The sequence below is a fragment of the Protomyctophum bolini genome, assembly GCF_963924005.1.
Source record: "Protomyctophum bolini genome assembly, chromosome: 1".
NCBI classification, from domain to species: domain Eukaryota; kingdom Metazoa; phylum Chordata; class Actinopteri; order Myctophiformes; family Myctophidae; genus Protomyctophum; species Protomyctophum bolini.
In genome coordinates this window covers 20,471,500-20,540,246 of record NC_137862.1, presented here as the reverse complement: position 1 = coordinate 20,540,246, position 68,747 = coordinate 20,471,500, and the positions used below count along the sequence as shown (strand labels likewise).

At 41.8% G+C, this 68,747-nt stretch overlaps 4 protein-coding genes across 6 annotated transcripts in view; 2 read left to right on the top strand and 2 right to left on the bottom strand.

The window, feature by feature from the left end:
- Positions 1 to 13,073: 13,073 nt before the first annotated feature.
- Positions 13,074 to 26,281, bottom strand: LOC308319663 (B-cell receptor CD22-like; the record flags this gene model as incomplete). Its single annotated transcript, XM_080769782.1, has 9 exons — positions 26,240 to 26,281; positions 25,572 to 25,687; positions 21,222 to 21,587; positions 20,783 to 21,091; positions 19,159 to 19,425; positions 18,573 to 18,884; positions 18,283 to 18,367; positions 18,079 to 18,184; positions 13,074 to 13,172 (listed from the first exon to the last, which is right to left on the bottom strand). Exons 2-9 carry the CDS (start codon positions 25,615 to 25,617, stop codon positions 13,074 to 13,076), a joined length of 1,590 nt encoding a protein of 529 aa, XP_080625908.1. The 5' UTR covers positions 25,618 to 25,687; positions 26,240 to 26,281.
- Positions 26,282 to 29,770: 3,489 nt separating this feature from the next.
- LOC308315476 (synaptotagmin-5) lies at positions 29,771 to 50,855 on the bottom strand. Of its 2 annotated transcripts, none has more exons than XM_080763472.1 (5): positions 50,800 to 50,855; positions 46,163 to 47,175; positions 37,289 to 37,466; positions 34,212 to 34,378; positions 29,771 to 31,913 (listed from the first exon to the last, which is right to left on the bottom strand). In XM_080763472.1, the coding sequence occupies exons 2-5, from the start codon at positions 47,168 to 47,170 to the stop codon at positions 31,764 to 31,766; spliced, it is 1,503 nt and encodes a 500-aa protein (XP_080619598.1). In that variant the 5' UTR covers positions 47,171 to 47,175; positions 50,800 to 50,855; the 3' UTR covers positions 29,771 to 31,763. The 2 variants fall into 2 exon arrangements, with proteins under 2 accessions (XP_080619598.1, XP_080619597.1); XM_080763471.1 differs by having other exon boundaries at positions 50,734 to 50,850.
- Positions 50,856 to 59,330: 8,475 nt separating this feature from the next.
- LOC308315414 (uncharacterized protein) lies at positions 59,331 to 67,761 on the top strand. Its single transcript, XM_080763374.1, has 8 exons — positions 59,331 to 59,396; positions 59,564 to 59,704; positions 59,874 to 60,014; positions 60,351 to 60,419; positions 60,562 to 65,227; positions 65,409 to 66,136; positions 66,393 to 66,748; positions 66,940 to 67,761. The coding sequence occupies exon 5, from the start codon at positions 60,576 to 60,578 to the stop codon at positions 64,794 to 64,796; it is 4,221 nt and encodes a 1,406-aa protein (XP_080619500.1). The 5' UTR covers positions 59,331 to 59,396; positions 59,564 to 59,704; positions 59,874 to 60,014; positions 60,351 to 60,419; positions 60,562 to 60,575; the 3' UTR covers positions 64,797 to 65,227; positions 65,409 to 66,136; positions 66,393 to 66,748; positions 66,940 to 67,761.
- A 133-nt stretch (positions 67,762 to 67,894) lies between these two features.
- Positions 67,895 to 68,747, top strand: part of LOC308315440 (semaphorin-7A) — a 17,152-nt gene continuing 16,299 nt past the window's right edge. For both annotated transcript variants that reach the window (XM_080763411.1, XM_080763412.1), the window contains exon 1: positions 67,895 to 68,062. In XM_080763411.1, coding sequence (XP_080619537.1) covers positions 67,957 to 68,062 — 106 coding nt within the window. In that variant the 5' untranslated portion in view covers positions 67,895 to 67,956. The remainder of the gene's footprint in view (positions 68,063 to 68,747) is intronic.

Sequence of the window (68,747 nt, the reverse complement as noted above, 5' to 3'; positions counted from 1 at the left end):
AAAGGGGGCGGGACTGCGACACTCTGGGCGTGAAAACCATGTCCACTGCTATGTCCTATTGCTTTTGTTTCCATTAGGGAAGGTATACATCTTCCCCTAAAGCAGTGGTTTTCAACTAGTGGTCAGGGGACCACCAGTGGTCCTTGAAGGGGTTCCAGGTGGTCCCCAGCTAAATTATGGGGAGTTAACCAAATGGTTAACCAAAATGGTTACCCATCGCGGGACAATACATAAATTATACTTGATGGGCTGCAGGTGAGCGTGCAGCCATGCACATAAAAATCCTAATCATTCTTCCTACACACTGGGAGAAAAACAGCATCTGAAAGTTTGATGGGGCATTTTTACTCTCATCTCACTCACTCCTCCCTAGAGGAGCTTACGGTTGCCACCTGGCCTGTCTTGGACTGTATTGCACGCAGACCATAAGGAAAACACAAAACTGTTGCGTTTGAAATTAAATTGCAATATTTGTAAATTATCAAATCCATAAAGTAATCCATAAAGTCAGCAAATAAAAAGTCAGCTCAAAAAGGGAAAAATAAAGAAAATGACCTGGGCCCTCACCAACCCTGTTACCCCTGCCACCCTTAGATCTCCATATATGAAGCTGACCTGTTATGATATTCCATATGTTGATCTGACCTCATCAAACCCTGTACACTCAAGACACGCTCCATATATGGCCAGTGCACCCGACCTCGCCCTTTAGGGCAAGGTTGCTTCTCGCCTTCAGGCGTCTACTGGTATAGGATGCACTAGTCAGTTGAGTTTTATTTTCTTGGAGGATAATTTTAGTTTTTATAGCCTATACTGTTGTGTATTTGCATTGTATTGAATTGTAAAATGTTTTCACTGAAATAATTACCGGTATGTATTACAGTAAAAAGGGGAAATCACAAACTACCTACACCCCAGTGTTTGTCATAGCAATTCATAACCCAGAAACAAAATGTGTTTTCTGGGAATTATCATGTCTGCATCCTTTTGCCTTGTAAACAATTGGCAGTGTAAAAGGAAAAAAAGGGAAACATTTGAAGTCGCTAATCAAATGGAGGTGACATTGTCCCAAAGGGACGACAGTGCAGAAGACAAGACAGTTATGCGGCTTATGCCTGGGGCATGGGAAGGGCTTCAGTCTGCTCCTTCGGATAGCAGTGGTTTCACTGGCTGGCTGGAGGCCAAGGTCTGCTCTGTGTCCATGCAGCAGCAGTCTACCCCGGGCTAATCGCTCCGCTGTAATTAAATGGAAAGGAGCACTTCCTCCTTGTGAGGAACCTTCAGCTAATCAGATAGGCTGGCTAATTAACAATGACAGGCCATCCTTCATCGGTACCCCACATAGAGCCGCAATCTGTCTTAAAGTTGCTCTCTTACGCTGCTTATGGAAAGTCACTTTATGAATGATTAAGACTGCACTGATTGTATGACCTATACAATCGAAGTGCATTCGAATATTGGTACAATAAAATGTAACGTGTAGTGTGAATACTTTGCACTGTTATGTGGCATTTAATACCGGTATGTATGTACACAATTGCGGTTTGTGTGGTCAATATTATGTTTTCGCTGTGTGTGTGTGTGTGTGTGTGTGTGTGTGTGTGTGTGTGTGTGTGTGTGTGTGTGTGTGTGTGTGTGTGTGTGTGTGTGTGTGTGTGTGTGTGTGTGTGTGTGTGTGTGTGTGTGTGTGTGTGTGTGTGTGTGTGTGTGTGTGCGTGCGTGCGCGCGCGCGTGCAGCTAATCTTGCAAACCGTCAGACCAATCTGCGTTTTGGATATTTGTCTTTAACTGTAGGTCGTACAATCCACATTTTCCCATCATGATGCATGTGATGCAACTCACCATACATCCTACATCCTATCTCAATTCTCCAACAGTTCTTTTGGCCATACTACAGATCTTGTCCTGCGACAATGACCAAAAAGGGTTTTGAAATTCTCTGCCTGTAATTGGCTTCAAACATTTGTGGGAAGGCGGGTCAATGTACACAAAGTGCCATATCAATATCATGAACATAAGATCCATTCATTCATTCATTCATTCAGTAATTAAGCTCATTTGAAGTGTCGACGAGTAATACAATATGGTACATACTGTATAAAACAACATTGCAATACATCAGAGGATTAGGAAAAAGAAGAAAGGCATACATGCAGTGAAATATAGGGTTACAAATAAAAACCAAATCAAATTTAAAACAATCTAAAAACAGTTACTGTACATATTGTGGGCATCTGCTCGATCACCAAGGTTTTAAAACGACCCAAGGGTACCAAAGTGGTTATTCTTATTGTAGTTTGCAGGTCATTCCATTAGGGCTACCAAGTTCAGAGTTAACTTTTGGTACCTTGAATTTGTGGAAATTACTTGATCAGGTGTGGTAGGGTTCAGAGTCACATTTCAGAAATTATGAGATGTAGGACAATCTCAAAGTATGGCTTTATATGATTCTTTCATTTACATTCTCATGCATTTATTTGTGCTTAATATTAAATAAACTTTGAATCATAAAAAACATGGCTTTATACAAGAGCAGGTGCCAGTGCAGTTCTCGTCTCTCTGCCAGGGAGGACCATCTAATCTTGTTGTATAGATACAATGGTGAGTACCATAGCTATCACCCGTAAATTACCGTAATTAATCTAATCGATGAGTGGTAAACAGAGTCTAGGGATTTATCAACCTCAAACTGGAATGGTATGCTGAGGGGCCAAGAGTGCACTTCTAAAAGAACTTTCACATTTTCCCAGAAGTAGTGAATTAGTTATAGAGGATGCCACAATGTGAAAAGTTTGTAAGCCCCATGCAGTCTGCAGTGTTCTTTTCTAGTTTTATTATTTGCTTTATTCCTCCTGTGAAGCACATTGAATTTCTCCACGTAAAGTTATCTTTCCGCATTGTGTTGTGACACTGATGAATCACCATAGTGTTCTTTCACTGTTCTCTCACCCTCGGTTCATCTCACTATATCTCTCACATTTCATTTTACAAAGCATTTAAATTATCTTTATAAACCTTGTTTTCCCATCTGTGTGTAAAATAATATTGTAGGACAGACTCCCTAGCTAGCCCAGTCATATTTAATTTACTAGTTTCATGGTAGGGTACACTGTTTCTGCAACCAGATCCGTAAGCGCAGATCTACAATATTGCACAATGTCCTTATTTTGAATCTGGCTCATGACCTGTGTCAAAAGTCATCTCCCGCTCTGCATCCTATCTTTCCTGTCTCTCTAAGGATCTGTCTAATAGAGCAACATCCATCAAATGCAGTCTACTGGATGGCAGAGGGGACTGAAGAGAACATTACGGCAGGCATAAGGTCACAGGTTAAATCCGCTACACAGCCAAAGTATATGTAATGGGCTTCACTCAAAATTGCTCCATAACTATACTACCACTTCAACACTTGAAGCTCTCAACCTTCACAGTCATGTTCTGATGTTTCTTTTCATGTTTTGGTGGTTTGAGAGGGAGCGTACCTCCCTTGATTGATTGATTGATTGATTGATTGATTGATTGATTGATTGATTGAATACTTTATTATTCAGAAATGTAAATAGCACATGGTACAGTAAGACATTAAAGCTAAAAGGATAACACAAAAATGTCCCGGGGACTTGTTTCCATAACCCAACCCGAACCCTAACCTAAACCCCAAGCTTAAACCTAAACTGAGGGACTATAGGCATAACCCTGTTTGAGGCAGGTTGAGGGCAGAATGCTGAACACAAACTGCTTGCCAGTGACAAAGCTACTAGCGACTGTGGAAACGAACCATTTACCAATCCCACTCACTGTGTAAAAACAAAAATCCTATAGCTACTATTTCTTTTCATTACATTTTGTTATATACAGAGGCCCGCACTAGTCTCATAGCCAGTGACCTACAGATATATAAAATCTATCGGGCACAATTTCAGAACAAAGCACCTGTCTCCAGCAGTCTGCAGGTCTTTCTGTGGAGGGAGCTGTCTGGGGCTCTGAGGGCCCAACCTTAATTATGTGAGCCGTAATATAATACCAAACAAATATTACTGCAAGCTACAAATAAATTATGGTCTCTTTTAACAAGGCCGAGTTTATTGTAAGGGGCAAAAAATGCAGCCTGGAAGCAATGTAGAGAGAGGTGGTGATCTTTAAAACTGTAAATGTCCTGCTAAGCAGGAGCAGATGGTGATGGTGGTCCAAGGCTTGTGCTGCCGTGTCCTCAGATCGCTCTGTATAAATGTTTTCGCCCTTGTAAACGTAACCCATTTGGATTTGGACAGGACACAAGCATATAGTAGTAGTTAGCACAGATATTATCGTGCCAGAATGAAGACACTGCGCCTCCAAGTGCCGTCTGATTATATCTGTTTTTTCTTTTCTTTCTTTTTACTCTCGTAAATAATGCCTTACTTGATCATGCATACTACAGTGTCACACAAAAGCATCAAAAGTAGCAGATAAGCTCGAGATGAATCGCAAATCGGTGCGTTTTGAAGAACAGTTTTGGTCATATGAGGTTTCCACCCGGCCGACAGAGACTATATCGGCCGATGTGATGGTACTGCAGTGCAAAAGGAAGCTAAAGGCCTGTTCAGAACTATCATAAAGGGTTTAAATGCTATATCCTCACTTGGTTGGTCCTACAGCGAATAAAGATGTGGGTCTCTGTTTTTAAACGAGGACCCTGTGAACCAGAGCGATATTAGCAGGGAAGGTGATACAGTATAAGAAGCTTGGCCTGCACTTCTGCTGAACAGAGTGATCACTTACACATGTGGTGAACAGGGTTTACACACACACACACACACACACACACACACACACACACACACACACACACACACACACGCACACACACCAACAGTTATTGGCCTGTATTTAGACTTATGGCAAACATGGAGGTGTGCGTGTATGCATGACGTGTGTGTGTGTGTGTGTGTGTGTGTGTGTGTGTGTGTGTGTGCACCCATGCGTGTGTGTGTGTGTGTGTGTGTGTGTGTGTGTGTGTGTGTGTGTGTGAGTGTGCAGGTAGGGGGTAGCAGGTCTATGTGTGTGTTCTGCCTCTGTTCATTTGTTCTGGAAACGCACACACACATATAGTGTAGGCCACACATATTACGTGTGTGCGTGTGCGTGTGCGTGTGCGTGCGCGCGCGCGCGTGTGTGTGTGTGTGTGTGTGTGGTTGTGTATATACACGATAGTATATCTGTGTGGTCTGCATATCTGTGCAGTCTTACGGGAAACTCCCGGCCCAGGATCAGAGGAAGGGGAACAAACTAACAAAGGGGTTAATACAGTTTGAGAGACTTTTTGAGCCGTGAGGACAGTCTCCGTTCACTGGGGGACAGGACACGGTCACATGCACTGATTCTAACATCCTGGAGCACAAAGAAAGTCTTAAGTCTGGCTCACTTATCTGTCATGCATGATCATACTACTGATATGTGTTATTTCTATTGACCCCGTATGCCTAATCTAGTATAGTCCCGCCTGACCTGATTGACTGGCACTAAAAAACGTGAACACACACCGGTAAATCCTGTACTGGCCTCACTTCACTGGCTCCCTGTTAACTCTGATTGATTTCAAAATTATCCTATTCACATTTAAATCTTAATTTGCTGGCCCCCCACTACTGTATCTCTCTGAGCTCCTGGATCCTCACACCCCAGCTAGAGCTCCAAGATCTGCCGATAAACTATTGCTGACTGATCTTAAAACTATAGCAAAGGTACCAGCTGGGTGCACATGCTTTTGCGGCTTTCGCAGGCTCTGGAACAGCCTGCCCTTCCATATTAGGTCTGCATAGTCTATCAATATGTTTTAAAGTCTCTGCTTAAAACTCATTTATTTTCTTTGGCTTTTAATCTCTAATCTCCTATCCAATGTTTGTTGTTTTTTGTGTTGTTTGTTTTAATTCTATTTTATATGCACTAGACCGGTACCCAGCTGTAGAGCACCGAGTCAGTAATGATGGAAGTTGGAGATCCATGCCCCACCTGGCTATGCAATACACGTTGTACCCGTGTCAGAGTACCCGTTCCACCCATCTGTCTGTGTAACTTTTATACCCATATGTGTCCCTATATTCCTATGGAGTTTTCTGTGTCAGGCATGCCCAAATGTGTTCAATCAATGTGACGTGCTTGGTCTGACTCAGTTGCTCGTACACGCTGTTGTGCGTCATGCATCCGTTTGCGGTAGACTCAGGTTGGTGTCTTTAGGCATGTTGCCATGAACAAAGGTGGTCTGCAACTGAGTTAGAGTGCAGAGTGTGGAGTGTGTAAGTAATCAACTGGCAGGTGTGGGCATAGTCAGCCAGTACAGAATTAATTCCATATGGACCTGGCCTGTTCTGACATCAAATATCAGAACATGCAGATGTCAGAAGTTTGTGATGTCAGAACATGCAGATGTCAGAAGTTTGTGATGTCAGAACATGCAGATGTCAGAATAAGTCAGCTCCATATATGGAGATCATTGTGATGTCAGAACAGGCCAGCTCCATATATGGAGTATCTGTCTCTCTGTCCCTTTATTCCTATATGTATTTCTGTGTCAGGCATGCCCAACTATGAAGTGTTGTGATGTCAGAACAGGCCAGCTCCATATATGGAGATATAGGGGTGATCAGGTCCAGACCTGGTTCTGGACACCGGCCACTGCACTCCCTGTGGGGGTGTGGAACGCATGTGTCGAATTTGAAGTCGGTGGGGCAAACGGTTCTCGAATTACGTGGATTACAGACGTACACACCTACGTACACACAACTTGGTGCATTTGTAGATAGAAGATATATGTGTCTTTTGTGATTATGTCGACACTTCCCTACATATATTGCCTTTCTTGCTTTGATTGATTTGCTCCCGATCTGTACAGCACTTTGGTCAATCTCGGTTGTTTTAAATGTGCTCTATAAATAAAGTTTGATTTGATTTGATTTGATTTGATTTGATTTGATTTGATTTGACAGGACTAAAGACCAGAGAACCAGCAGTGTAGGATTTTGAAAAACATAACTCTGTATATTAATAATATATTACTATCCATTCAGTCATAATGTGAAGATATATAGGACGATGAGATTTTCTTTCTTACTAGAATATGTTCCACACAGGATGTTAGAAGAAGTATCCTGCTGTGTATCACATGCTGGGTTTGGAAAAGCATCATTGTCACATCATCATCTGACTCCCATTATTGGTTGACTCCCATTTAATTTTTTTTTTTTTAATACTGTTTTTATTAGGCATTTTTTCAGATTTAGGACAATTTCAGATTTAGACAATGATAATAAGTAATTCAATTAAATAAAAATGAAAAAAATAACAAGCCCCATTTAATTTTTTATCCTGGCAGGAGAACAGAGGTGAGGTGACGCATGCACATAGAGGAGGTCGGCTGGCTGGGACACGTGTGCGGGTATTACACACACACATTGCCTGCTGTGGTTTCTGAGGAGAAAGGTGCTCCCTGGAGTCTGAGGAGGAGTGGAAATATAGTTCACTGACATAGATTTTCACCTGATCGTCTTACCTACAATCACTGACAGATGAGTGATCAGGAGGTACTGCAAGTACAAGGAAGTACGAAGTACCAGTTACTTACTTTGGCCTATATGGAAAGGCAAATGGAAGAGCAGCACATTGTCCCCACACCCAGGATGTGATACCCACATGATCAACACACATCTCAACACCAAAATACTGTGCTACCTGCGGGAGAGTATAGGAATGGGAATAATTCACGCTAATATTGAAACAAAGGCACTGTTCAAATAATGATAATACTAATATTAGATATAATCACAGATTGGTAGTTCTAGTAGACTTAGTAGCAGCCACAGTCGATGGCTGTTACAATGACATAATGCACATCACAAACTCAAATTCTATCATTGAAGATGATACGCTAAATTCTATAAACCATATGGCCTTTTTGATGGCCCATATGAGCCCAGCATTCCTGGACTCTTCACTCGGTGATAGCGGACTAGCGGTACAGCGGTATGGAGGTGACGACAGTAGTTGCGTGAAGCACTTGAGATAGGAGATGTCAGCATTGGATGAGGTTTGACTTGAGTGTCAGAAACGGTTCATTCTTCACTGAGACAGAGACAAGAGAGAGAGAGAGAGAGAGAGAGAGAGAGAGAGAGAGAGAGAGAGAGAGAGAGAGAGAGAGAGAGAAAGAGGGAACATAGCTAAGTAGTGAAAACTACCTGGAATGTGTATTTTACACATTGCATCCAAAGTACTGAATGTCTGTCATTTTCAGATGCCAAGTTATGAGTATGAGAGTGATTTGGACTGGCAATAATTTGTTTCAGCACAACTACAGTAAATGTAATAAAATTGTAGTACTTCAGCCAGCTTGTTAACATTCCATGAGCTCATAGTAATAGATCAGCAAGATAAGCAACCAGAATCTCTTGGTATAAACTATAATTCACACACAACTAACCAGGTGAAAGGAAAATATGTACTTTGTCATAATACAGCCCAAATAACCGTATGGCTATTAACCTGAGCAATATGTGGGACTGTTAAGTTGTACATTTGTGTTATATCTCTGTTATTATAGAGCTGTATTATAATACAGTTGTTTTTCCATGTCATATGTGGTTTTATGATTGCCCAAAGCCATTGGTTTGTACTGTTATATTATGTACATCCACATAATATACATGTATAATAATATACATGTATATCCCTATAAACTATCAAGGTAAGGGTTTATTTGTAGTAAATTTCAACAAGGCAATTCAAATTGCTTAACACAAAACATTAAGTACATTAAGAAAGAAGGAAACACTAATTCCTATTAAAGAGTTAAGACAACAGAAATTAAGAATTCTTAAAACTTCAAGAAGCTTCCATACAGCCATTTAAAATGGGGAAGAGGGATTTAAGCTCCATGGCCAGGTTAAATGGAGACTGCAACGGCTAAATGTCAGTTTAACAAATTGCCTTGGTGGAAACAGTCTGGGCAAATGAGATTAGAAAATCCAGGGGTCACCTGGCCATAAAATTCATATAGCGAACAAAGATTTCTGGATTTATGTTTACTACAAGCGAAAAGGGCTATAGCCTTATCGTGGAAAAAGATAGGCAAACCCAGTATTGCTCAGTGGTTTAGGGAGTTATCATTATGTCTTCCTCTGGAAAGAATCAAGTATACTTTGAAGAATAAACAGAAGATGTTTGATAAGATATGGGGAAAGTTTATTCAATATATTACGGTTAATGACTTATCTTATTTAATGGTGGAAATTGTCTAATTGTATTCTCTGCAGCTGTTTAGTCTTGTTTGTTGTTTGACTCTGTTGTTACCATTCAAGTGCCATTATTATTATTATGAATGTACGTACTGTATGTTATTGTTTTGTTTTTTGTTTGTTTTTCATTTTAAGTAATTGTATTGTCTGTATTATGTATTGTTTTGTTGTATTGTCTGTTTGTCCAAAAAAGAATGCAATAAATATATTGTTAAAAAGAAAAAGAAAATCCAGGGGTGTAATAAAAGCTCATTTAAAATGAAATAGCCACCCAAAAAAGAATGGCGAACCATAAATACCCTATAGGGAATTGTGTGGGTTCCCATTGGATTGGATTTATCTTGCACGTTTCCTTGAGTATCTAAGACACTGATACCCCTCCATGCTCAAGGGTGATTTACACTCATCACACATCAGCAGTGTTTTCAGATGGGACATTTTCAATTATCGTACCCCCCCCCCCCCCCATCGTTATTCTACATTTTGTACAGAGAATAACATGATAATTATAGGTATAGTCAAAAAGGTAACATAAGGTAACAGAAAGCAAGTAAAAACAGGACCTGCAGAGTACAGAACTCCTCCAAAGTGGCAGTTTATCTATAGGCTGTGCCTGTTGTTGTGCTTCTAAGTTCTGGCACATCCCTTTTGGCCAATATAACTTCATGATACATTAGCCTACATGGAGGACTGACATTCATTGGCCTCAGAGACGGAGAGGCCACTGACTGTCAGACAGAGACGGACATGCAGACAGACAGATTACCAGATTACATTTCCAAAAAATCAAGATCATGAAAAAGATGCTGTCTTTAGTATCTATCCATTGTTACTCCTTGGCAGGATGACGAGAATTCGTGTACAAATTTTTGAAGAGAGGAAAATTTAAGCAAACCACCGATTTTGACATTAATGAACATTAATGACAAGACCCTGGATTTAATATTGTCGTAATTGCAAAATATGGACCCATACCCATTGATAATAAACAAGCAATCGGGCCCCAAGACAGGGCCTGATAGTTCTACCGTCTGGGTGAAACATCCTATAATTAATTGCTTTCACATCAGCCTAAAGCCTGATTTATACTTGATGGTGCAACAGTGTCGCTTGCCAAAAATAGCAGAGATATACAAGCTCACGAGTCACAATGCGTCTCCCTTGTAGACCCACACTGAGCTTGTCTACCTGCTATTGTACGCGACACCATTGCACAACAGATCATAAATTACTCTGCAACATTTTGCCGAGTTCAAAATGCCTCTGAGCTGAAGCAGGGGGTGAACAGAAGGGGGAGGGGGTGCTGAAGCAGGGGGCTAACAGAAGGGGGAGGAGGTCAACATTACAATAGTTAGCTTGACAAAAGCCAAACCTCATGTGTTTTAGTTTAGACAGAGTCTGCCAAGCCTGTTGTTTACAATGGAGAGGAGAGAGGCACGCTCTGCTGTGGTTCTGTCTAGCAGGCTTTGACAGCTCTGCCATGTGGCCTGAATGTATAGCACACATGCTGATAAAAAAAAGTGTTTATTTATTTATTTAATTTTTTCCATTTAATCCAGGGACAGTGTTTTTACAGCAATGTCTTAAGCTTAGATGTTTACACACATTCACAACTGACACAGCTGCCCAATACAACTATTTGCCACTGAGCAGCAGTGGTTGAAAAAAGAAAAAAACTAACAAAAATGTGTCATAACTCTCATAATAATCCTTTTTTTTACAAACAACCACTCTAATTATTAGCGGCTCAGGATGTGCTCTGTTTCCAGCCTGCTTGGGTTTACTGAGTCCAGCTGTAATGCCGTGAGAACACTGAAGTCTGTTGATGTGTTTACATGCTTTGTGTGCGTGATCCTCCGCCCTTTACAGACAAACACACGCGCCCAGCGGGCCCGACTGCCCACTCTCGTCTACTCTGATCCTGCAGCCGTTTGATCCGCTAACCACCAGGGTCGAGCCCCCGTGACCAGGCCAGGCTCCTTCTATGATGTCGGGGCCCTGCTTGGAACCCGAGCCGGCTCGGTTTAGCCGTTTGGGACGGACTGGAGGGTGACATGGGAGCTGGTGTGGCCGTGTCTGAGCATTCATTAATCTTTGTTAGGCTGGTTTCTCGTAAAGGAGAATGGACTGGGTGGCTCAGCTATGTGGCATTGGCTCCAACTGGTCCAACTGCTGTGTTCCTCTGCATGCATCCTAGACCCTAGCCAGCACCAGATGTTGAGAGCGGGCTGACAAGTGGGAACGTTGGGGTGTGTGTGCATGCGAGTATGGACAGACACAGAGTCGGGCATACTACACAAGCACACACGTACGCACGTGCACACACACACAGTTTCTCAAGATAATTCTGGGGCACACGAGGGACTCCGCAAAATCAAAAGCAGCATTTAGCCTCCAAAGCCCAGAGAGGCAGAGTGTATTTGTTTTGACACAACACAAACTATATCATTATTGTAATGGAAACCTGCACGCTTCAGGACAGAGAGGAGATAAGCTGTCTGGAGCACCTGGCAGGGCTTACGTACCACAACAGTCTAATAGGAATGAGGTGCAGATCAGAGTACTGCTTGCTGCACCCAAATGAACCGGCTCAAGGGCATGGCGCTTTTACTTAGTGATTCATCAGAAGACTGCATTCTGCTCCATAACATTGAATGATATGCAGAAAAACAATTCGTCATCAGCACTTGGCCTTCACGTTACATTGACCCATGGCCATGACCTGTGATTCGGGCCTTCTGGTTCACTTAATCCTTCCTTCCTTCCTTCCTTCCTTTTGTTTCCTTTATGTTTTCTTGTAATTTTCAAATTTATTTAGTGGAATGTGTTTTTTTTGTTTTTGCATTGGGTGTTGGCTGAATCCTTCTGGTACATTGCATCAGTGTAGTGCGTCATAACAATAGTTTGTGAGACACATTGAATTATGTGGAACAGCATACTTGTGGTCATAACCACCTTCATTTATCTCCCTCTCTCTGATCATCATCACCCACAAACAAATTGTATATTTATTTCATTCATTCAACATATTAAGCACCAATGATTTACTTTCATTTGAGAAACATACTGATTGCAATGTGTTTTGATTTAATTGATTATATCAATTCTAACCAGTTATTTACTTCAAGTCATGTGTGGAAATTCCTGCCGTGTGTTTCTACTATACATGTATGTATGTATTTGGTTAAAATGGGTGGGGTTTAAAAAAAGGCAAAAGCTTGCTCTGGTGCACTGGCCTAAAAGTGGGTCCTTAAAAACTGCTAAAACGTCTGAAATGTATGTATGTAGGTATGTATGTATGTATGTGTGTAGTATTTAAAAGGGGGGGCTTTTTAGTAAAAAGCCCAGCCCACAAAACCTTCATATATTTAAAACAAATCCAAAATAAGGTTACCAGTGAAGGGCAAAATGCCTATTCACTGGGGACTATGCAAGGCAGAGGCGTCCACCCCCCTGAGTCCAAGTTAAGCTAGACCGCATACCTAAGTATGTATGTATGTATGTATGTATGTATGTATGTATTATCGCTACTGATTGTAAAACGTCCGTGACTTTGCACCAAACTAAACATTTTTGGAGTCCTGGTACTGATGATGTCATATAGAAGAACTGAAAAACAGGAGAAAACATGAAAGGCTGCCAATTACCTCTCAAAAGAAAAAGTGTGAGGAAAATGTCATGCTATTGAGATATGCGAAATTGTGAAAGTCGTGGTATGGGGTAATTGATTCGGGGAGAGGGCTGGACCTCAGCTTGATTGGTGGAGAGAATGACAGGCAGGTCTTTGAAGCACCACAAGTACATCCATCAGAGAAACCTGCGGTGTCTGGCAGGGTGATACGAGTGTGGATTGGTGCTCAACAGAGGTGAGGGCCCTGGAGAGACACCGGAGCCCTGTGTTTCCTCCTGACAGCACAGCAGGAGCCTGGAGATCCACTGAGGGCTTCATTTCACGTAGGTTGCTGTCGGGAATAAACCTCTTATCTCCATATTCTAACTTTTGGCGTCTTTCAGTAAATGAACGCCCTATTTGATCATACTGCAGCGTCACAAAAACATCAAAAGTAGCAGATTCAAAAGCTCGAAATGAGCTTGTAGATCTTTTGAGGGGCGCTGCCGCGCTAGCTCCTCCTATATTCAGCTACAGTGTAGATTTTTGTCTTACACAAAATTCCCATTGACAATAAATGGAGAATTTAAGTCATATGTGGACAGACGAGCAAATCAGCTATTTTCGTCTTAGACAAACATAAAATTCCCATTGACAATGAATGGAGAATTTACGTCATATGTGGACGAGCAAATCGACAATTTTTGTCAAACACAAAGAGAATTTATGTCATATGTGTCTGAACAAAGACAAAGAGCGCCCCTCACTTCACACTGATTTTTGAATTTGAACCCAGTTTTGGACACATGAGGTTTCCACCCGACAGAGATGATAGTCAGACACATGCACACAATCTTTCACATCTGCATGGCATACATGTACAGTACACACACACACACACACACACACACACACACACACACACACACACACACACACACACACACACACACACACACACACACACACACACACACACACACACACACACACACACACACACACACACACACGCCAAGGCCTCTGTAACAGCAGAATGACTGTCTACTGTTACAGTGAGTTGCAGGTGAGCCGGTAATAGACGCTTTTAACTCGTGGAACCACAAGAGGGCAGCGGTCAAATGTTTTTAATTGCATCAGAGTCAAGGTTTTGCTGTTCCCACAGCCAGGAATTACCTTTTCCAAATCTGAGGTTACATTCTGCTGTAAGGAAATATAGAATACAGTTCGTTCAGAAATCCAACAGAGTTAAGACCTAAAATATGATATCCATCATTTGAAAAGAATAAAAGAAAAGAAAATACACCTCTACATCAGGGTTATTTTAAAACAAATCATGGCAGTTTTTGGGTCATATTGTAGGCCTATGAAAATCATGTTCTTAGTGGTCCAAACAATAGTGCTTTTATGGGCTGAGGCCGCTATTGTTTGAATATATTGAATGATGAATAGTATTGTAAGTGAACTGTTCTTGAGTATACAGTATGTGATTACAGCCGAAGGGAATTAATTTAAAGTACCTTGTGCTATATTTTAACAATTTTGGCCTATGCTAAATAAACTACAGCATTTCTCCCATAATACAATAAAATAAGACCGAAACATTACGAGTGCAATTTTTCAGTTGTGTGACAGGAATGCGTGCTGGGCTAAATCAACCCCACACTTTCTCCCTTGCTCTAAATTTTACTTACTTCTCCTGCTATGAAAAAGGCTATTATTTATTATACTTATTATTATTGCTGTCACAGAAAGTCAAATGATCTATGGCCGTTCTGTATAGGATATGAAATATCCCCCTGCCCATTCCTCATTTACAGTTTTCTCTGTATGTATGCCATCTCAATTATCATTCAGTCCACACTGTAAAATCCTAATTTACAGATGGGTCCAAATGGACCTGCATGTGTCTGAGGGTTTTACTGTGCATTACCACTCACAATGCAAAGATGTACTCACAATGCAAAGATGTACTCACAATGCATGTTGTAAAACACGTGTAGGAGTGTCACAAATTATGTTACTCATTGTCATTACAACACACATACAGTATGTTCTGTCCAGTCTCATAACTGTCTGCCTCTATAATTTATGTTGAAGTTTCTTTCTGTCTTTCGTTTCTCTTTTGTTTTGATGGGAGATTTTGTTGTTGTCCTTTTAAGTCTTTTTAAGTTGTTTATACCGAGCTAACACGCTTGGCGCGAGCCCTTCAAAGTATAGTCAGCTGACATTTAAAAACTGAAAAGTAGAAAAAACGGGGTTAATGAAACAAAACTAGGAATTTTCACCGAAAACACAACTTTTGACGACTTCTGCACTGGTTACCACTGGTTTCAACTGACTGTTTATCCCTATTTCAAAATGGCGCAGACCACATCCTGAATGAAACATCACACGTGTGTAGGCAGAAGAATTGAGAAATGAGTGACGTCAGGACTTCGGTACTCATTTATTAAATGAAGATAAGGTTGAAAATGGGTAAAGTGCTCAAGATCCGGGCGTTCTCCCCTCTCAAAAGCCATTTTTGGTTCTCTCCCAAGTTCGGTTGATGGCGCACGTATATGCTGTTTAGTATCATATGGTTGTAATGATACATGTCAGACCGACGCCACGATATTTGGTTTTGAGAGATCTCCAGATTTATGCACTGGGATTATGTTAGAGAGAGAGCATATATCAGACTTGTTGTTTTTCATCAGAGCAAGGTCCCAGATATCCAGGACCAGGATGATGTCGTCAAGATCACAGTTCTAAAACACCTCTAGAGGAATGCCGCCCAGCCCAGCCGTTTTCCCCTGCCTCTTTGCCTGGGCCCATTTTCATTTGGCAGCGGGGTATCGCACGATAAATGTAAGAACCGCTAGCTAGTAAACATGCATTGTCTGGAGCCAATCATGAAATCATTCTTATTAAAATGGGCTGTGCCGTCAAAAGTCAACAGACCGATTCAGTCCCTTGCATTTTTCATTTTCTTCTAATTGGGCCACCCATTAAAGGGCAAGCCAAAGCAAAGTTTGGTTTAGGATAATATACTCCACAGGAATTTTGGCCTCCCTTCTTAATATGGACACATCACATGATTCGATTAATGCTGTAGGGTTTGTGTGTTTTATTGTCATGCACTTACAATACAGGTGTAAACATTGCATTGCATGTTTTGTAAAAAAAAAAAGTAAATATATAGCTCTGTCACATGACCTCGTCCATCCATGATGTAATTAGGGTATGTGATGCCCTCCGCTAAGTGAGGGCTTTTATGACAACTGTAGACTGATCTACAGTCTACTCTACCAGCCCTGGACACAGTGGACAGTATGGAGAGGTTGGCATGCTTTACCGTTGCATTGTCAGAGTGAAGTTTACACAGGGTGTAGACACTGGAGACCTGCCCCCTCGATGGCGCCACTTGAACAGTCCCATCGATCGGAGGATGAACAATCAATATCCTGCAGCCCTTAGTGAGGTGGGTACGACGTGAGACAAGTGATTCCGCTTGAAGGTGGAAGAGACTTTATGGAAATGGTGGAATTGAAGGTGGAAGAGACTTTATGGAAATGGTGGAAGACTGCCAATCCCCCCCCCCCCCCCCCCCCCCCCACACACACACACACACACACACACACACACACACACTTTCTTAGTGAGTGAGTCATAGATGTACTACTTTGCAGGGCAGTATGAAGGATGTGGGGACAATATTATGCTGCTTGGGTGATCATTACTTTTACTTCTCCCACACTCCCGCAACCACAACACGAATACAGATGGGGACAAATTAATGGCTGCTGCTTCGCTGTTCACATTGGCAGCTCAAAACACCAGCCTTATTCCCCCTTGCCCTCTGAGATATGATATGAATTATCAGACTGTGGTCATGTTTATATGAACTTCTGTCCCATAAAACATTTGTTGTGACCACATCCCTGCCAACAATAGATATTTAAATGTTACTCTGCCCTTATTTTGAATAGGTAATTAATAACACTGACAACTTTATTTTATTTTTCATTATGACTAAGGTTAAATAGTACCTTCTTTGGGTCTGTTTGGTCAGTGTGGGCATAGCCAATTTCATAATATGCAACCGTCAAAGTATAGGTCAAAGTTTGTGTGTGTGTTAGGTTGCGCACAGGTGGTGAAAAACAACCATGCTATTTTCGTGCTCATACACATGGCCTTCCTCGCCTCGGTAGGCAGGCAACCAGCCAGCCACACACATAGCTCCGTAAGGGACTAAAAAAAATGACACTGACGAAGGCCTGTGCGCCGAAATGAGTTTTTCTGGTTTGACTGCTGCTGCGGATCCTCAACATTATTAAGACTCTTACGACTGAGTGTGTGGATTTTATTCTCTTTCTATGCCATAGCCACAATACAGGAAACAATAAAATAATACAAAATTAAATATTAGGAAAAAAGAAAACAAAATATTATTATATATAGTTTGTAGACCCAGATTCATCATACAGATTCTCCATCTGCAGTGCTTTACTCGGGTGATAAAATAAGTGTGGCCAATAGGGATGAAGCCTTTATCTCCCGTTTCTGTATCATGAGGCGGCTTTTATGTAATATGTGTGCATCCCCCAAACATGATGTAAAGTACATCATCTGGCATGACACTAGTACAGCATAGCAGGGACTTACCCCCAATACAACCGTTTATGCTGAGTACCATGCAGATAGGCATTGTGTCCCATTTTTATAGTCTTTGGTATGATCGGGCCGGGGGATTGAACCCCAACCTCCAAATCTAAGGGCGGACACCGTAACCACAAGGCCACAGAGCATGATTCTCTCCTTATCCAGGTACAATTTCAAACTACCAGCTGCCACCATGTCCAACATGTCTTCTAGTTTGTAATTCATGGATTACTTTAGTTTTCGGTTCTTCCAAATCACACTGGAGTATATCACATCACTTTGATCAACTGGCACAGAGTTTGGCAGCTTGGTACAGTTTGTCCCATAGATATTTGTAGATGAGGAAGGAGGTTCAGGTCCGGCTGCTGAATTCTGAATAGAATGTGTATTTTGTTGTCCTGCCTCCCTCAGTTCCAGGCAGTTGACATATATGTCTTCCTCTGACTTGCCACGAACCTGAAATCAACAGCATACAGTATACAGTACATGTCTTAGATACAGATACAGTATGCTAGTAATAATGATTTTAGGATAATGCATGAATAATAGTAGGCCTACCCCATTTCCCTCCCCAGCTGTCAGGGATGGATTGCTCCTCAGAATATTACTGCTCATCCCTGTGACTTCATTGGGAAGTTGATTGTTACGCTGCTTCTGATGAGCCCTGATAAATAAGAATTTATAAAAAAATCCAGATCAGGGTAATCAATTGTGGAGATTGTGGGAAAGCCACAGCAACATGCGGCTGTGTAATAATCTTACCTTCTAACAAACACCAGAGCAGCACACACCAGCAATGCTGTCAGAACAGCAATAACAATGAAGAGCAGAAGTGATGATGGTTGACCTACAGCAGAATTGGACAGTTTATTTTTCTCTCTCTTTCTGGGAACAATAAAAAATGATGGAGCTTGCACACACAAAATAAAAAAATTAAATGTGGCAACAAGAAAGATGATTCTGATTTCTGATTCAATGAAAATTATTCCCCACAGAATACCAAGAACATCTAATGGTTTTTTAAAGGCCTCAAATGTCATATTCATATTAACCTTGAACCGGCTCCAAGCACCGAACACAGAAGTGATGACTGGCAGATCCTAGAGAGTTGCTACTGAGGCAGACCACCGTGGTTGGCCCCTTCTCCTCCTGTGGTCGGGACTGGGAGATGCTGATGACGCTCCTCAGGCCTGCGTTGTTCAGAGGTTCCTGCCTGGTGCTAAACATGTCTGATTGGTTCACAGCCGGCTGCCCATCCAGTTTCCACAGTGTTGTCGGAGACGGATCCCCCACACTGTCACAGAAACAGCTGACCTGGTCTCCAGTTCTGATGCAATCAGACGAGGGCAGGATGTCAGGAACGACTGTAAAGAATGTAAAATCTTTAAGGGCGCACAGTATAAAATAATTTTATATTTCCCACAAATGTGAATGTGATTCATTATGAAATTCACTGAATTTCCATAACATTCACGTCATCTGTCTTAGTCTTGGGTTTTTACTTATACAGTAAAGTTGGCTTCACTGTTGCAAGTCACTGCCTTTAGTGTACTGTAGATGGACTAAAGGGATCAAATTTAAAAGACCAGAGTTAACAAATATAAACACTAGCTTCTATGGATGACATGCAGTACTTACACTGAATGTTAAGCATGATTGTTGCATTAGATAATCCATGGATGTTCTTCACTTCACAGCAGTACAGCCCGGTCTCTTCCCTACGAGTCTGGCTGAAGGTGAGTATGCTTCCCAAACCAATTACAGTCTTATTCCCTTTAGTAAATGTATACCAAGTGAATTTATTTACAGCTGGGTTGGCTTCACTGCTACAGGTCAGATTCACAGTTCTGCCCTCCTGTACCGAAGCAGAGGGACTGACTAACACTGTGGTGTTCCTCGGAGGATCTAGGAAAAAAGACATTAATCATGTATGCATTCAAGCAATATAATCATGATTTCATTTCATAATATTGTATGTATACACTGAAATGTGTATGTGACCAAAACATCATGCAAATGTAGCTACTGTCACTTGACGTCACACCAGAGGTGTATGCATTTATACATTTTACATTGCAAAAATCAAGCCTTTCCTATCAGCTCCGGACCTTGAGATAGTTATACATGCCCTCATTTCATCACGCCTCAACTACTGCAATTCCCTCTACTCCGGCCTTAGTAAGAAAATAACATCCCGCCTACAGTTGATCCAAAATTCTGCTGCCAGACTGCTTACCAACACCAAGAAACAGGACCATATTACACCTGTACTTGCGACTCTGCACTGGCTGCCTGTGAGTACCAGATGCGACTTCAAAATTTTACTCATTACATATAAAGCCCTAAATGGGCTAGCCCCTACCTACATCCTCGAACTGCTGTCCCCACCTAAATATGAACGCATCCTCAGATCATCGGATAAGGCCCTCCTTGAGGTCCCTAGGACGAACCTATAGTCACCAGAGGTGATCGGGCCTTTGCCGCCCGGGCACCTAGATTATGGAATGCTCTACCGGTGCATGTAAGGTTAGAACCATCTGTGCCTGGGGTTAAGTCACTTTAAAAAATTCACCTTTACACAGAATGTTTTTTTCCCTTTCTATAGGAGATTGTAGATATTCAACTGCTGCTATTTGTCTTCTTTTCCTTTTGTGTTTCTCGTTTTCAAACTGCTCTTGATTGTGACTTGCTAAGTTCTTGTTTTTGTTTTTTAACCTTGTACTGTACAGCACTTTGGAACCTTGTTTTGAAAGATGCTATATAAATAAAGTTCATTATCATCATCATCATTACTGTTGCTGGCGATAGTGCTGACTCTGAATCAGAGAAAGTGGTGGTGCTTGGGTGTCACCGGCTCAGAATCTGTTTTAGTATGACGCGCGTCGGCCCCGGCTAATACAGAAGCCAAATGCTATGCAGAAACAGAAAGTCTTAGCAAGCCTGCGTAGCAACCGGAGCGATTCCAAAGATGAAACATAGTGGGGCTTTCTTATAGCAATATTAAGCGCCTTAAGATGAGCATACTTGTCCTCTGTGCCCCGCATAATTAATTTATAGGACGAGTATACCCCTCCTTAGGATCCAATGTGTTAAAAGTTAAAACTGTTTTGTTGCAAGGAGTTCAAAGGCCGAGTGTGGAGCAGTTGCAACTGATGTGGATTGGGCTTTATGTACTCTAAGACTTAATGCAACACAGTCAGCTCATTGATTCAAACTGTAGTGTAATAAATGTACTAGTAGATGAATCTACAGATTAACTCACATTGAACATGCAGGACAGTTGTGATATTAGATGTCAGAGCTCTGTTGCCAACTTCTTGTTGGACAGCACAAGAGATCTTCTGTCCATGGTGGAAATGAGAAGCAGTGAAGTTCATACTAGATACCAATACTTTAGTTTTATCCTGATTTTGCATCAGTTTCTCCTCAGTGTTAGCCAGTCTGGGGGTCCATGTCAGAGTTGGTGGCAGAGAAGAGCAGGGGACTGCAACAGAGCACCTCAGTCTAACTGAGTCCCCCTCCCTCACATTCACAGTGGCTGGTGTTAGTGTTGGTTTGGGTAGTGGTGTTTCTGGTATGAAGACATAAATTATATGGACTAATTATTACACATCTGCACTTAATTACATGATTTGATTTATAATGCAGTACATTCATAACATTCAGTCAAATTATAGGTTAACAATTTACTGTATGCTTACCTTTAACCAACACCGTCAAATGTTCTTCAAAACTATATTTAAGAATGTTGCATTGTATTCTGAAGTAATAATCAGCACTGTCACGGGAATTCATGTTGTTCAGGATTGTGGTGCAGTTCTTATTATTTAAGTTTCTAGTCAGAATTCCAGTTAATCTCGGTTTAGTTTTAGGATTGTTAGAAAATGAGCTAACAAAGACAGATTCACCAAATCTAGAACCTATATTCCATACCCCTTCACAAGTGCTATCTAAATATTGATTGTATTCCGGTGGAATCATAAAGGAACAAGGGATCGTCAGACAGGATTCACTCAGAACCTCCATACTCTGGGGCATAATGGCTGCAAACTGTTGGCACAGGGCATCTGAAACATAAAACACAAGTCTTTCAATGGGCACTGGTGAAGAATAAATGATAGATTAACAGTTATTTATATAGACCAATTTAATAACACTGATTGCATTTAACCTTTTACTTCATGTTAAATCTACGAATGGCTATAGACCGATTCCGTAGTGGTTTCATGGTCGCAGCCTACGTATTTCCTGTAGGCGGAGACGACATATATGCGGTTTCCCCGCACCTCCTTCAACAGTGAATGGAAAAGTGACGTGATGTTAGTCTGCCTCAAACGTTACTTTTTTACTAACACTAACATTAAAAAGATGCTCAGAACATCGGGATGAACCTGTGTAGTTTATGGCTGCTCCAACAGTAGTGGCAACATTCCAACAAAAATGTCAATGTCAAAATATCTACCGCGGTGGCTGAGACCAGAGCCATAATAGTAATGGTTGAGACAAAGCAGTGAAAGGTCCTGAAAGATACATAACGTCAGTCTTACCCAATACCCAATATTTCTGTTTTAGGAATACAAGGCTGCTGTACTTTATTGCGAAGCAGTGAGCACTTACTATGAGACCTAGCAGATCATGTCTGTGTGTGTGTGTCTGTCTGTCTGTACGTGTGTCTGTCCCGCTATCCAAATATGGAGTGTGTTGCATCAGCAATCACTCAGCTCCATATATGGGCACAAAAGGGGCCAGGTACCCCAGCTCCATATATGGGCACAAAAGGGGTCAGTGATTTGTTTGTTGTGGACCTGGCCCCTTTTGTGCCCATATATGGAGCTGAGCGTTCGCTTCCCGCGTTCCATACTAAGCATGTAAGTATGTTGTCTCTGCCTACAGGAAATACGTTGCCTGAATCGGTCTATAGGTCCATCCTAAGTTAATGAAAGTAAAAACCACATTGAGACTGAAGTCTCTTTTACAAGTGTGAACTGGCCAAGACAATAGGCAAAATAAGTGACACAGCTCTGCCAGTAACAAAAAACAGGACAGACATACAATGCTCATAAATACAGTACCAACTACCGAAGAAGCTCAAAGGTAGAACAGGAACGCGACCAATGGACTAATAAATAAAAACTAAACAACGGAAATTGCTAGTTGACTAAAAAGCAAGCAGACAATTGCTAAACGTCAAAGCAGGAGCAATGTATGAGAAGTGTGCCCATGGCAATCCTTTTAAAGCTCACTAGGGGAATCACAGCAGCCAGTTTGAGTCTGGACTGTAGGTCATTCCAAGACCAGGGTCCGAAATAAGCAATGCTTTTTTTCCCCAGCCTCAGATTTTGTTGGGGGCACGACATAGCGTAACCAAGCATTTGATCTGAGGTTGAGAGAGTTTTGGACAAGTTCAAATTTAGAACCAATGTAACGTGGGAGGTTACCAAGAATGGCTTTATATAAATGAGAGTATACCAATGTAGCAACCTGCGAGACATTAAGGAATACCAACCCACGAGGGCGTACAGAGTACAGTGATGAGTCCTATAGGGGGAATTGGTTATAAACCTCAATGCAGCATGAAATCAACCTTATCTTCTTTTAAAAGAAGACTGAAAACATACCTCTTTTCACTGAGAGCTGAAACCAATGATTTACATGCACAACCCTATGGAGGCTGATGTATATAATATACCATACAGAGGAGAAATGTGCACGCAGCAGAGACGAACTGAAATTCCATGGTGTTTATTCAAACGGAGTACAGCATACACAGCAACAACAGTAGACTCACGCTTCGCCAGCAGCAGAGTGCATGGCTCACGTCTCAGCAGGCTCGCGCCTCCGACTGACTGACTGACTAAAATGATAGCATTGAAGCCACCTTTTAAACACTCCACATTTGGTCAAGCGGGTCGACATGGTGCATATAATTAGTAGCAAAAGTCCATTGATCAACTCAGGTCAACAGACCCCTAATTTGCATACAACGGAATTAGACTCCTAGCTACTCCTGAAGAGACCGACACCCCTCTGTAGCAGCTGGTCACCAAGAGGTCTACTGTATGTAAATTTACACAATTGACACAAAGGTCTTGCAACTCAGTATAATTATGAGATCCTAAATATTCTTCATATTCCCCCCTTGATCATCAAAAGATGATCATCTAAAAATATGGAACCATAATTATCTTACACCCCCCTTGACCCTTAGCTTAGACAATACATTCAAGAAACCAAAAATAACAGCATACAGTACAGAATTCCCCCAACATGGTTTTCAGACATCCATACGTATATGAATAATGGAAAAATGATTAGTACAGTTAACTGACATTAAACAATACATATTGCCGCTTTCAGCTCCCTTTTACAAGAGCACTTTTTGATACGTAATAACCTACGTGGTTTACGACTAAACTCTGCTATTCAATGTTAAATACACAATGCCAGCTAAACCACTCTCGGATTTACGTCTGACCAACATCACACACTGGTGATCCAAGTAGATACACATTCCACGCCAGAGTATAACAATAATATCACATATCTCTTCATATCCATAGGAAAATTCCTCATTGATTCATAATTAGGCTAAATGACTCAACTTATCTAATTATACGACAAACACATACCAACATGAGGCCTATTATAATTCATGCTGAAAACAAACTTGACGCACTATTTGTTAAACAGAGAGAAGGAAAGTCCATCTTTTCTCTGTACGAACAAAGGAAACTTCTTCTCTGTATGCTGCTCATTCTAGTTTACCTCGAACTGTTCGCTTAGCTGCACGGATAAAAGTTCAAGAGTCTGTTCACTGCTGTTGTCCCCTGTCCTCGTCATCATCTCATCCTCCCCCCTCCCAACTCTGTACACAACAGAGATGGGACGAAAAGAAAAGCCTGGAACATCTTCATCACAGACCCCTGTCTGTGAAGGCCCTCAGCTTGTAGGTCAGTCGGCCACTGCTGCTCCGTACGGCGTCTCACCGATCCCCGCCCGCAATCGCTGGCCCCGCGCCGACGTGATGAATGACCAAGGCCTCCGTGTGGCTGTCGCCGCTCCATCGACCTCACCGCAGCCCACCCGTGACACCCGTCCGGTGGCTCGTCATCGGTCCCCGTCGCACAACACTCCTCGCGGTGGTCGCCGTCATCATCCCCGCTGCGAATGGACAAGAGATCACGGCCGGGTCGGGTCCGCTGAAGCTTCTTCCGTCGCCGCTCACAAAAAACTCCCCTCCACCGAATTAGACGAAAAAAAAAGCCGCTGGTACTGTTTCATCTGACGTGATAAACACACCAACACGACCGGTTTCTGGCACCATCTGATGTATATAATATACCATACAGAGGAGAAATGTGCACGCAGCAGACGAAGAGAAGTTCCAAGTTGTTTATTCAAACGGAGTACACAGCATACACAGCAACAGCAATCTCTCACGCCAGCCATGCAGAGTGCATGGCTCACGTCTCCCACAAGGCTCGCGCCTCGACTGACTGACTGACTAAAATGATAGCATTGAAGCCACCTTTTAAACACTCCACATTTGGTCAAGCGGGTCGACATGGTGCATATAATTAGTAGCAAAAGTCCATTGATCAACTCAGGTCAACAGACCCCTAATTTGCATACAACGGAATTAGACTCCTAGCTACTCCTGAAGAGACCGACACCCCTCTGTAGCAGCTGGTCACCAAGAGGTCTACTGTATGTAAATTTACACAATTGACACAAAGGTCTTGCAACTCAGTATAATTATGAGATCCTAAATATTCTTCAAGGCCACCCGGCCTGCGTGGTCATATGCAATCTAGTTGTTGTTCTCGTTTTCAACCTCATCTTTTTATGCAAAGCATTTCTGAGAATAACTTGCTGTGGGCTGCTTGGCCTAGTTTGTCATGAATTGATTTTTTAAAGACACCACTTCCTTCTCCCAACATCCCTCAATTCAAAAGTCTGTGCAATGGCTACTAGAACTAACTACGCTGCAAATGTGGAGTGTTTCTACCAGAAATCCCAGAATGCAGTAACTATAGCATGCAGTAACTTACCATGCAGCAGACATCCAATAAGGAAACATATCAGAACTCCAGTCATGTTTATCTGTCACAAACTGAAGCTCTCTGTCTGAAGAGGAAGAAGCTTGAGTTATGAACAGCGAACGATTCTGGAGAGAGCAGATTGCAGATAGATGAGGTGAGATGTTATCATCTTACATTTACCATGATGATGATTAATTAATAATTAATAATAACCATAAGAATAATAAAAATAATTATTATAGTAATGGTAGTAATAATACATTACAGAACTGCTTATTCTTCATTTCTGGGCACAGCTGAGAAATGTTTTCACAGTTTACAAAGTTACACATTAGATGTAGAAACACAGTTTTCAAGTTTTCAAACACACCAACACAGAAAACCAACACAGTTCACATACATTATGTGCATTATAATAATACTAATTAAAAAATATTATATTATAATAATATTATTCAAAACAATGAAATGTCAAGTAATGTACAGTATGCACTACTGTAAAACAGATTATCTGCAGATTGCGGTTATAGCCTTTTTGGACAAAAAACATATTGTGAACAACCGTTCTTTGATAGCAATGTTAACAACTTTTTAACAATATTTATTTTGCTTTAAATGAATCAATTTCCATCATGTTGAAAGTATTATATCTTATACTGTAGGCTACTTATACTTACAGTACGTTAGCTCTGTGGAGTAGATGAGTGGTATGGTTGAACTGAGAAATTAAGTTCCTGAGAAGTGAAGGTGCCTGTTGTCAACTCCCACGTGTGAGTCAATGACCACAGTGACCTACTCACTGATGAGGAACTTAGATGATGAACAGGGTTTGATTTGCACACTTCACTACACAACAAATAAGAAAGGTCACATGTGATATTGGGATATGAGGTGCCTATGAAGTGTGATGTTTTGTATTTAGGAAACTTGATGGGGGGTAAGATTCGAGGAGAGGATAGATATTTGGTAAACATTTTACTGGCGGCAGCAAAGAAAGCTATCACAAGAAAATGGGGACAGATGGAACCTCCAACACAGGGACAATGGGAGGACTTGATTCAGGAGATATATTTTATGGAGAAACTGACACACCGTCTGAGGCTACAGGAAGAAAAAATGGAGGACAAATGGTATAAATGGACAATATTTAAGGGTATAGGGGAATGAGAGACAATTGTAAATGCCTAGAAAAATGTATGTAACATTTTGAAACGCAATGTCGATGCCGGTTTTATTTTTTATTTTCTGTTTTGTAAGTTCGTTTTTTCTGTCTTGTCGTGAAAACCAATAACATTTTAAGTTATAAAAAAAAAAGAAAGGTCACATTGTAACGCAATGTGAGATTTTACTGTAGTCATTTTTTAAATGAGCCATTTTCTATTAAAATGTATATTCTAAAAGTCTGATATTATTATAAACCATAAATATTTTCATTTCCAAAATGAAATGCTTGTATTTACGTCATTCTGACCAGAATCAGGGATAAAACATATCCCCACTGGCAATGCAAAAAATAAATAATGGTCAGGGGGATATCAAATGCATAGGCCTTCACCAGCAGCCAAAATGCATCCGTTTCTGTTGTCTGGTGCTGCTGCAAACTACAAATAAAATATTTAAGAGACTTCCATATTTCGAATTATGTTCTATATGTTTTTTTTTAAGATATATTGTTGGGCTTTTTCTGCCTTTATTGGATAGTGTACAGCAGTGTTTCCCAACCTTTTTTGTCCCAGGGCACAGTGTGTGTGTGTGTGTGTGTGTGTGTGTGTTAAAACTTCTTTGATACCAAACCCATTATACTTTTGATTTCACCTTCCCAGAGTAAAACTTCTTTGATACTCAACCCAATATACTTTTAAAACACACATGACCGCACTCACCAAATTACTTTAAAGGGAAAGAAAAGGACAGAGACAGTGCCTCGGGTATGAGAACCACGGAATTAAAGGCATACACACATACTGTCTTGCAAAATATGACCAATGCCTAAAGATATATCAAATATTCTACAGGGTTTAAGGCCCAAACAACATGGCGAATCATTGGTGTGGTTTGGACGAATACCAAACAACTTGCCCCTTTACCAACTCGCCTCGGGCGTACAGCCAACGGAACTGCGCGGCCTGGTATTCCTAAAGTAACCCAAGTAAATTATGCTTAAACGGTTAAACCTAACCTTATTCCTAACCTTAACCTCAGTAAAACTATGCCTAAACCTAACCCTATTCCTTAACTTAACCCCAGAAAAACTATGCCTAACCCTAATCGTATTTCTAAACTTATTCTCAGTAAAACAAAATAAAGAATACAAGAACCACCACACCGAGCGATGGAATAGGGGCGACCGTACCGGTTACCGTTTAGACCTAAAACACTTCACTTTTATCTTTATGTTACCCAAATAAACATAACTTAATTCTTAACTTTGTAAAGCATTTTTCTTTCTTTTTTTCTTTAACAAATTTACCAAATAATTTGTATTTTAAATATATTTCAAATACATTTATCAGAAATAGTACCTAGTAGTAGTAGTGAAATCATGCTAATCTGCCAATTAAATAATACAACTAAATACAGTGGAATAAATACAAATTAAAGCAGGCCAGCATGATATGTTCTGTTGTATAAACCAGTATTGTACTGCACATGGCAATGAAGCTATTCGCATATATTGAGACAGACACTACTTTTTTGCAGGACGCTTACGGCAAAAAGTCAAAAATAAGGGAGAAGTGACCAAGTTACAGAAGTGGACAATTTCATCACGTTTATGTTGACATAATAATAATAATTTGTGGACCAATTGACTCTATTGGTCCACAAATGTCAACATAAACGTGATGAAACTGAGTGTCAAAAAACAACTTTCTGGCCTTGACAACCCATTCATCCAAACAGAAAAGTCCTGTCTGATTGCATTAAACAATATGTTAAACTCACCAACATTGCAGCTGTACGAAAAGCTTGAATTATCCTCTATCTGCAAAGGTTTTGTTTCATAAAAATCCACCATAGAAACGTTATGAGCTACTTTCTGTCAAGAAATTTGATTATTTTTGTGTGTCAGAGTTTGGAAGTGCTTGTTTTCAATAACACAACATTTTGCTGCCTCCTGCATTATGTGACATTTAGAAACAGGTGGTACGCAGGACGGTTGAGTGATTTCCAATGAGCTCTTCCAAACTCCAACACTCCACACTGCTCAATGTTTTGCCACTCAGTCTAGATGAGGGGGGCGTGTCCTGATGGGAAAATCATGCATGTGCATACTCTCTATAGTAGATCACTCACACTAAATATAAACGATACTAAATAGCACTAAAAGTGGTTCTCTTGCTTGTAACCATAGTGCGTGTGTGCACATGCAGAAACAAGACAGAAGTCCATAGTGCAGAAAATTAGTTGCAGATATTGAGCCAGGGACCGTATTGTGTAGCATACTGAATCAGCAAGCAAAATAACCTGGAATATACAATAAGAGCAAAATGAACACAAACTGCTTTCCTGTTCAGCCTTTAGTTATAGGTACGAGGTGTGTACCAGTTTGGCAATTAAGTGGATCTGTATTATGTACTATAACTATACAGTATACATTAATAATACAGACACCATTGAAATATCAATCATTTTAGCTGAGCAAGATTTCTCCCATAGTATGGGTGTTTGTGTTTTGATTGCTATTTTAGGACCTCATGCAGTGCTTCTCTACAGTACCTTTGGCAAAGCCTGCAGGGCATGGGTTGGGAACATAATAATAATCAATATACAGTAAAAATATGCAGTTGTCTCATGTTTTGAACAGCCCTGTCTTCAGACTGGCAGATGTACTGTGGGCAGGGTGTGTCTCCTTTGGCCAAATTAAAATAGTAATCTACTGTAAACACTTCACCATGGACAACAATAGTGTTTCACAAGAACATTGTTGTAACTAAAGAAATTAAATTAAAGTGTTATTTTGTTTTACATGCATATAATTTCAATCAACTGTGACTCAACGTTCTCCTTCCAAGTTTCGCAGTTACTTCACCAGGCATTTGTGGCTGGAGGAGGCGCTTCTGTTTTGTGATGCATGACTTAAGCACAGCATGAGCTGTGATTGGTCTCTTAGGGGGGGATGTGCAACACACTGCAAACACACAAACCATGTTCTAGACAAATTGGCCTATGGCCATTCTGAAACAGGATAAAAAATAAGCTGCCATAAATCAATTTATTTCAAATTCACATGACATCTGTGAAACAGTTTCGCTTAAAAAGCAAAGGCACACATCTACAAATTGGACAATACATAACCACCAGCAGCCAATAAATAAAACAGCCTCATGTGACGTCACAATACATCAACTGTAATGTATAGTCATTTTTGTATACAATTTATAACAAAAAAGCAACATCCTCCCAGAGCCCAACATACCTGTAAGTCTATCTCAAAAACAACAAAATCAATACATTATATATATATTTATATATATATATATATATATATATATATATATATATACTGTGTGTATATATATATATATATATATATATGCAAATGTTTGATGAAGGTTGTTTGATGAAGGTTACTAGAGCACAGATCACAAGTGTACAACACAAAAACTACATGTGCAAAGATGGCCAGGGATGTTTATATTTACACATACAGTACTGTACTTGCACACAAGTAAATCACAAACAGAAGGAAACAGAGTCTATCCTGTACCAGGCAGTGCTTCTCAAAATTAATGATATTACACCATGTATTACACTCATACTAAAAATGTACATTGATTAGGACGCAATATAATTCCTTACACAATACTATTGATGTAGTTTGTCAGCAACTGTGTTCAGCTGATTCTGCAACCCAAATTCAGGTCTTGAATCAATGGTTGAGAAAAATCTTTGTTTTGCAGCACAATACTTACTACCACGATCCTTAACACAAGTTCATGTACCTGGGATGAGGTCTGGAGTTTATGTTTACTCAGTGTCGAAAAAGGATCAAATGGACAATACAGTGGTAGTGTAATGACTTCCTCCTCCACATCATAAGCTCCATTTCAGAAATGGCAGATCTAGAAGCTTACAATGCACGTGTGAGCTTTTTGCTCTACTTAAAAAAATAATGGAGATGCAGGTTTGAAAGGTCCAAATGGTCCAAATGCTCTTATGGGCCATTAGGGCACAATGTGAATTGTACAGTACAACTAAATGCTCCATTTATGCCAGTTAATACCGCTATTTGCCAAAGAGACAGACTATGTATAAAAGCAAACCTGGTCATCATACAGCTAACAAAACAACACAACAGATTGTTATTTTCGACATATGTCGACATCTGGTGTCACCAAAACAAATATATAGCTAATATCGCTGAAGTCATAGAACTCAATTATACTATACATACAGTATAGTAGCCTACTGTTGGTTTGGTCAGTTCATCAGTGAATACTTACTTTTGATGCTGTTGTGTGTGAACAATATTCAAGTAGGCCATTCATTTACAAAAGAAAAGTTAGAATAAAGGTGCTAGGCGGTTTCTATCTGACAGCAACAATGTGCATTGCTTGTTTACAGAACATGACCAAAAGACATGAATGTATTGAATGACATATTCCTGCCAGTGCCGTTGTATTGACCAAGGTACTGGCAGTACGACTAGAGCTGGTCCCCAAGTGCTGCACAGTGGCTGCTCACTGCTGATGGGTTAAATGCAGAGGATACATTTCCCTAAGCTGACAATAAAGTAGGCGACATCAAATCAAATTACAATGTCTGTCACAGTGATGAATTCCACGGACCAAAACAGCAGCACTGGTCTGGTACTCATTTTATCACTTGTTTGAGCAACATTGGAATTCTGTGACTTCTGGATACAAGCGTATATCAGTGCATTTGTTTTGCTAAGATGGACCACGCTTAAACAATTTCAAGGTGTCATCTCTATTTTGTATTTAAAATGTCTTTAATTCTCTGCCCGCCCCCCAAACAAAAGAAAAATTGTTAAATCTACAAAATGTGTAATTGTGGAGCACCCTTTTAGAAAAGATTAGTTTGGACGGGAATTTGATGATGTACTTTCCTAACATTATTATTACTATCATGCTTTGCCCCACCTTTCCATGCATATCTATACTGTCATCACCCCTGCCTGGACACTCATTTGGAAGAGAGACATTTTGAATGAGTCCTCCTACTAGAATCTGTTGAGTGCTACAGGACGGCTGATTGGATGGTGTGCCAGCGCGCTGTCTCCATCTGTCCCTTACTACACATGTCCTTCCAGTGTCCCTGTCCTGCTTCCAGGGCCTCGCTGCCAATCAGCACACGGCCCAGCACGCTGCTCTTTGTGTAGAGACGGCCCTGTCGGCACAAAGACATCTCAGTGGGAAAATAATCATGTTTTTCATTTTTATTCTGTCAATGTAATGGTTCTTCATTCATTCAGGCATTGCCACCCATGTCGAAAATAACAAAAACTAAATAATCTATCAATAAACAATTAACACATACTGCACTGTATATTTAATTTTTGACTTGCCTCAGTAGGCCAGTCAATCTTTATTGACCCAAAATAAATTGCAATAGTAATCATTCAAGGTTTTTTATGATCCTTAGGGTCATCAAAATAACATAAGAATTTGATTATCATATACATTTTGGATCATGATAAATTCAGGGTTTGAACGTTGGGGTACCATTGAAATCCTAGAAGACATTTCAAATAATTATGCTTTAAGTAGCATGTGACATGTCAAACTAGGGGTTATTCATGATTCTGAACCCATTCCTAGCATTCGTTTTGCACGAAAAACACTCCTTGGACTAAAAACGGCCATAGCCGTCTTCACAATTTACAAATGCGATGAGGTCGTCACATTTGGGCAAGTGGCTATGGCCGTTTTTAGCCCAAGGAGTGTTTTATTAATTCAGAATAAATAACCCGGTGGAGCTGAGTTATTCCCTTGCCAGTGTTGCAGACTTTCTGTACTGCCATTTGTCCAGCAACTGGTCTAGAGTGGATGTGCATGCTCCATTACCTTTGTTTTCTTGGGAAATTGCCACATTACTGTACATCTCAATGGTTTTACATTAGTATATTAATCCCTATCCTACTCAAAATAATGATTGGCCTGTTCTTGAGGTCAGTTGTATTAGGTCAGAACATGACAAAATTGGCATTTCATTTGCCGCTACAAGTTCCTGGAACTTGCTAAAAAGCAGTTTCAAATTGTACTCTCTCCCGTCTCTAATCAGTTTAAGGCCAAGACCAGAGACTTCTGTGTATCTTAATGCGTCTGTTTTGTTTTGATATACTGTAATTCACTGCTTGTAATGCTTTGTAATGACTCTATTATTATTATTATCTGTTGTATTTTTTTATTCTATGTTGGATACTCGGCCCCATTTGAAAGAGGGTCTCTCAATGGTCAGAGTTTAAATAAAGGCTTAAAATTGAAAAATGAAATCTGGAGAGATCTCTTCACCCACGTTTGGTTTCTAAAACACTGGTTTAAAAAATACTTCTGAAAGAGACAGACAGGGCAACACTCTTTTGGTATAATCTATTGGACACTTTGACAGTTTTGATAGTTGCCTCAGCTATGTTGAAAAGAATAACATCTCTGGTAACTTTGGACCGGTGGACATTAGCCAAACACTGTCACGGTGGCCAAGTTAGTAGGATTTCTCTCCCAATCAATCACATGCTGCTGATGTAGCCCCATACCAATATTGCAAAGGCAGATTAAAGGCTGGCTACATGAGGGTACTGCTGATGTATTTCACTCACTCACTCACTCCAAGTGGCTTGGAGAACCCACTCAGTTCCTCCCAAATAAATTTAATAATTGGGACACAAACTATTTTGGGATAAGCTGCAGGACAGAGTTTGAAGTGAGCTGAAATTTTGGTATTGGAATTTGCCTATTCACTCACTGTTGAATATGCATGCAGACTGAATACTAGTTACAGTAGGCCTATGTACAGTATGTGATCTGCAATTAATCAATACCAGACAATATTCTATCATAAGCCTAAAGATATCAGAAGGCGTGAGTACATTCTCTGGCACCGGCAATCAGACGCAGCACTGCCGGGGGGAGTGGCGGCACCTGCCGGGGAAGGTGGGGGGAATATTTATGACACTACACTGCCGCTCCGTGCCACAGCAGTGTCGGTCCGTTCGGTGGCCGCCGGTCCAGAAACTACAAGTGCCGATAACAGCCATGGCAGTTATCGGATGTCAGGCTAAGACACATGCATGGCTGGTTAATCACCTGTGGCTCCCGACATCCGTTGTCGGTTAAAAATCACCTGTTGCTTCTCTGTGAGGTGAGGGGTATGGTGTCAGTGTCACTGGTTAAAACTCACCCGTGGCTCCCGACATGCGGTGCTGGTTAAAAATCACCCGTGCCTTCCCTGTGAGGTTAGGGTTAGGGTGTCGGACTAATGCGGAAACACTGCAGCGGCTACTCTCGGCAGCTGGCAGCGACGCTGAGGCTGACACCGGTGCCGGACAATAATGCACTCGCTCTCTCTCAAAGATATACTGTAGGTTTGACATTGAATATTAACATGGCTGCATCTCATCGTCTAGGCAAATAAGTGAAATTGGCACAATCACTCAGCCATTAGACAGCCAACCTTTGAAACTCATACCTGCATGACAATAAACTCCAGGACCAATGGCAGCTGAGTTATGTCCCCAGATGGAAGGTCAAAGAGGAAGGGGGCATTCCATACAGGGTTAAGGCTCCCTGCTCCTTTTGTCTCCTTGGTGGCAATCACCTTACCATCCTGACGCAGGTTGATGATAACATAATGGTCTGTAGGAAAGACAAATCATCAATTAAAAAACCCTTATAATATAAGTATGTAGAATATCTTTTTAAATATACTGTATATGCACAGAAGACAATTTGACTCCATTAGAGGTTTTTTCATAAATCAGTGGTATTGAACACCCTACACGTCTGTTGGTTAAAAAAAAACATTCAACCAATGAAAAGTAGTAAAAAGCACTTCGAAGTTCGGACATAACCTACTCCATTGGACCCTTAAACTGTCTGCCAAAGCAACTCCACATCTCGCCCTCTCATGCAAGTAATTGACAGACAGTACTGTATATAAAGTTACAACTCACAACACAAACTTTGATGAGGCAGTATTGCCTTGTTTTAATTTCCTGAAAAGTTAACATTGGAGTTAAGTGGTTTCTTCCCAACAGCAGAGATATGCTCTCTGGCCGATACAAATGAATGACCAGAGGACGATATCAAAAACATATTTGCCCTGGAATCTAACCCCGTTAACAATAACATTCATATTTATAAGAAGTGCAAATCAGTTCCCAACTTTGACAGCATCGGAATATGTAGTGTATCACAAGTTTACCACCCGCAGACTTCATCACATGAACCCCATTCTGGGCATGTCAAATTTATGGGGGGGGGGGGGGGGGGGGGGCTACCTGGAATGAACTAGCCATTGGAACCATACGTTACTCTCTGAAACCTCACCCAATGTTCTCCTTGATGACCTCCACTCAACCTCTCTCATTATATCCTGACTTCATATTATTTTCCATGTAAATCCTTTTGAATACCCAAATTTTAAAAAGGCCAATTCACGGTTGTTGCACAAATGCCACGCATCTGCAAAAAGTATGTGTGTTTCCATATCCTTGTGAAATTATACTCCAGCGGTTTCCAGGTCTTACTCAACAACATTTAGTACTTTCAACAGCTAAATAAATGGAACAGCGAACGTTTCTTTGATGTACTGTTTCCTGGCTCTCCAGGCAATGGTATGATGGGAGCAGAGCTGTATACACATATATTGAGATATGATACGAGTGGCTGTTCAGTTCCTAATAACATTACACTGTACAATGCAATGAGTGAACAGTCTCTGATTAATGACAGCTAGGAGTGACAGAACAGGGAAGGTAGAAAGAAAGGGAGTGAACGGCATTCAATCGAATGCATGACATCACAAATATGCGCTGGAGCTGATGAAGCATAACAGAGTATTGATTTGAGCATCAACACATACTGTGGATATTTTGAGCATAAAGCAGGCCAAAATAAGTTTTTAAATTTTAATATAGTTTTCCTTAGTGTATAATACATTCTTATTGTTAAAGCGATAGCATCATCTGTAAAGCAATTTGTAGATTTGTTTTTGGCCTTTGATAGTGTCAAGTGAAGATAGACAGGAATGATAGAGAGAGACAGAGACATGCAGCAAAGCTCGTCATGAACGGGACTCAAACACGCGACGCGCTGTCAGGCCAAAGCTTATGTGGCATGCGCCTGGACCACTAGGCCAGCGGGCGCCAAGTTCTCTGTCAGTGTATCTGGACAAAATATGCCATTTATGGACATAGTTTCCTGACATCTTAGATTGTACCGACACAAAATACCAGGCAATGGTTACTGTGTAGGCACTAGGCAGGCACACAGTGACAGTGATGTTATAGATAGAACTATCATAGGCCTCTGATCCAACTCCAAGTACTCTTATGAAGCATGCATAGTGGCTATTCCACCTACACTTACTGCAAGCAGTGGAGGCGGTTCTGTTGCACAAGAGAACTTCCATCAAGCATAATATAAAGCCCAATTAATATTGTGGGAGTCATTAAACTATAGGCCTATTGTAGCAATAATGAGCCATATACTGTCACGGTGAGTCAAAGGGTAGGAGCCAAATGCAGGACAAGAGCAGGAATGTTCAAAATAAATGATTTATTAAAGCAAAATGCAGTCACGCTACAAACAAAACGAATGAGTAGTAGCTGCATGCAGAAATCAGGAAATGCCAATAATGCACAAAGCACAAAGCAGTAAACCGAAAGTTCAAAACATGCAAACCTTTCAAAATGCAATAAGCAGTAGTCCAAAAATGCAGCCTTTCAGAATAGCAAAAACGGAGAACCAGGAACTCATGTACAACACAGGGAACAAGGAAGTATGTTCTGACAGTGTGGAAAGAGTCCAGTCTTATAGGGAGCAGGGTAATTGCCGAAGTGTTCACAGGTGTGGAAGGGGCGTGGCACTGTTGGGCTGAAGAGGGAGTGGGAACAGGTGTGTGACAATGACTGAGTAGGAATGGAGAGTGGGAGTGGCTGACGTGGAAAAGCAGACAGGGGAAGAGTCAAACCATGACACATACAGTATAAATTATTCTTAACATGAATACAGCAACATGTCATCACATGCCCCAGACAGAAATAGTGGGAGGGAGCTAACTACATGCCTCCTGATTCCATCTCCAGATTCTATTACTCATTTTACTGAGTGCACCGTGACCTTTCTAGTTGACTTCTGTAACTACCTCCTTACTGCATGGCCTCCTGGCATGCATGTGCATTGTGCACTTATGCCACTCCAAATGTTCCAGAATGCCGCAGCATGCTTGGTCTTCAACCAGCCAAATATTTCACATGTCTCCTTCTCCACTCCCTCCATTAGCTGAGCCCCTAGTTGCTGCCCGCACAGAGTACAGCACTGATGTTGGCCTACAAAGCAAGTAGCAACCATATAACCCTACAAACCCTCCCGCTCACTTAGACCAGTTAACACAGGGAAGTTGTCTGAACCTTCCTTAAAACAGCTCGGACAACACTCCACACGTCCCAGGCTCTTCTCCCTCCTGGCTCCTAAACTGTGGAACAAAGTAATTATTTTGCCTCTGCAAACTTTGTTTGTGACCTCCAGGGCCAACTGCCCTACCTGGCACCCCCGGCATCCGTGTGAGCTTGGCCAGGCTCTCTGCCTTTCGCACCATCACCTTGATGCGCTGAGCCAGGGTCTGGTACTGGAGCAGGATGAACAGCTGGCCCAGGGTCCGTGGACGTGGAGCACATATGGAACTCCTCCTTTGACCCAGCGACTCCTGTGAGCTTAGGCTCTGAAAGAGATGTGGAGAAATATTGAGAATGGTTGAGAAACAGGGTTCTCTATTTGACAAATTTTGATGAATGTAGAAATTATTTAAATTGTATTTAAAGTTATATTTTGGGGGTCTTTTTGTCTTTATTTGGATAGGACAGTGGAGACTAGTGACATGAAACAGGGAAACAGTTTGGGAGTGACAAGCAGCACAAAAGCCATCGGGCTCGGGACTCGAACACAAGATTCGCTCTCAGGCTGCATTAGAGCCTGTCTTGTATTTGTATGTATTAACAACTACAGATTTTGGGGGAGCATGTTGTAGCTTTTATTGACAGTGAAAGGAAGGGCTTTTATAAAATTGTTTACTGTGATATCATCAAACATAAATATCAAACATATCGGACTATATTTCCCAAAAGGCAATGCGTGTATTTAATTCAGCCTGACCAGAAGCAGGGATATCAAAAGCAGAGCCATGGCTTTTGCCCCGTTCCCCCAAGCAAGAAGTGTGGAGAAGTGTTGGGGATGGAGGAGGAGGCAAAGAAAGAGTTGAGCAAGAGGGAGCATGATGTGTCCTGCAGTTAGAGAGATGTTCCCTCATGTCATAGAGAGACTGGTAATGAAGCGAAACTCGAGGTAGGAAGAAAAGCAGAAACAGCATCATGTAAAGGAAAACCTTTCATACTGTAGTATTAAATATGTACTTTAACATGATGCTGTCTCTGCTTTTCTTTCAGTGTACAGTAGGTCCATGCTACAGGCCTATACTGAGATTTAGATTTAGTGTAACCTCAGTTGGACAATAACGAAGTACATTTACTTGAGCACTGTACTATTTTTGTAGTGTATTTGCATTTTTGGAGACTTTCACTCCACTACATTTCAAAGACAAATAATGTACATTTACTTCATTTCTAGGAAGGGAAAAGGTGCACTTTTCTTTGCACCCAGCCACCACACACACACACACACACACACACACACACACACACACACACACACACACACACACACACACACACACACACACACACACACACACACACACACACAGCTCCGTAAGGGAGTGGTTGCACCACTCAAAAAGTTAGAACCGCTGCAGTAGAGGATGGAAGGAAATAGTTCACAGAGTGGAGTAGGAGACTGGGGCGAGGGGGACATGGAATGTTTCTTGCCAGGCTACTAGTGTCCAGCAAGCACGCTACATTTCACTCATTCGTTTTCTGTCTGCCGCTTACAATTTGCCTGTACAACCATCACTCACACTAGCACTGTGGTTTAAGAGCTAAACAGTGCCCCGCCTAAACACCTTGCCAAACAAAACTCCTTTAGCTCAATACCATTTCCCATTGTAGTTGAAGATTTATTTTTCAGAGAATATCTATACTATGTCATGGACAATGTATTTTCATTGCAGCTACTATAGCGGAAGCCTATAATTCCATAAAGGATACATTATTTTTTACACTGTGCTATTTGCACATTTAAGCCAAGCTAATTCAATCACATTTATGAGGGAAGAAAAAGGCAAACCCAGAAGTCTTCACAAAATGTAAGACGTCTATAGGAAAAGTCAACCATTCCTCCATTATCAAGTGTACAGTATAAAAACTGGCTCAGAACTCCACCACCACCCAAAAGCTCCTGGCTGTTGTTCTTTGGGCCATGACTGCTTTAATTGTAGAACATTTTTATTGAGTAATCCAGCCAGGTCTCTGTGGATGTAGCCTCGGAAACCCAGACGTTACTGTGGATGTAACCCAAGCAGAATGACTGACTGTGTCAGTGAGTCATCCAGGAGAAAAGCCAGTGTCATGCTTGCTTATAGTGCAAACCATCGGCTCAATCACACATTGAGCCGATGTTACTCAATCAGACATTAACCCATTCTGACCGGGCACCCATTTTGGTGTTGGCATCATGTTATGCTTTAGCTATTGAAAAATAGCAGATCTACAAGCTCGTATCGCGCCACCGAGTGGCGCGATACGAGCTTGTAGGTCTGCTATTTTTGAAAAATTCGAAGAACGACTGACATTTTTAGAATCTGATCTCAGGTCAGAATGGGTTCATCAGACCAGTGTGTGTCCCGTGGAAACCTCGTATGAATCTGATCTCAGGTCAGAATGGGTTAAACAGTCGACTTTGTAATGGGGAGTGCCGTGGACCGTGTCAATATATCTGTTGCATGTCACGTCCTACTAAGTTGGACATTTGTGTTCTCACATACAGAGAACACAGAAGAGGAAGCAATCAATTGTTTGTTTATTACGGATCCCCCAGATCCCCAATTTATGACAGACTCAGAATTTCATTTCATGCATTTGTATGATATGAAGTGTGTTTCTTATTATAGTAATAAATTAAGTGTTTCATTGGGTCCCCAAAGTCTGGAAATAAAAACGTCTGGGTTTCCGAGGCTAGTGGCTGTGTGAACACAGAAATACTGAAGGGGTCGCTCATGTCCTGTCTATACTTATTATCATACTACTAAAACAAAATCAAGAGAGCAATATTAAATTACATCATGATACTTTAAAGTTTAAACTGTGAATATGGATCAGTATACATACCATGTCATTGTATCTAGATAAGTTAAAGAACATAAAATAAGAAAATGAATTAAATTTAACAAAAACAAATTGTTAATCCAATCCAATGTACCAATCATAACTTCAGCATCATCAACAGATATGCTATTAACTACTACGAGTAAGACGCGCAAACGCGGGAAGCGAACGCAGCTCATACATATTTGGGTTTTGGACGTATAGCTGCTTTGGGGACTCCTTATATGGTGCCCCTTTTGTGCCCATATATGGAGCTGAGTGGACCTGGCCCCTTTTGTGCCCATATATGGAGCTGAGTGATTGCTGATGCAACACACTCCATATTTGGATAGCGGGACAGACAGACAGACAGACACACAGACATGATCTGCTAGGTCTCATAGTAAGTGCTCACTGCATTCGCAACTAATAGTTAATAGCTATACTTTACTTCTGCGTCCCTTTTATGCCCATATCTTTGTCAGGCATGCCCAAATATGGAGTCTATGCATATGTCAGAATGATGTCAGAACAGGACAGCTCCATATGGAGATCAGGTCCTGAGCCCGGGCAGAGGCTTTTTGTGGCGGTTCTGGACAACCGTGGGTCCAACCGACTCGACACCGGGCACTGCACTCCCTGCGGGGGTGGGGAACGCATCGACAACTGCAGAGACCTCTATTCCAAACAGCCATTCTTTGTTGATTTTCTATAAAAAACTTTATTTATGCAATAACAGCACGTGTAACAATGTTCAAATATCAGTCCATATAGAGATTGCATTCTGGAGTAGTTAAAGATGTTAAGCATGACTGCTTCATCTTAATCCTTCTAGATCTCAGTGCTGTGTTTGTTTGATACATACCCAGGTCAAGGTTTTACTGTCCTTATACTGTTACATTTATGTTGCCATTTTTATGACTCTTCTTGCTCTTTCTTTTGTTATAACTTTAATTGTATTGATTCTGGAAAGCACTAACTGGGATTTTTTTTTTTAAAGCACTCAAATTTAGTATCATTATAGTTGGCCACACTGTCATGTGGCCAATGATAGAAGATTTTAGTACTTGGCACAGTTCTACTTGGCACTGTTATAGACAGTGCCACAGTACGTCTAACTGTATGAAATGTGATGCAAGATATAAAGAGCATGCACGCTCAGCAGAATCCTACCCTATACAAATTAAATTAATGTAGTATAGCTTCTACAGTGTTTTGAATACTAATAAACATGAAAACAAGCTGACTTGCTCCGACTGAGTCACCATCTGCTGACTATATGACTCATACTAAATTACTTCTACAGTATCTTAAAACCTACTCATCCTTATTATTCACGTCTCCAAGCGAACCTACATTCCAATGGATCCGATGTAGTTATCATTTAGTCACAATTAAGTTCTTGTGCATAGGCCTACCATACTTTTAATTGGTTAAATATTTATAATAACCCACATAAAAACGTATGTAGCCACTTTCAAGCTGACATCACTATTGTCAATATAGTCAGGCAAAAATATTTCCAAATTTATAAAAAAGTAGCACGTCTACAAGCTCATAATGATGCGTTGTGAGCTTGCAGCATTTTGGCTTTTGACTTTTTCATACGATTAAGAACAAATTAGGGCATCCATTTATAAGAGAGATAATGGAGTTTTGTGCACAAACGTGACGATAGGCCTATGCAGATTTAAATAATTGCTTTACAAATGTATTTGCTCAAAATGCACTGATGTATTTGCTTAATCTATACCTGCTCTAGGCACTGACACAAGGCTCAGAACTCTGCCCCACCCTGTCCTATAATGTCACAACAACCACTCTAATACAGAGAGCTCTGCAGAGAGCTGCAGCTGATATAATTACATTAAAACTAAATGTATTACCATTACAGGAGAGGAGTCTACATTACAACACTGAGTCACAGCAGCCTGTTTGAGATACAGCTACTTTCTCACACATTTCCACAGAGGCAGGTTTCTAAAGGCAGACCATTTGAGAGATCATCGTTTAAATGAACAATCAGTGCTTTGACAAGACCATTCCCCCTTCCAGAGTCAATTATTTATCTCACTTCGCAAAGTTCGCATTGTGTGTGTGTGTGTGTGTGTGTGTGTGTGTGCCTGTGTGTGTGTGTGTGTGTGTGTGTGTGTGTGTGTGTGTGTGTACGCGTGTGTGTACGCTTGTGTGTACGCTTGTGCGACCGCGCGTGCAGATGTTTGTGAAAGTGCATGCATATCCTAGCTTACCTCATTTCTGCCCATCCAGCACACCTGTACTACATAACAGAGCCCAATTTAATTAACTACCAAACAGAGCATAACCCTTTTTTGCTAATGTGTCTTCATTGCAACGTCCTCCACCTTGTCTCTGTCTGTGTACTGTGAGCTAGCTATAAAACATTCCAAGGACACATCCACAACACTAATGGCAAATAATGTTTTCGACCAAAGCTAAAATATCCACTGAGTCTTTCCTGGTAACCATCTTCCTATAAACATGTGTCTTGATATAAATGCACCCTGGTTTGTCTGTATGTTGAAAGGACCGAAAGTCTGACAACTGATATCAGCCCCATTGCTACAGTACCAGCCCAAGGGGCTGATATGGCAGTAGCTGATCAATCAGCTAAAGTGCCATCATACATTGAACTGTCACCAACGACCAACCGCACAGAGGGAGGACATACTTACACTAATGCACATAAATGCTGCACTGATAAAAAAAAACATGCAATTTCCTCCATGTCTTTCTGACTAAATACGAGTATATGCATGTGATAAACAAATGACAGTGAAATGGCTGTAAAAGCAAGGTTATACTCGAAACACGAGCGTATTCACTAACGAGGCATTAGAAGGCTAGAATTTTACAAGGACACATTTTATGATCAACTGCAGGACACAACAAGCTGTAATAAAGTAGGAACCAGGAGAGAAGACAAACTCAGACCAGATTAGGAGTTGTTGAGTTGCAAGCAGATTTGAGTACAGTGAAGAGGTTAAATATAAAGTGAGGGTGACAACAACTTGACTTGATAGCTAGGGACTACTCTAACGTAGCAGCTAGAATGTGAGCTAAATGTGAGTTCAAGTCTCATTTCCACTCAGCCTTATGAATACAGACGAACATCAACGATAAGGTGTTTCTTCAGGTTCAGTGCACAACAACGAGACAACACTTGGGGAGCCGCTTGGGAATAGGAAGGTTTCCGGTTCGATCCCTGGTTCCTCCTGGCTTAGTGTCACAAGTGTCCTTGAGTAAGATAGTTAAGCCCTAACTGCTACCGGTGAGCAGGTTGGTGTCTTGCATGGTTACCTCCGCTGTCAGTGTTTCAATGTGTGTGAATAGGTTAATGTAAAAGCTGTACTAAATGTAGTATAGTAAGCTGAAGTGCCTGCTGTAGCTGCTCATGCCGCCATGACACGCAGACACACAGACAGACACCTGTGTCAGCAACAGAGAACGCCCCTCCTGCTGACTTCGCTCCCGCGAACAAAGCCAATTGTGTTCATTGGAGCAAGCTGGAGGCACTGCAGAGGATGTACTGTCTCCACAGTGGTGGGCAGCAACTTTGCCCCTGCAACAACCAGACGCCCCTGTAGGACATACTACAAGGGTGGACGCGATGGCTTTGATTTTGCTGTGCGGTGTGATGTCAGGATTCCTATTCTCCCTGGCCATACACAATAGCAGAAAAGAGGAGAGGAATACACAATGGAACTCTATGACAGCACAAGAGAACCTTGGTTTTGCAGGTGACAATGATCCATTATCATCCAGTTTTAGCAACCTGTGTGAGAAGACTGTGAAGTTAACGGAAGAAGCAACCAGAGTGGGTCTAAAACTGAACTTTGGAAAGTGAAAGACATTCCAGACTGAGCATACTGAAAGTATGGAAAGTATTAGAGTGAATGCAATTAGATTGAAGATGCCAGGGAATAAAATGTGTAAGTCAGAGTGTGATTAACAAGGAAAACTAAATTACTGGCTGCAAACACACCCACCTCCCAGATAACCATGCAGAAGCTATGAACAGAATGATACAAATCTGAATGACACATCCCACCACTTTACATGTGATGCCCTCTGGCCAAATCTTCCTACAGAGTGCACAGAAGTGCTGTTTTAGTGGGTTAAAAATATTACAGTCAGACACTTGGTCTAAAAGGATAGCACCAAAAAAAGGTATTGCGGTCTTATCTCCATTCAGGTCCTATTTTGTTAGTTTGATGATCTACTGTTTTAACTAAAGCAGAGTCGACAATTTGCTTTAGAATGCTCCTCAACCAGGCCAGGACTGACTGACTAAAGTCCATTACATCACACAGACTATAGCATGTCACCAGCGCCAGCGCGTCATTAATGCCCTTGCTCGCCAGCATTACTAACACAAGCGTAGGCGAGCTGCCAGCTTGCTGCACTCAACATGTTTGCTCTGCACTCGTTAACTACAATGTCACCATGTCCAACAAGGCAACAACAGTGGAAAAAAAATGCTAATGGAGGCCCTGATTAGACATTACATTCCTTCATAAGATAAGACATGATATGGACTGTTCATATTTATGCTGCCTGTTATATAAGGTTGCTATGGTGAGTTCACTGATTCGAAGTGACAGAATCAGTAGTCTGCAGTAATTTGTTTCATAATGTGTAATTATATAACCCTAACCCTATACAGTAAACATGCACATGTGTTATTATATTTACAATTTTGTTTTACAGTCGCTGTCACTGCCAACCCCCTACTGCTTGGTCTGGTGAGGATGTAGACAACCACATATCTCCTCTGATACACATAGATTCTCCAGCAGCTTCTTGTGCAGTAGCTGGCAACTCAGCGGGAGGGCATAACGCATATGCAGAGGAACACACCATGCATCCCGATTGACCAGGCACCCTAACCACAACATATAGGAGTCTATAGTGCAACGTCACAGAACACCCCCCACTGTGTCGGCTTCCCACGCATGAATATGACATTATTTACTAATGTATATTGTACATTTCTATTTCTACAATGCATCACCTTTTTGCGTCTCTTAGGGTTGTACCTCTTTGTAGATTTCTTATTGTATTTTTAGGTGTTCTTGGGGATAAACACGGATGTATTTATGTTGTCTGTTTTCTGCAATGTCATGTATTGTGGTAACATTGTTGTGTAATCTTTTTTCTGCCTATTGGCACGTTCCCACTCGAAAAAGAGATTTATGTCTCACGTGTTTTTACTGGTTAAATAAAGGTTAAATAAATGCCCAAATGCCAGTTGTTGACCAAGCCATTGAACACCAGTCCCCACTGTGGTGAGCACAGACTAAAGGCCCACGCATACTCTAGTTTTAGGTGATAACCACCGTACCTCTAAACAAATTTGTGCAACACAAAGTGCTAAGTTCCAAGTTCCTGAATGCTGCCTTCCGGCATGGCATGGAAAGGAGTGGCATTTCTTTCAGCATGTAGTAAATGCTGCATTCGTGGTCTGGAAAGGGCAGTTGTTTTACAGACGGGTAAAAGGGCAGGGGCTGAAGCCCCCTTTGATGTCTATGGTGTGCACGTCCCTGAGTAACTGCAAACTGCAGTACGCGTGGCCCTTAAACCTGCACCAGCTGGAAGCCCATGTTTTTGCAATTTTTGGTTTTGTTATTCATGCGTTTTAGAAAGGCAGCATTATTATGTTGACTTTCAACTTAATGGGTCCACAACACCAATTTAAAATAAAACATCACACGTATGAAGTGAGCAGTGCTCGTATCATATCACATTCTGTTCTCAACCAATCAGCTGAGCACATTCCGTGCTCATACAGACACACAAAGCTGTGCATAGGAGCAGCTAGCGCTGCACAAAAAACACCATCACAGCACATCAAAACTAGCCTACCATCCTGGTCACATACAGTAAATTCACATTACAGTAGTGTCTTCTGCAGACAGGTCTGGAGAGCACTGGGTGGTCGTTATGCATAAACCAAACAGTGTTAGAGCCAATCAGCCAGTGTCTGCCCTCAGAGCCTGTGATTGACAGATGCTGATTGGCTCTTCCACATTTTGGTTTATGCAAAACGCTCACCCAGTGCTTGGGGCCGGATAGGTCTGCAGAATTCACACGACTGGGATGGTTTACCAGGCTACATCAAAACATGGTTCATGATATTATATACCTTCTTCAATCTGTTCTTGAGCGGACTGAGCTCCTTGGTGTAAGTGATAGCGGTGTCTGGCTCCCAGTCCATTTGCCCGCACGGCATTTCCACTACCCCCAGAGCTGCCTCTCTCAGGCCCGAGAAGTCCCTGCTGTAGACTTCCAGCCTGAGGGTACAGCCTCGGAGCTCATCCACAGAGCCCACCTGCAGCAGAATGCTCTGGCCCTGAAGCTCCGGACTGAGACTTCGCCGACGTGGTGCCGTTCCCTGCGGAGAGGGGCAGAGAGGGGGCAGGCTAGCTCTAACGAACACCCCGCTGCGCCTCCGCGCGCCCCCAGACAGCCCCAGGATGTTGACACACAGAGTGCTGGCAGAAGGAGAAAAGAGGAGAGCAAAGTGCAGTAAGGGCACTGGCTTGGAGGGGATGGACAGGGAGCTGGAACCGTACTGAGGTTGATATAGATCGACCTGGTGGCCAGGAGGACTCATGGTAACGACAGGCGTTAGACGACTGCTCTCATTGAACAGGATGCTGTCTCCACACACGGTGCTGCGGCGGTCCAGTGCACGGCGGGTTTTAGACACTAGGCTCATCTTGGGGATGGAGGGCAGGGAGGAACGGCCATGGTTGGGGGGCTTGTTGGGGGTGCAGGGCACAGCTGGGGTGCTGAGGCGCCTCATGGAAAAACAAGACCTCGGGGAGGGCTCCCGCCTCGGGGAGCTGGGGTCAAAGTGCAAAGTGGTGAGGTCGTCCTTGGAGGGGGAAGAGATACTTTTTAAAGTGGGGAACTCCAGCACATCGCCCTCCAGTGGCTCATACTGATGCTTTATGGGTAGAGAGCACATAGAAGGGGTCATGATCACAGTCACTTGTTCAACGGGGGTTCCGCTGGGGTAGGGCACGAGCACAGCCTCCTTGTCCTGGGGGGAAGGACTCTTTTTTCCCCCTCTGCGCCAGCATAGGATGCAGCCGAGAACCAAGCAGAAGCAGAACACAGCCAAACCCACTGCAAGCAGCATCTGCATGTGGACTGGACACAGCAGAAAACAACAGGTTTATAATTAGAGTGGGAGAGAGGGGTTGTTTTTGTGAGGGAGAAGGAGAGAAAATGGAGCACAAAAAACATGTAGAGACCATTAGTGAACACGTCGGAGGAAAAGAGTGAGAAAGACAGCTGACAAAGACAAAGACAGGAGGTGACAGAGAGATGTGACGGCCCTATAGGCATTATGTTCTGTGTTTGCCTACTTCTGCTTCACTCAGGCATTGGTGTACCCCTATTGGTGGTAAGATGGCTCCTCCCTGGTGTCTTTCAGAGTGGCACACAATTTGGTTTTATTTGGGTTTTCATTGTGTTTAGCCTTGTTACGAGCCTTGATTCATATGTTCATAGTTACGTATGTGTGTATACCTCTCTTCCTGAACAAGCTGGGCTTATAACAGGTGTGGGCTATGTCCAAATTTGAGGTCCTCCCTTGGAATATCAAAACTTCCCTATCCTGGTTGACATCATACCTCTCTGACTGACACCAGTTAATCTCAATTAACAACGGCCACTCCTCTGCCCCAGTCACCCACGGAGTCCCGGGTTCAGTGCATGGTTCCCTCCCCTGGGCCCTGCTCTTCAGCATCTTCCTGCAAAACCACAGTCAAAACCCACCTCTTCAGGATAGCCTTTCCCAGCTGAGGCAGAGTTAAGATGTCCCCCCAAACCATGCTTAGCCTTTTATCTTTTTAATATAGCACTTATCTTTTCTTCCTTTTAGTTTTTTCTTAATAAAGCTGCATTTTCTTCAATTCTTTTATGTTAAGCAACTTTGGGTACTTAAAAGCTCTATAAAATCTGAGCTAGTATTCTTACATTTAGTCCCCAAAGAGAGTGCAGCAGTTAAAAATACAGATCGCAGGGTCAAAGCAACGCCATCAGTATAAAGTTGGCAAAAAATATAAATAAGATAGCAACATTATACAATATACAACACTACACCCTCAGCAGTGCTAGCATAGTGAAAGCAACACAAAGGAAAAAATACAAGAGAATGCACACTTGTGCAGCACCATCTTCATAATAGATACATACAGTACATACACAAGCAGACAAAACATAATTATTATTTTCATTATAAAAAAAGCATACATACCCATGTACCATATTAGGCCCGGCCCAAAAACGTTGGGTCGGGCCAGGTCGGGTTCTTGCAGAATTTGAGAACTCTAATAAATAGACACCGCCTGTATGCACATGAAGACTCTGATACAGTTCAGTTTGCTCCATAATCACTAAGGTCACATTCCCACCTAATACTTCGGTAGACTCAATGCGTATGGGCGGAGAAATTGGGATTCTTGCATACCGGTATTTAATTTGCTGTGGTTTGCCTTCACACCTGCACCGAATCGTAATCAAGTGTGATTGGAAGCGAAACCCCCGTTTTTGCTTGGAGTAGAATGTGGTTCTTTGATACGCATTAGGATTCGAATGAGCCTTCACACCTGCCAAACGAAGTGCACTTTTAATTGCAGCAAAGCTCTCTGGTGTGAATGTGACCTAAGTCTCCCTGTTGTGTATTGTGTGACTCTTATTTTTGTTGTTTTGGATCAATACTTAATGACTGGTTTCGTAGTCAATCTTATAGTGTTAAACAAGGATACTGAGCATCATGATACTTTGTCTTTGGTCTCTGGGTTTCTGGTAGTACTTTAACTCAGTTTACAAAGGCAGATTCTAAAGCACATTTGGGCTAGTGAAAAACTGAATAGGTGCCAAGAGAGGCTGAGTACAATGGGGACATTAGCTAGATTAAAAATGGACCCATAAGGACATTTTAACAAATTAAGCTAACACTGAGGAATTTAGTGTGGAGAGCTGACTCACACCAATCACCTTGTGTTGTTTGGACGCTGATTGCTTTATGAAATTAAACAGAAAATATGCTAGCTCTGTGTTCACACTCTAATCATAATATTTGTTTTAATAAACATTATTGGCACAGTTCAGTGCAAGCTTGATACGAACCAGAGCCAGTGACAGAATTACTGCTGACAAGTCATGCACATTTCACTGATTACGCATTTATTACGCAGTATGATTTAAAACACGAAAAACCACTCTCGGACAGTTAAGATTAACAGCCAGAGAGACTGTTGTGTGATGTTGTGTGTGCTGGTGACTCATGCATGCGTCACAACACATCTGCTCTAGAGGGAAGCCTTGTCAGTAGGAATACGTAAAGTATCCTGCAGCACTTTATGAATGATCATCATACAGTTGACAGAAAGCATCTGTGTCATTTTGCATTGGCTATGAATAATAGCTCACAACGAGTTTATAGCTTGTACATCTGCTATTTTTGAACATTATGAAAAATCTTGAGTGTGAGAACTACAGATTTAAAGCAAAGGCTCCAAACTTTCTAATTAAATTACATTGGAGCAGATAAGCAGGTTTATTATTTTCTCCATCATAGGCTGTGCAGGCTAGTATTCTATTATCTTCTTTTAGTGATGCACGATATAATCGGTAGCATATAGAAATCGGCCATATCAGCCATAAATATACCATATCTGATCGGTCTCAAAATAATCCAGATTATTTTCATAGATGTTGATGATGCAATAATAACGTGACCGTCAATGGCTCTGTCCGTCACTTTTGTTTTGTGTATTTGTAATGTTTGAAGGCAGCACAATCCGTATAACATCGGAATCGGTCAGAATCGGTATCGGCAGATATGACCCTGCAAATAATCGGAGACCGGATATCGGTCATAATTTGATAATCTTGCACCCTTTTTTTGTATAGAATCGGCCTCAGGTTTTATGGCCTGCAGTCCTGAGGATAATCTTTGCAGAGGATGTGCAGCAATGTGAACTTTGCATCATCATCATCATCATCATCATCAAAGCAGATGAGCTCCCACGTGCAATGAATCAATAATCCTTAATACTTTTTCTTTTGTTTTGTTTTGTTTGTTTTTAAACCGTTTCCATTTGGGGGATGAGAGTGCATGAGGTCTAAAAAAGAATGCTCTTGCTAAAAAATAAAATAAAAGGATGAAACACAACATCCTAAACTAGAAGGTGATGACTCATACAGGTCAGCCAATGGGGATAGGCTGCAAAGTCCACAACCACAAGGTCATTTTATGCCAAGCTAAATTATCAATATTGTAAAAGACTTTCTTAAGCATTACACCTACTGTACATGTATGTACAGACAATAGGATAATTCATTTTGATCTGTTGATGAACTATAACTTGCATGCATTGTTTGGTTTACATTATCAAGTGATATAAAAAGCTGCCTTTTCCCATAATTTAAAACACATGCACTTGGATCTTGGACCACAATAAATTAATCCAAAATTGATTTTTAAAATGCTTGTAGAGTATGTTACTATAACCTGTTGATCTATTTGTATGGCTGCCAAAGAATTGGTCAATAAATAAAATGTGGGCGGTTCTATTGCCTTATATTTGCATAAAACGTTTGCTAAAACACTTTCAATAATTTAAATTCGTGATGAAACAACTTCTAAGAAGAAAGAAAAGTAGGCTACTTTGAAAGAATAAGAATAAGGCTTCTTACCTTCGAAAGCATTTGGTGACATTTTCATATGTTGTTACAATATGATGCTATAGAGTCAAAAATCACCAGTGTTTAGGGAACTGCTCCATTCCTCTCCTCCAGTCTCCTCTCTCTTTGGCTCCGAGCTGTCTGCGGCACTCACAGATACTGCTCCGAAACGTGTGACCTATCTAAAACCGCTACCACCAGAGGTCGCTGTTACATTTTTCTTTCCTTTTATGTGCACCAATTATACCTCTGGTGTACACTGCGCACTGCAGTGGCCCGTGGGAATGTTGTCAAGGTGAGCTCTGACTTTCGTAGCCTACTGTAGCAGCCTATTATTGCGTATTGATTATATATTTCTTCCCCTCCACGGCATTCATTTCCAGAGCATTGTGCAAAGTGCAATCAATTAACATAATCCTAAAATGTTTATGGGGAATCTGTTTATGGGATGTCCAGACTCCAGTTGTCTCATTTCTCATTGGAGACAAATTAAAGAAGAGACGCCCACTAGCCTACACATCTCTGGAAAAACATTATTATATTGGTCACCGGTTCCCATGTAATTCCACCGGCTTTCTGGCCAATCAGGAAATTCAGTGACTAAGCTTATATTTCGTGTATAATAAAGGCAGGGGGTCGTAGAAGAGGCATGCATGCAGAGGCTATTAACATCCATTGCTTTTGCCTCAAGTAGCCTATACCTGGAGTTCTGGACTCATTCAAATAATGGTTTATGGTTATAGCTTCATAGGCTATATATAGCCTGCCCTAAAGCCTATACAAATCTATACAATTTAAAATGGAATTAGAATTTGTCTCAAAGTGTTTTACTGCATCCGTGACATGAAAAAGTTTGGAAATCACTGACCTAGATCTGATAGATTATTGTACATTTCTGTAGCTCAACTGCTATAGCTTTAGCTACACTGCCATCTCGTGGTGAGATTAGATAAGTGGATATATTGAGAATACAGACAGAAAGCTAATATAGAGAGAGGAATGAGATAATATAAATGTATAGCTGGAATAATAGAATCCTCTCAAATATTTCTTTAATTGAAATAGAGCTGAGTGAGGTGTGGGTTTGCTGGTGGGATAAATTACTTGCTATCCTGGAAGAAGTGGGGTCATATTGGCACAGATCATGTGCTAGGTCTCCAACATAACATAACATGTGACTCCCCCCACAACATACTATCAAAGGCTGCATTTATACAAACTGTGTAAAAACAAAACAAAAAAAAAACTGATGAGTATAGTAGAGTAAACTATAATTATTAAGTGTTAATCCAACAAATCCACAAATCGTTGCATGTGTAACAATATATTTGGCTCCAATTAAGAACAGCATAGCGGTATAGGCTATTAGGTTTTACAGTATGCCTGACAAAACAAGTCTTGCAGCAGTATAATTTACAGCTGTTGCTCAAGAGTATATGCAGAATACTGAAATATACTGTGTTCTGTGAGGCTTATGTGAAATACCGTGTGACACATCTTCAGTGCAAAACTTGTATTTTGTCATCTTCACTCATTTATATCCCACCCTAACCATAACCCATCTAGATTAGTTCTTATCTGGCTTTTACTTGCCATATTTCAAATGCATCGCAACACTGTGTTCTAATTATAACACCACAATGTTTAATAGTCACACTTTTTACATTTTAGGCTACCTTTAAAATGAGGATTTCAATTTGTCTTTTAATTTTAATTTAAATTTAAAAATAATAATAATTCAGAACCAATTGGGCTCAGGTTAGCATGCGCGAGCCGAAAATAGCCGACCTATGACGAAATATGAATCGAGTCAATAGACGATTGCAGTTCCTCCTCAGGCTCGGGTCCTGACTCTGAGTCTGCATATAGCCTATCCTGCTATCCTGCTACCCTAATAGACAGGGGTGCATGAGCACCTGGCCGTTCATTCGTGCTCTATCTCCGACCAAGCCACACTTCCACCACACATCTCTCTATGCAAAATAAAACCTGCACACTCCCACAAAAGACATAGACTACATTGCATTCGCCAAAAATGTCTTCTTTACTGTTTAAATATTACTTTTCTGAAACACGCTATTCTTGCTCAACCTCAACAGCCTACGTCAGAATCGTCATGTTGGCGTCTACTACGCCAACTACGTTCACTTAATGGGGCCAGTCCTTCACAGTGACACACGCGTTACATCAACCACGCGACCGGGATGGTTTCTACCTCTCAATGTCGTGCCTACTCTACACTGCCATCCCAAGTCCCCTCCCCCTTTCACTGCTCCTGTGTGTGACCTGTGAACTACTCTCTGACTGCACTGTGGCTTGATTTATATGTGCGAGGTGGAAATGTAATGCACATAAATTAATTATAGGTCCAGCAAGCAAATCATGATTGTCTGTTTGTGCTCAATAGGTCACCATCACATTCCGATTTTAGGTGTTGTGTTTTTTATGACATTTATTTTGGCCAGTAGTTTCATATCTATCCTTTTCCCTTTCACCAACACAGACCATGCTAACGGTGTTAGCGCGTTAGCATCACACAGCTTACAGCGTCAGTGTTGCATGAATACTTTCAACCATGACAATGCCGACTACTTTTGCTACACACACTTCCCAAGGATTATGGAGATGTCTTTATTTATTTTTTAAGGTTGAGAAATGAAATAATTATGGTCGTTTCTAATCTCAGCATTTCACAAGAGAAAGACGTGGATGCCTTTCGCTGCTGTTGCCATGTCTCATAGAAACAAGTAAATAGGTCTATAAAAATAATCCCAAAACAAGCGCATATAACAGGGGTCTGTAACCTATTTTAAATGAAGTGCCATGTTTTCATTTTCTAGATAGTCAGTCAGCCACAAGCTCACATCACAACAATAATCCATGTAATAATCACAATAACAATACTAATAATAATAATCATAATAATAATAATAATAATAACAATAAACTTCTTTGTAAACTCACTCATTTACAAACAAGCTCACATCAGAACAATAATGCAGCATGTAATAATAATAACAATAATAATAATAATCATTATAAGAAAAACAACAATAACAACAGTACAGTACAGTACAGTAAAGACGTACAGTAAAGTACAGTACAGAGGACAACATTACAGTACAGTGCAATACTAAGGAGTGCAGTACAGTATTATAATAATTTATAACCCATCCGTTACTACATGTGCAGGGCACACTACTGAGTTTAGACTTTTTATGCAGGGCCTGGGAAATAAGGCAGAATCTTTTGTTTGTGTAAAAAAAAAAGGGAATATCAACAAAACATATCTGTTTATTGTACACAATGCAATATTGAATGCAATGATATGGTGTGTCCTGTAAGCCCATGTGGGCTGGGCGCCTTTGGTGCATGACACAAAAATAAAGAAATCTATCTATCTATCTATTCAGGCCCATCCTGCTACCCTAATAGACAGGGGTACATAAGCACATGGCCGTTTATCCAACAGCTTTCTCCGACCAAACCACACTTTTACCAGACATCTCTATATGCTAAATAAATTCGCCACACTCCCAGAAAACATATAGACTACATTGCATTCGCCAAAAATGTCTTATTTACTGTTTAAATATTACTTTTCTCAAACACGCTATTCTTGCTCAACCTCTACAGCCTACGTCAGAATCGTCATGTTGGCGTCTACTACGCCAACTACGTTCACTTAATGGGGCCAGTCCTTCACAGTGACACACGCGTTAGATCAACCACGCGACCGGGATGGTTTCTACCCCTCAATGTCGTATTTGCTGCGCCCTTCTAATGCTGCGCCACGCCTACTCTATACTGCTCCATAGACAGCGACTCGAAGTCGAACAGCAGCAGCAGCTCGCCTCCGTCACAATTTAAAGCCCACAGCACTGCACAGCCCCACACCCAAATGAATCGAATTAATGAATAAGGCGCTTATATCGCTTTTGCTCAGTGGATGGGACATTTACATTAAAAGCTATCGGATGGACGCGTGGACAACGGCATGGTTGTGTGCACTCGGAGGGAAAGGTTCCATATAGCTTCCATGCTAGCTGCTTCAGACACAGGGGAGGGGAGTGAGATGGCCCGCCTCACGGGACTCCAGTGCGAAATAGCGCTTATGCAACAATTACCCTAAAAACAACACCACAACTCAATGTCATTGTGAATAAGAATTTCGAGCAAAAAAAATATTTTTGGAAGGACACTTTCAACCAGTATGAAGCTAAATGTGGAAGCCGTGTGTGTCACACCAAAACGGGTGACCTATATAATCCTGTCACGCCGTGCATTCTGTGCTTGCGTGCGCATTTCCCAAATCTCAGTCATTTATCCACACATCGCTCTCTGTGTGTGTGTGTGTGTGTGTGTGTGTGTGTGTGTGTGTGTGTGTGTCGCGTCGCCCTCCAGCTGCAATTGCGAGTGTGCGCTTTGGCAGACTTTTTATGCAGGGCGTGGGAAATAAGGCAGAATGTTTTGTTTGTGTAAAAACAAAAAAGGGAATATCAACAAAACATATCTGTTTATTGTACACAATGCAATATTCAATGCAATGATATGGTGTGTCCTGTAAGCCCAATTAGCCCATGTGGGCTGGGCGCCTTTGGTGCATGACACAAAAATAAAGAAATCTATCTATCTATCTATTCAGGCCCATTCAATTAATCTATCACTACATTAGTTGCCTGTTCAAAACTAAACTACACTTTATGAAATCATTGTTGCAGCCTACAATTTACAATTTACAATTTAGGCATTTAGCAGACGCTCTTAATCCAGAGCGACTTACATTAAGCAAGAACAAAAAAGCATGGGTATACATCACATAAAAACATTTATCATGAAACATGCGTAAGCTAAGAAAGTAACAGTGGAATATCTATAATGAAACTATACATATAAGCTATACATCTATACTACTATGCTATACATATGTACTATGACGTGCTATGACAATAGCACATACAATGCACTTATGCTGTCTACATAACATGCTATAAGACTGTATCAAATGCTATCTAAGTCTACAGAATTGCTATCTAAGGGGGTGGGGTAAGTGCTATGGGCCATGATGGAGTCTGAAAAGGTGGGTTTTCAGACTACGGCGGAAGATTGGGAGTGATGCTGCAGTTCTGACTGCAATGGGAAGTGCATTCCACAGTTTTGGAGCCAGAAGGGAGAAGAGTTTGGGACGTGTGGAGTGTTGTCCCGGCGTTTTTAGTGAGGGTACTTCCAGCTTCCCTGCGTTGGCTGATCTGAGTGAGCGGGAGGGTTTGTAGGGTTCGATCATACTTGCAAGATATGGGGGAGCCATACCTTTGGTTGCTTTGAATGCCAGCATCAGAGTTTTGTATTCTGTGCGGGCAGCGACCGGGAGCCAGTGGAGGGAACGGAGCAGGGGGGAGACATGTGAGAATTTTGGCTGGTTGAAGACCAAGCGAGCTGCGGCATTTTGGATCAGCTGGAGAGGTTTAAGTGCACAAAAGGACACTACACACATATATTCAGGCCCATTCAGAACACATTTCCCAAATCTCTGATTTATCCACACATCGCTCTGTGTGTGTGTGTGTGTGTGTGTGTGTGTGTGTGTGTGTGTGTGTGTGTGTGTGGGCGTGTGTGTGTGTCGCGTCGCCCTCCAGCTGCAATTGCGAGTGTGCGCTGTGTGCAGGGCACACTACTGAGTTTAAAAACACAGCTGAAACATGAAGTGGAGTCTGTCAACTCCTGCAATTTCCTTCTTCCCATATTGCGCTGCAACGACACTGGGATGAGCCCGCCGAAGGCGGGCGAAATTCTAGTATATATATATATATCCTGCTACCCTAATAGAAAGGGGTGCATGAGCACCTGGCCGCTCATTCGTGCTCTATCTCCGACCAAGCCACACTTCCACCACACATCTCTCTATGCAAAATAAAACCTGCACACTCCCACAAAAGACATAGACTACATAGCATTCGCCAAAAATGCCTTATTTACTGCTTAAATATTACTTTTCTGAAACACGCTATTCTTGCTCAACCTCAACAGCCTACGTCAGAATCGTCATGTTGGCGTCTACTACGCCAACTACGTTCACTTAATGGGGCCACTCCTTCACAGTGACACACGCGTTAGATGAACCACGCGACCGGGATGGTTTCTACCCCTCAATGTCGTGCCTACTCTACACTGCCATCCCAAGTCCCCTCCCCCTTTCACTGCTCCTGTGTGTGACCTGTGAACTACACTCTGACTGCACTGTAGGCTACTCACTCCACCAACAACAAAGACACAAACAACAACGACTCATGCTTGCCACCGCCAACTGGACTGGAATATACTCTGCCATCACCCCCCCACAAACACAATATGCCACGAAGAAAACGCAGCGCACTTTCTAAATACACGCGTGCCTCCAAACTTTTGCGAGCCAGTCGCGCAAAACAAACCCAAACAGGTAAATCACACAGCATGTTGCATCCTTCTCAATGTTTCTTGCTTAATCGTTCGTTTGATTTATCCATACATCGCCCTGTGTGTGTGTGTGTGTGTGTGTGTGTGTGTGTGTGTGTGTGTGTGTGTGTCGCGAACCGAAACAGGTAATCACACAGCATGTTGCATGCTTCTCAATGTTGCGTGCTTAATAATTTCATTTATCCATACATCGCAATTGCGCCTGTGCAACAACGAATCGATTAAATCGATTAAAATCGATAATTGAATTCGTTGCCAACGAATTATCTTAGCGATTATTATCGCGGGTGTTTTCCAACATTAAAATGCAACATAAAGCTGCTTTCTTTTTACCGTTCAGTAACGGCACTAGGCTGAACGAACAATATGCAACGGGTCGTATAAACACAACACAAGATTGTCTTGAACGTGACCAGAGTGCTCCGCATCTATTCTACCCCTCTCTCTCTGAGTCTCTCACAACTTCAGTCTCCCCCCCCCCCCACACACACCGCAACGATCCTGTTGCAACGTTAGCTTGCTAGCCTAGCAAGGTTGTGTTTACTGTTGATAGCTTTAGCAGCTATCGCTAACATGAGGAACAGCAACAACAAGTCCTCTTTGGCTCTCCGTGTTCATCGGATTCTTTATCTTACATAAAGAAATACGAGCGACCTGTTAAAGAAGTTAAGAACACAGCGTGGGGACAGAAGTCACAGTGACAGACAAAAATGGAACCAAATGGACTCAAAATTGATTTTACAATAGAAATTAAAATATAAAAATTGGGGTCCCAGAGATAGAAATGGAAAGAAAGACAGTCAGCTATACACGGTCAACATTACAGATTACAGTATCATTACAAGTAGGAGTGGCAATGAAATCAAATTGGATAAAAAAGGGGGTAACATATTAATTTTGAAGGAGTATTCATTTTTATTATCTTTATTGTTAGTTACAACATGCCTAAAATAACTTGAAGCTAATTTTTTTAAGTAATTGCAAAAAGGTGCCATAATCCGATGAATCGATTCATCGTTTAAATAATCGGCCGATGAACCGATTATGAAATTAATCGTTAGTTGCAGCCTCACATATATATTTACTACAGTACACTATGCCTACACGCTGGCCCCAGTGTGTGTGTGTGTGTGTGTGTGTGCCCCTCCTCCCTCCCCCATGGCGCTGGCGCTGTGGAATGTCTAAAAAGTTACAGTGAACCTCACCACAGCCATTCACACAAAGCACGCCAATTGTTGCAGCCTACACAGATCTATTCAGGCCCATTCAATTAATCTATCACTACATTAGTTGCCTGTTCAATCTATCATCTTTTGTTTTACTGCCCATTATATGAAGCATTAACACATTTGCAGACTTTTTCTGGTTGGAGGACTATGAAAAACTGGAATTTTGTTTTAGGAAAGGTACTTTTGCTTTGCCAGACTTTTTATGCAGGGCGTGGGAAATAAGGCAGAATGTTTTGTTTGTGTAACAAAAAAAAAAGGGAATATCAACAAAACATATCTGTTTATTGTACACAATGCAATATTGAATGCAATGACATGGTGTGTCCTGTAAGCCCATGTGGGCTGGACGCCTTTGGTGCATGACACAAAAATCAAGAAATCTATCTATCTATCTATTCAGGCCCATTCAATTAATCTATCACTACATTAGTTGCCTGTTCAAAACTATTTTAAACTACGCTTTATGAAATCATTGTTGCAGCCTACACAGATATATTCAGGCCCATTCAATTAATCTATCACTACATTAGTTGCCAATCACTCAGCAACTCCATAACGACTCATCAATTAATTGGAGCAGCCTTACCACAGAAACACAGATTACATGGACATTCAGAATTTCTACACAACAGACATTTGATGCATGGGGATGCCATTATTTCACCTTCAGCTTTGCCAATGTCAATGTATGCTTATTGCTTTCTCATTCCTATACAGCCCATTGCATTGCTCTGTGTGTGCGTGTGACACACAGAGAGTGACACCTCCCCCCTGCTCAGTGTGCGCGTGTGTGTGTGTGTGTGTACACATCTATGTTACATTATGTATGCACTACTGACATTCTGCAATAACACATTTTACTGACATACGGTTTATCATTACTTCTCATAACCCAATATCTACATTTTTCATCTACCATCTCAGCACAGCAGCATGACGACAGCCACCAAACACGGACACATACCTGTTCATTGGAAACGCCTCTGGCCACAGGTAACTACACACTAATATCATTACCCACATGGTAGTACCAACTTCACAAATATTTACATTGACTGCATTAATGCAACAGCAGCATTATTACATAACTATTGCACCACAGATGATAACATTAGCTATCATAACAACATACAATTTACGTTTCTCCCCTACCATCTCAGCTCCCAGCCATGAGGACAGGACAACTACCACATCACCCCCAGAAACACACATCAGACCACAAAGAAAACGCACATCACTTTCAGCAGATACACGCAACGCCAAACGGAAGCGTTCCACTCACGCAACAGCACCAGAAACAGGTAATCACACGTTCATAACATGTTGCATGTGTGTGCTTTACCAACTTCACAAATATTTAAATTGACTGCATTAATGCACAGCAGCATTATTACATAACTATTGCACCACAGATGATAACATTAGCTCTCATAACTACATACAATTTACGTTTCTCCCCTACCATCTCAGCTCCCAGCCATGAGGACAGGACAACTACCACATCACCCCCAGAAACACACATCAGACCACGAAAAAAACGCACATCACTTTCAGCAGATACACGCAACGCCAAACGGAAGCGTTCCACTCACGCAACAGCACCAGAAACAGGTAATCACACGTTCATAACATGTTGCATGTGTGTGCTTCTGACAACTTCTGTCTGTGTTTAATAGTTTTCAAGCCCGTGCATTGTTATCTTTCTGTGCTTGCATGCACTTTCCTATTCTCCATTTTATCAACATACGTGTGTGTGTGTGTGTGTGTGTGTGTGTGTGTGTGTGTGTGTGTGTGTGTGTGTGTGTGTGTGTGTGTGTGTGTGTGTGTGTGTCACTTTAATGCAACAACACCATCATTAAATAACACTTCTTCCATTGATGACCTACACTTGCAGTTTATCATTACTTCTAACAACACAATATTTACATTTCACCACTACCTTTACAGCTCAGCATCATGAGGCCAGCCACCACACAACGACACACACCCGCTCATTGGAAACGCCTCTGGCCACAGGTAACTAACTACTCATCTTCTCCCATTACCCCTGTACTGCACTTTTGCTGATAACCATTCACTCCATGACCTAACATGCATACATTTCACAACTCTCATCACTTCTAATAACTCATTAATACTCTCCTATCTACCTTCACAGAACCACAATCACGCATGACCAGACAAAAGACAACACACTTCCGAAAAGCCTGGACACCACCTCAACTACTTACACACAGCAATCCATTACAGACACCTAGGATGGACTCGGTCTGCATTTCATGCCATGCTCTCATGTTCCCCTGGGAGACGTCAAAAGGTCCTGTTGGAAAAAAAACCTTCAGTGCCTGTTGCCGTTATGGCCAAATTCAACTCAAACCATTCATGGACCCACCTCCTGCACTAACATCTCTGTTTGCCAGAACGTCACCACAGTCAAGGGAGTTCTTTGACAACATCAGACAGTACAATGGCTTGGTTTCTATGGCTTCTAAGTCTGTGTCTGGCACGAAAATGAACTTCAGAGGACGTGGCCCACAACCATTCAAGATGAGTGGCCAGATGTACCACCTCACTCCCTCAGCAGTCTTTCCTGACAACACACACAAACCCAAATACTCACAAATCTTTGTCTATGACCAAGACAATGAAATTAAGAACCGCCTTCATCACGCAAGGGGAGATGGAGTTAGGGAAGACACTTTGACCTTGATTCAGGATGCCCTGAAAACAGTTAATCCTTTAGTCAGGTCCTTTAAGAGCGGAGCGGAAATGTTCAACCTCAACCCAAGTGAGGACTTCACCATTGTGTTCAAGGCCAAAAGCTCACAGGGAGCACACAAACGTCATCTTAATCCAGATGTGACTAATGTGGTTATTCTGGCACCCGGGGAACAAACACAGCCGAGGGATGTTGTACTCTACAGAACTGCAGCTAATGCACCTAATCAGAGACAAACAACACGAATCAATGCACTCCATCCTATGTATGATCCAACCGCCTATCCCATAATCTTGCCACATGGAGATGCCGGCTACAGCATTGATAATCACATTATGAAAGTTCATGCAACTTCAACCACACAAAAAGTCAGCCTTCAAGAATTCTTCCGATTCCACATGCATCCCAGAACTACCTCCTTCAACACTCTACTGAGGTCGGGGAGACTTGGCCAAGAGTACTTTTGCGATCAGTACAGCAAGATAGAAAGCTGCCGGATGATCTTCTACAGGAGGAAGGAACTGCAAGACAAATACAGGGTACATCAGTATTCAGGTCTGTCTGACATCCTGGCTACTCAACAAACCCAGCCAGGACAGACTGAGGCTGCCCACATTGGTCAACGCATCATTCTTCCAGCTAGCCACACTGGGAGCCCCAGATACCTGTACAAGCACTATCTTGATGCCCTTGCAATAGCAGCCAGATACAAGAACTTTGACTTATTCATCACCATGACTGCAAACCCACGGAGTGACGGTGTTCTGCAAAACCTCTTTCCAGGACAGCAGCCCAATGACAGACCAGACATTGTTAACAAAGTTTTCAAATGGTTCTTGGATAACCTCCTCAAAGACATTAAGTTGGGTGTCTTTGGGAACATGAAGGCTAGAGTACACACCATTGAGGGACAGTTGAGAGGACTGAAACACGCTCACATCCTCCTACTCCTACATGAGACCTTGAGTGTTGATGACATCGATCACATCATTAGGGCAGACATACCCAACCCACAGACAGAGCCACAGCTGTATGAGCTGGTGTCTCAAACAATGCTGCATGGACCCTGTGGAACAGTCAACCCCAACAGCCCCTGCATGGTCAATGGCATCTGTACCAAGAAATTCCCTAAAGCATACTGTGATGAAACTCGCCTACCTCACAATGGCCATGGCTACCCAGAGTACAGAAGACCCATCAACGGTCACACTGCTAGCAAGCACGGCTTTACCTTCGACAGCAGATGGGTCGTGCCTTACAACCCCTGGGTCCTTCTGAAGTACAAGTGCCACATTAATGTTGAATTTGTCGGCTCCTTTCACACCATCAAGTACCTCTACAAGTACATCCATAAGGGAGTTGATGTTGGCACTGTCACCATTGAAGATAAGGATGAGATTTCCAGATTCATCAATGCCAGGACAATTGATGCTCATGACGCACACTGGAGAACAATGGAGTACAAAATCCAGCACAGAGTCCCTGCTGTCTTCAGTCTCGCTATCCACACAGAAGGCCAACAAAATGTCATCTTCACAGAAGGCCATGCACAGGAGGCCCTGACAGCAGCCAAACCCACTACATTACTGGCCTTCTTCCAGCTAAATGTCAGTGACCATCACGCAAGGCAACATCTGTACATGGACATCCCAGAACACTACACTTGGAATTCAAACAGCCACATGTGGAAGGAAAGATCTCCAACATCCACGCACACGCACACTCCAACGACAATAGGAAGGATGTCCAATGTATCAGTACTCCAGGGAGAAAGATTCTACTTAAAAATGCTCCTGGCTCATATCAGGGGACCAACAAGCTATGACGACCTTAAAGTGTATGAGGGCAACCACTACACAACTTTCAAAGACACAGCACGAGCCATGGGCTTGCTGGAGGACGATGGAGAATGGATCACTGCCATGCATGAAGTCTCAAGTTATGCATCCTCAAGAAAACTCAGAGAAACCTTTGCTATCATCCTCCAATACTGTCACCCATCACAGCCCAAACACCTCTTTGAAGAATTCTTCGAAAAGCTCAGTGATGACTTCCTCCATGCAGAAGCCACTGCACAGATGTGCCCTACAGATGCAGTAGACAAGGCATTTATCCACAACCAGGTACTACTTGCACTGGATGATGAGCTCTCACAAATGGGAAATCGTCTATCCAACTACACGGACATGCCACAGCCAACACCACTAACTGAGCAGGAAAAGCTGACACAAATTTTCACATCAGAAAGATTCAACAACACAGAACAAGAAGAAATTGTACAGCTGCTTAGTCCTCTACTGAATGTGGAACAGATGGCACTCTGCCAGGCGGTTTATCAGGCAGTGAATGCACCAAAAGAGGACACCATCACAAGACAATTCATTCTCAACTCCCCAGCAGGCTATGGCAAAACCTTTACATTTAAGGTCATTGCAGCCAACATTAGAGCACAGAATGGCATTGTGCTGTGTGTTGGCAGCACAGGCTTAGCTGCTCAGAACCTTGAGGGTGGCAGGACAGCTCATTCAAGATTTAAAATACCAATCCCTATCTTTGAAGACTCCGTCTGTGCCATAAAAGCTGAGTCCTCCCTGGCTAAGCTAATCAAAGAAAGCAGCATAATCATTTGGGACGAGATCTTCAGTGTTAACCGCTTCAATGTAGAGTGCGTGGAAAGAACACTGAGGGACCTGATGCATTCTGACCAACCTTGGGGTGGCAAAACTGTCCTGTTAGGTGGAGACCCTAGGCAGACACTCCCCGTTATCAAGAGAGCAAGCAGAGCCCAAATTGTTAGAGCTTGCATCCAAATGTCTCCACTCTATCCTCTCATGAAAGAACACAAACTACACTTCAACATGAGGACTGACATAGCTGAGAGGGAGTTTGCCAACTACCTCCTGGACTTGGGGGAAGACAAAATCACACATGGAGATACTGCCATTCAAGTCCACATTCCACCACAGCACTTGGTAAAGGATATGGATACTCTCATTTCAAACACCTTTCCTGACCTGCACAATGGCTGTGTCCACAAAGACAACCTTCTTAAAGGCACTGTATACACTCCATTAAACAAGGACATACGCGAAATCAACAACAGGTGCTTAGCTGAGTTCCCTGGACAAGAGAAAATCTACTTTTCAGCTGACTCAGTTAAAGAGGACAACTACAAGGATTCTCTGCCTATAGAATTCCTCAACTCACTAACACCCTCTGGAATCCCTGACCATAACCTGAAGCTCAAACTAGGAGCTCCTGTCATGCTGCTAAGAAACTTGCAATCAGGTCGCGACCGCACTCTCAAGAACGGCACCAGAATGGTGCTGGTGCAGATGATGGACAAAGTACTTGAGTGTGAAATTGCACTAGGGACAAACAGAGGTGAAAGAATCTTCCTTCCAAGGATCCCGCACTATGACAGAGGTGAGGAGTTTCCCTTTACCTTCATCAGACGACAATTCCCTGTCAGGTTAGCTTTCGCCGTTACCATAAATAAAGGTCAGGGCCAGGAAAATGACAGAGTTGGCATCTACTTGCCTCAGCCTGTGTTCGCACATGGCCAACTGTACACAGCCTTCTCTAGGGGAAAGAAAGCCAGTGCTGTCAAAGTTTTAATAGACAATAATGATGAGGGCAAAACTGACAACATTGTTTACACTGAACTCCTTTAATTGTCTATAAATCACACTTCAGACTCTGCAATGGCACCAAACTGTTTTTCCTGAGAACCCTCAACAACAAACTGCTGCTGTGCAAAATTGCAGCCACACAAAAGGAAGTCCTGATCCCTAGAATCAAGTTCATTTCTGATACTCAACATTCCTACTTTGAGTGGGCCAGACGGCAGTTTCCAGTCCGCACCGTTTTTGCCACCACCATCAACAAATCCCAAGGACAGACACTTACAAGAGTGGGGGTCTGGCTTTCGTCCCCTGTCTTCACTCACGGACAGCTTTATGTTGCCAGCTCAAGGACGGGTAACCCAGAAGCTCTCACCTATGCCATAAAGCAAAAAGAAGGACAGCCAGAACATCATACTACCAATGTGGTTTTTCAAGCCTTGCTTCGCGCTGTGCTTCCTGGCCCTACAATCCCCATTGAGGTAAGGCTGTTGCATTGCTACATATGTCATTTCTACACATAATATAAAACTGCTGCTAACCTGAAGATCATTATGATCAAACAAATCACTATCCTTTGTTTCACGTCTGCCCTGGTGGACATGTTTCTCCCATTATGCAGGCTCTACTGACCAAAACTTTTCTGTGTCTCCTTTTCTACAGGCTCAACCATGACAATCTCTGGAACCAGAAACACCCCTTCCACATCACCCCACTCCTCCACGCCCTCCTCTGGATCAGCTGCCCAATATAATTGTTCCTTTACTAAGTTGGCCTTTCCACAACAACTGTGTTCACTGTTGGGGGGGGAGGAGGGTCCACGTGTTGCAAGGCCAGGGCTCTAAGGGTGTTTTACACTTTGAAGTATTGTAGTAGTGTATCTAACATGTTAAAAATGACATAGTGCACTTGATTGTAAAATGTAAAATATTTTGGTTAGTAGAACAGTTTCGTTAATTAACCTCAGGTATACATTTGATGAATATAGTGCACTTAATTGTACAATTTAACATGTTGATTACAAACTGCTGCTATGCAAAATTGCAGCCACACAAAAGGAAGTCCTGATCCCTAGAATCAAGTTCATTGCTGATCCTCAACATTAACATTCCTACTTTGTGTGGGCCAGACGGCAGTTTCCAGTCCGCACCGCTTTTGCCACCACCATCAACAAATCCCAAGGACACACACTTACAAGAGTGGGGGTCTGGCTTTCGTCCCCTGTCTTCACTCACGGACAGCTTTATGTTGCCAGCTCAAGGACGGGTAACCCAGAAACTCTCACGTATGCCATAAAGCAGAAAGAAGGACAGCCAGAACATCATACTACCAATGTGGTTTTTCAAGCCTTGCTTCGCGCTGTGCTTCCTGGCCCTACAATCCCCATTGAGGTAAGGCTGTTGCATTGCTACATATGTCATTTCTACACATGTCATTTCTGAATAATATAAAACTGCTGCTAACCTGAAGATCATTAGGATCAAACAAATCACTATCCTTTGTTTCACGTCTGCCCTGGTGGACATGTTTCTCCCATTATGCAGGCTCTACTGACCAAAACTGCAGCTTCTTTTACTATTCACTGTTAACATTAACACTCACATTTTGTGCTTGAGTCATCCCTTATCTGTGTCTCCTTTTCTACAGGCTCAACCATGACAATCTCTGGAACCAGAAACACCCCTTCCACATCACCCCACTCCTCCACGCCCTCCTCTGGATCAGCTGGCCAATATAAGTGTTCCTTTACTAAGTTGGCCTTTCCACAACAACTGCGTTCACTGTTAACATTAACATTCTTTCCTACAAATACACTCAGACTCCATTAAAAATACACTGAGACCAACATTTTACATGTTTTGACTTTGTCAACCTTTGCTCCCACAGAAGCTCTCACCTATGCCATAAAGCAGAAAGAAAGACAGCCGGAACATCATACTACCAATGTGGTTTTTCAAGCCTTGCTTCGCGCTGTGCTTCCTGGCCCTACAATCCCCATTCACGTAAGGCTGTTGCATTGCTACATATGTCATTTCTACACATGTCATTTCTGAATAATATAAAACTGATGCTAACCTGAACATGATTATGATCAAACAAATCACTATCCTTTGTTTCACGTCTGCCCTGGTGGACATGTTTCTCCCATTATGCAGGCTCTACTGACAAACTTTTCTGTCTCCTTTTCTACAAGCTCAACCATGACAATCTCTGGAACCAGAAACACCCCTTCCACATCACCCCACTCCTCCACGCCCTCCTCTGGATCAGCTGCCCAATATAATTGTTCCTTTAACAACATGTTAAAAATGATATAGTGCACTTCATTGTAAAATGTAAAATCTTTTGATTAGTGGGACATTTTCGTTAATTAACCGTAGGTATACATTTGATGAATATAGTGCACTTAATTGTAAAATGTAACATGTTAATTCATTTCATGTATAGTAAATGTATGTAGGATAAATGGACAGTCATGGTTCCTATTGGGACCACGACTTTAAGGGGGGGGGGGGGGAGTGTGATACCCCACACACATACTGAGTAGTGGATGTGCCTGCCTATTGCCTAACTTTCATCCTGTAGGTGAGCCTGGGTAGGGCATTGGCCCGATGGCTGATGGGAGAGCACCTGGGCCCGGTGTCTCCCAGAGGCCATAAATACCACACTCATCCCAGTTGAGAAGAGAGATCCAGAGGAGCCACACCTGCTGCCTCCACTCCCTTCATTAGCCTCCATGCCTCCGTTCCTTTATGTTTGATTGTTCTTTCCATCCACACATGCACCACACCATGTATCACACATCCATACACTACACCTACACCACTGACTCACTGACTACACATTCCATATAATTTGTTATGTTAAGTACTGCAGTTCTTTTTAGTTCCTTATATAGGCCTATTATTTAATAAATCATATATTGTTCATCTTTCGCACGTCTCCTGCTCCGAATGTTTGTCAAGGCAAGAACCAGCCATGACAATTCTTTCCTACAAATACACTCAGACTCCATAAAAAATACACTGAGACCAACATTTTAAATGTTGTGACTTTGTCTACCTCTCACAATTTCCTTCCTCCAATTTGCGCTGCGCGCCGCTAGGATGAGCGGGCCGAAGGCCCGCGAAATTCTAGTAGTTGTGAAGTGAACCCTTTTAGCCTACAAGAAACAGTCAGCTGTCAGTGCCGTCCGTGCTGAAGAGGAACAATGCAGGTTGTTTTGTTACTTTTATTATGCCTAGGCATTGTCAATGCAATGGCTAATCCAACGCAGACTCCAAGACCAAGGATGATATTCACAGACACAGACAGAGGTAAGGCCATGCCTATTCTATTCCTATATTTGTCATTGAGAATGTGAATTAAAATAACTTCTCTTGTCAGTCTGTCTGTCACATTTATGAAGCCGGAAAAAAATCATTTATCATCGCTGTGATGAATGCAATCTTAAATGATTGTAGCCTACTTGATTGATTGATTTTTGGGTACATTTCAAACGAAAGCACAAGTCAATACAAAAACTGTTACTTTGTGGACGCACCCCCCTGGCAAAAAAAACGGGGGATAAAAATGGCTTCTGACTGTAGTTTGTAATCATCTCTCTTATGATATGATGACTCGCTGTACGGCTGTAGTGCATGTGTGTATGTGTGTGAGCTGCTGTACTACCTAAATAACTCATTTTTAGGGGTTAGGGCATTGTAAAAACGCTAAAATAATAAAATAAAGGTTAAAAAAAAAGTTCAAAGTCCGCATATGAGCCAACAGGTTAATTAACTAGTTCTACATGGTTGGCTGCAGGGTCAGCAAACTAGCTAACTGTCAACAAGACAAGTTATATGGGTTATATGATATTGTGTTACAGATGTTGTCCTTAAAAGTAAGAATAAGTAAGTAAGCAAGCAAGCAAGCAAGTAAGAAAAAGAATAATAAACAAATAAATAAATAAATGTTTAAGCAAACACATTGAGTTTGTCCACAAAGCAAAGAATAATTTCA

What these genes read in the sequence shown, in the direction of transcription:
- LOC308315414 (XM_080763374.1), top strand. Translation starts at nt 60,576, where the DNA reads ATGACCAGACAAAAGACAACACACTTCCGAAAAGCCTGGACACCACCT.
- LOC308315476 (XM_080763471.1), bottom strand. Translation starts at nt 50,761, where the DNA reads ATGAAAATGTCACCAAATGCTTTCGAAG. An exon ending in ACGGATGCCGGGGGTGCCAG is followed by an intron (nt 34,379 to 37,288) that starts GTAGGGCAGTTG and finishes TCTTTCCTACAG; the next exon opens with ACCATTATGTTATCATCAAC. An exon ending in TGGAGTTTATTGTCATGCAG is followed by an intron (nt 31,914 to 34,211) that starts GTATGAGTTTCA and finishes TTGTGCCGACAG; the next exon opens with GGCCGTCTCTACACAAAGAG.